The sequence below is a fragment of the Phyllobates terribilis genome, unplaced genomic scaffold (genome assembly GCF_046119375.1).
Source record: "Phyllobates terribilis strain yellow unplaced genomic scaffold, ASM4611937v1 Scaffold_4__5_contigs__length_816908805, whole genome shotgun sequence".
NCBI lineage: Eukaryota > Metazoa > Chordata > Amphibia > Anura > Dendrobatidae > Phyllobates > Phyllobates terribilis.
Genome location: NW_027362764.1, coordinates 56,035,463 through 56,097,588, shown reverse-complemented (window position 1 = coordinate 56,097,588; position 62,126 = coordinate 56,035,463). Strand labels below are relative to the sequence as shown.

At 46.8% G+C, this 62,126-nt stretch overlaps 1 protein-coding gene across 1 annotated transcript; it reads left to right on the top strand.

Annotated features, from left to right (window-relative positions):
• Positions 1-15,062: 15,062 nt before the first annotated feature.
• Positions 15,063-41,383, top strand: LOC141264929 (protein lifeguard 1-like). Its single transcript, XM_073677356.1, has 10 exons — positions 15,063-15,198; positions 30,628-30,947; positions 33,246-33,324; positions 34,236-34,289; positions 35,272-35,362; positions 35,592-35,629; positions 37,570-37,657; positions 38,077-38,166; positions 38,306-38,353; positions 40,760-41,383. Exons 2-10 carry the CDS (start codon positions 30,641-30,643, stop codon positions 40,907-40,909), a joined length of 945 nt encoding a protein of 314 aa, XP_073533457.1. The 5' UTR covers positions 15,063-15,198; positions 30,628-30,640; the 3' UTR covers positions 40,910-41,383.
• The last annotated feature ends 20,743 nt before the right edge of the window (positions 41,384-62,126 follow it).

Here is a 62,126-nt window from a genome sequence, read left to right as displayed (position 1 = left end):
TCCTCCCATAAAGGAGAGATACCGACCCGTACCCCCTGCACACTACCAACACGCCAAGGGGATGCTTAGAGACATGAAGGAGGCTGGGGTAATCAGGGACAGCTGTAGCCCCTGGGCAGCTCCACTAGTCTTAGTGAAAAAGAAGGACAACACTATGAGAATGTGTGTAGACTACAGGAAGGTCAACCGTATCACACACAAAGATGCGTACCCGTTACCAAGAATAGAAGAGTCCTTAGCTGCATTAAAATCTGCTAATTTCTTCTCTACTTTGGATCTCACTAGCGGGTACTGGCAGGTTCCTGTAGCAGAGGCAGACCGAGAGAAGACCGCATTCACCACCCCGATGGGTCTCAGCGAATTTAACTGTATGCCTTTCGGGCTCTGCAACGCACCAGGAACCTTCCAACGGTTGATGGAATGCTGTCTGGGACACCGGAACTTCGAGACGGTCCTGTTATACCTGGACGATGTCATCGTCTATTCCAAGACCTACGAGGACCACCTGAAACACCTGGCAGAAGTGTTCGAAGCTCTGGCAAACTACGGCCTAAAGGTGAAACCCTCCAAGTGTCACCTCCTGAAACCAAAGGTGCAATACCTGGGACACGTGGTGAGTGCTGACGGAGTGGCTCCTGACCCTGATAAGATCACCGTGATTAAGGACTGGCCAAGACCCTCCAGCATAAAGGAAGTGCGGCAGTTCCTCGGGTTGGTAGGCTACTACCGAAGATTCATTCCCGGTTTCACCAAAATGGCAGCCCCTATGCAGGACCTCCTGATAGGTCAATCTCGAAAAGCCAAGAACCAGAAGCCGCCCTTCAGGTGGGAAAAGCTGGAAGAGGAGTCCTTTTGCCAGCTGAAGATGGCCCTCACGGGGGATGAAATCCTGGCATATCCAGACTACAGCCAGCCCTTTATCCTCCACACGGACGCAAGTAACATCGGGCTAGGAGCCGTGCTGTCCCAGATCCAGCAAGGAAAAGAACGAGTAATCGCTTACGCTAGCCGAAAGCTACGACCCACCGAGAGGAACCCTGAGAATTATAGCTCATTCAAGCTGGAGTTCCTGGCAGTAGTGTGGGCAGTGACCGAACGTTTCAAGCATTACCTTGCCTCCTCCAAATTCATCGTGTACACGGATAACAACCCGTTGACACACCTGGACACTGCAAGGCTCGGTGCTCTGGAACAGAGATGGATGGCTCGCCTGTCCAACTTTGAATTCACCATCAAATACCGGGCAGGACGCTCAAATGCCAACGCGGATGCCCTGTCTAGAATGCCGAACTTACCGGACGTAGGGGAAGATCCAGAAGATCTGGAAGAAGTTGAGCTCCCTGCGTTCCACCGTCATGGGATTACCCTGTATTCCCACCGTGTGAAGGACAGGCGCTCCGCGACTTTCAATCCCTTGCCCCACTACAACTGGGCGGAGACGCAAGACAGTGATCCTGCAGTCCGTCTGGTGAAGGAAATGCTGACCCAAGCCGATGCCAGTCTGGACCCAGACGCCCCAGAAGAGACTAAGCAACTGTGGAAGGAGAAAAGTAGGCTGTTCCTCTACAGGGAGAAGTTGTGCCGGAGAATGGTTAACTCTCGAACACATGAGTTGACCTGGCAGGTAGTGGTCCCCAGACGAGACGCGGCTATGATTCTGGAGGCGTACCACAACGGAGCAGGACATTTCGGGTGGAAGAAGCTGGAGTTCTTATTGCGTGAGCGGTTCTACTGGGTAGGCATGAGAGGAGCCATCGAGAGGTGGTGCAGAGACTGTGGACCGTGCCACCTAAGAAGGAAGGACCGTGCCAGCCAGAAGACTCCCTTGCAGCCCATCATCACCCGACAGCCACTGGAACTGGTAGCCCTGGACCATGTGAAACTGGCTCCAAGCAGATCTGGGTATGTCTACGCCCTCACAATCGTAGATCATTACTCCCGGTTCCTGGTGGTGGTCCCGGTCAAGGACTTAACGGCTCAAACAGCAGCTAGAGCCTTCCAGCAGCACTTCTGCCGTTCACATGGGTACCCGGACCAAGTGCTGACAGACCAAGGGCCAGCCTTCGAAGCGGAAGTCTTCCAGGAGTTCTGCAACCTGTATGGCTGCACGAAGATAAGAACAACGCCCTATCACCCACAAACTAATGGACTCTGCGAGAAGATGAACCAGGTGGTGATAGACCTCCTGAAAACATTGCCCCTGGAAGAACGCAGTATGTGGCCTGAGAAGCTGCCTGATCTGGTGGACCTATACAACCACATCCCTGTAGGTTCTACCAACTGTACCCCGGCTTACCTAATGAGAGCGAGACCTGGTAAGCTGCCTATCGACCTGGATATGGGAGTCCTGACGCCCGAGGACACCTCGCCAGGGGCAGACTGGGATACAGGACAGCAGCAGCAGTATCGGAAAGTGCAGGAGAGCGTGGAGCGAAGTCTGTCTCAAGCTAGAGAAAGGCAAGAGAGGGCTTATAATCAGTATGCTCCCGCTGTTCCCCTGGTACCTGGAGAGCAGGTCTTGAAGAGGAAAAGACGGCTCCACAAGTTGGACGACCAGTGGGAGAAGGACCCGTACACCGTACTGCCATCAAGCCATGAGAGCCCAAAGATTTGCGTGATCAGTAAGGATGGAGGAGAAACCACAGCCGTTGTCTCCAGAGACCACCTGAAGAAGTGTCCCGAGCAGCTGCAAAGCCCCGAAGAAGAAGATCAAGAAAACCCTCGACCCGCAGAGGAAAGGGAAGAAATGATCAGGACTGTACTCGGAGACTTCCCCCGGTCTTGGACACAAGTAAACGGTGCTGTCGTGGTACCCGTCCTCACCTTTCTCCAGCCAGCCCCGCAAGTGCCTACAGAAGAACCAGTAGAGCTGGAAGAGCAGCCGGCCCAAGAGGCAGAAGAGTCCACACCAGCAGTACAGGAGGATCAACCCTCTGCTAGTAGTGAGCCTGCCGTGCCCCTAGTGAGCCAAAGAGTGCGCAGAAAGCTGCCCAGCCTGCCCATAACACCTTCCTACACCCTGTAGTGCAGGACCAGTTAGTGAGCTCCGTAGGTCCACTAGGGTTACCAGAGGCCAGATGCCCGTACGTTGGAGAATCTAAGTTGGCTAGTTGCTTTAACTATTTTATGTTTACCTGTTTTGTTGTAGCCGTTGCTAATTATGTTTTTCAGTTACAGATTTCTTTATATGGACTGACAGGTTATGGACAGTGAGTAACCGGAACTCTGTTGTAAATATGTTTGGAGCGTAACCCAGGAATGGACTAAAGACTGTTGAAGACTCGGGGCAGGACAGACCCCTACCTGGTTACGGCTCCCTGTTCTTTGGTGAAATGGACACCCTTATTGCTTCCCGGTTACGGACACGCCGTGACCATCTCATGTATTTAATTGTTATTGTTTATACCCTGTTATGTTTAGTCCGGGAGTACTAAATTTCACTAGGGGGGAATGTGGCATCCCAGGGGTCTGGTTTCCACAGTAATAGCAGTATTACGTCTGTGAGCAGGTGGGAGGTCTCCTGGGCAGGAATCCTAAGCATGCCACACCTCCTGCCCAGTCCTGGGAGGGGAAGAACTTCCCCTACATAAACTGGGGCTGAGGCAGGGTTAGAGAGAGGAGTTCCAGACAGAGACGGAGTCTGGTCTGGACACGCAGAAACAGGGACAGAGAGACATCAGGAGCTCTGTAGGAGCCAAGGAGAAGCGCCAGGGGCTGGAGCTGTGCAGAGCTCGCCCTGGGAGAAGGTACTAAAACCGGACACAGGAGTCCGAGGCTGTGGGGACTAAGATATACCCAGCAGCAGAATCCATCCGGCAGGGGATTCCAGGTCCTCTGGCCATAAAAGCCCGGAGGCTCAGTCACAACGAAGGGACCAGCACCGCCATCCCGGAGCGGAGGCTAACAGGAGGCCCCAGGTCACCAGCCATACGGGTGAGCACCACACGGTAGACCCAGGGACGTGGGCTACTTGTAACCGCTGAAAGCAGGGTAGCCAGGAAGGGTACAGACTAACGGGAAGGCCTACAACTCCACCTGGCCAGGGGAACTCCGGCTTACTCGCAGACTAACCAGGCCCCAACTACTAGCCAGTACTCCCGGGGGAATTTGCCTTGTACCATCAGTAAAGGCCCTGAACTGTACCCTCGCGTCTCCGTGCTTCCTTGTCGCACCGTTAGTGCTGGGACATCCACACCATCACTCCCAACATCACCCACATCCGCTGCCCTGAGGCCATACCTCTCCCGTTGGGGGTTATACCAACATTGCTGCACACCTATACCACCGGCCTCAGCGGTCTGCCCTGCAGCGGCGGTTTCATAACCGCATTCAACGGGTGGCGTAGTCGGACACTAATACCATCATACCAATAACTGCCACTTAGTTTGACCACCCTGGGCGCGGACCGGGTCACCGCCACACGAAGACTACTACCCCCATCGGATCCGGCTCCGGGTATCCCCCGCGCGCACGCGCGCCGCACTACAGCACTGGCCCAGGGGGTGAGTCACAACCACCATTTACCTACACTGCTCTGGAGCTAGCTCTACCCGTGGAGAGCCACACCATCCCTGCTGCCGTAACACCAGCTCCAGAGGACTGCTCCGCAGCGGCGGCTCCCTCTAGCCGCAATCCACGGGTGGCGTCACGAACACTTAAATCCCCTATACCTATTTACCACCCTTTTGAGTGACCGCCCTGGGCCACGGACCGGGCCAGCCACCGTGATAACCCCCGGCAACCAGAGGCCCGGCTGCCGAGTACCCCACGGCTCTAGGGGCGCGTCATAAGTACCGGGAGATTAGGTCACAGATGTATGGGGGAGACAGGTTGTGAATGGCTTTGTATGCCATGCTTGGGGTTTAGAACTGGAGTCTCTGGGCAATTCGGAGCCAGTGAAGGGATTGTCAGAGGCTGGGGAATATTGGGGGGACAGGTGGATAAGTCAGGCAGCAGTTTAGGATAGATTGGAGGGGTGTGAGAGTGTTAGAAGGGAGGCCACTGAGCATGAGGTTGCAGTAGTCGAGGAGGGAGATGATGAGGGCGTGCACTGGTGTTTTTGCAGATTCTTGGTTGAGGAATGTGCAGATCCGGGAGATATTTTTGAGTTGGAGTCGGCAGGAAGTGGAAAGGGCTTGGATATGTGGTTTGAAGGAGAGATCAGAGTCCAGGATTACCCCAAGGCAGCGAGCTTGCAGGACTGGGGAGAGTGAGCAGCCATTGACTATGATGGATAGGTCAGTTATCGGGGTTGAGTGAAGTGGGGAAAAGATGATGAATTCAGTTTTATCCATGTTAAGTTTTAGAAATCTAGCAGATAAGAAGGATGAAATAGTGGGCAGACATTGTGGGATTCTGGTTAGTAAGGACTGGAGGAGATATCTGGTCCAGAGAGGTAGATCTGTGTGACATCAACATAGAGGTGATACTGAAAGCCGTGAGACTCTATGAGCTGTCCCAGACCGAAGGTGTAGATGGAGAAGAGCAGGGGCCCGAGGACTGAACCTTGCGGGACACCATTGGACAATTCTGGGTTAATAGAAGAGGTTCATCAAGTATCTCATCTGTTGGTGAAAGTAGAGAGCAGTTTCTTAAGAGCATCTCACTCTTGAGCACCTGTTCTGTCCTATATTATACAGAATATCAATTGATGTGCATAGACATTGTGTAATGCTTAATTTTCCCTGTGGAGGCACTGCAGGAAAACTAAGCACTTACTGCCAGGTTTCCCAATAGATTACAGATAATCACTGGGGGTCCCAGTAGGGAGATCATTATTGATCGACTTCTTGCCAACTATATACTCCAAAGAGCAGATTGTAATAGTATCAGTAAGTAGAGCCAAAGGTGAAAGTTGAAGCTTGTGGGGGCCCAAAGCAAAATCTGCAACAGGCCCTCCACCTACCAAGTGGCATTTATAATATTGGGGTCTTCTTATATAGCAAAGGGGCCTTTGGGTTTTGCCACCATGACTGTTATCTTTGCACCCCTGGCCTAAAGCTACACCCTCAATAATTATATTTTAATGTGCTGATCTGCCATTGTGGAGTTCTTCCATCTGACAATGTTCATTGAAAACACCAATCCTCAATTTCTGTTGCTCTCTCCCCCACCTCTACACACCTACATTTTTTTTTTATCACAATTTATTATGTATTTTTGGCGAGGTTTTAGCAGTGAAATTGCTCCGCAAAACACACTCCATGGATATAGTCACACTGAATTTTATAATGTGTTTTTTTTAAGCAAATCTACTTCAAAATCCACATCAAAGAGTATTCAAAAAAATTTGAAGCAGTTTCTGATGTGGATTTTGCAATAAATCTGCTTCAAAAATCTAGGGAAAAAAAGCTTTGTTTGTATTGCTGTAACTCATATTCTAATTATAAAAAAAACCACAACAACTGCGATAAAACAGCACACATGTCTTTTAGAAACGGTTTTAAAATCGGGACTTTTTAGCCAAAAAAATCCACATAAAAAACCAGAAGGTTTTCTAAGCGGACGCGCTTCAGGAAACGCTACTTTTTGGTGTGTTTTTTCTTGAAGCAGTTTGAAGAGTTTTGGACGAATTTTTTTTCTTTTTAATGCAGCGTTTTTGGTTTAACAGTGACTGACTAGTTGCTTCGAAGAAGTGACATACGCTTTTTTTCCATCAGTTATTTTTCACAATATATTTAGGTAACAAAAAATGCAAAAAAAAACCTCCTTATATGATTTTCCATAAAAATTTCTAGATTTTTCCAAGTATTTTTGAAGCATTTTTTGTAGGATTTTAGAATGAATCCACTCCAAAAAACCTTTTAAAAAGATAAGGTAGCCTTAGGCTATGTTCACACTGAGATTTTTTTCATGAGTTTTTGGAGCAGAAACTCTCTAATCAAAACTTGTAGTTTTTTTTTAACTCCTTAGGGTAGGTGAAGACAACATCTTTTTCAGGCGGAATCCGCCTGAAAAAGCGCTGCAAGAGCACCTCATAAAATAAACATATTGCACAGCAGTGTAAAAACGACATTGCTGTGCACATGTTCTGTCTCGTGTCACTTCTTATAACCACATCAGGGTTCGGAAACTTTGCAGCAATTAAAGTAAGTAACATGCTCATTCTTCAGGCCTGCGTCTTTCACTTCTGCGACGACTCCACTGCCAGCAGCTTTTCATTATATGTTCTAGTAAGAGAGCGGGTGGCTTCCAAGAAGAAGCTGCTAGAAGAATGAATATGATACTTCTATTAACTGCTCCCTGGTTTCCGACCCCTGAAGAGGTTTAAAGAAGTAACAAAAGCCTGAACATGTGCACAGCCAGTCGTTTTTCATAGGCTGCCATATGCTCACTTTTCTTTACGTTTTTTGATAGGTTTTCAAGCGATTTCCAGGGCAGAAACCGCCTGAAAAAGATGTATGCAGAAACTCCCAAGTTTTTCAGAGGCTTTGCATTTTTGAGGTGGATTTTGATAGTTTCTGCTCTCTTTTTTTCCCAAAAACTACTAAAATTAACTCATTGGGTAACTGCACATAGTGTCTTTTTGCTGACGTTTTAGAGCAGAAATAAAATTTGGAGAAGGATTTGGAGAGTTTCCGCTCAGTTTCTCCTCCAAAAACTCGCTGAAATTTCAGTGTACACGTAGCTCTAAGACTCTGGCAAACTCGCTGATGCTTTTCTAGGTTGAAGTTGCTTATATAAAAAACAGGCGGTCTTTTTCCTAAAACGGTTTTAAGTTTATAGATTCATGAAAAAAATTGGATCCCATAGAGAACATGTCACATGGATGTAAAAAATGGACACACGGATGACAATATGGATAAAAATTGGATGAAAATCGCCAGAGTTTTCTGGATGAACTCTGATGATTTTGCTTTTGTATCCACCTTAGTACTTATTCGCATTACTCCTCTGTATAATGCGAATAAGAGTAAATTAATTTGCTTATTACGATTATAAAATCCAGGATGGAGCAAAGTCCAAAGGGCGCCCTGCATGGGACCATTAATAATATATATAATGAATGATAACATTTAATACTTCATCTTCGAGGTTTTGTTAATAGTTCTGTGCTTTCTTCCACTAAACCTGACAGAAGTTGACACTATGATCCATCCTCTGCTGACGTCACACTTGCTTGAGATACAAGGAAGCATTTGTTGGTGACCTAAAACTGCTTATTTGGGAATGATTTTCCTTTATATACAGTAGATAACACAGGATCCACCATTCACAATAGGTGATGTCACAGCTCACCTCCTCCTCCTCCTGTACAATGACTGATAACACCTCTATATAGAGTAGATAACACAGGATACACCATTCACAATAGGTGATTTCACAGCTCACCTCCTCCTCCTGTACAATGACTGATAACACCTCTATATACAGTAGATAACACAGGATCCATTATTCACAATAGGTGATGTCACAGCTCACCTTCTCCTCCTGTACAATGACTGATAACACCTCTATATACAGTAGATAACACAGGATACACCATTCACAATAGGTGATGTCACAGCTCACCTCCTCCTCCTCCTGTACAATGACTGATAACACCTCTATATACAGTAGATAACACAGGATCCACCATTCACAGTAGGTGATGTCACAGCTCACCTCCTCTTCCTCCTGTACAATGACTGATAACACCTCTATATACAGTAGATAACACAGGATCCACCATTCACAATAGGTGATTTCACAGCTCACCTCCTCTTCCTGTACAATGACTGATAACACCTCTATATACAGTAGATAACACAGGATACACCATTCACAATAGGTGATTTCACAGCTCACCTCCTCCTCCTGTACAATGACTGATAACACCTCTATATACAGTAGATAACACAGGATACACCATTCACAATAGGTGATTTCACAGCTCACCTCCTCCTCGTGTACAATGACTGATAACACCTCTATATACAGTAGATAACACAGGATCCACCATTCACAATAGATGATGTCACAGCTCACCTCCTCCTCCTGTTCAATGACTGATAACACCTCTATATACAGTAGATAACACAGGATCCACCATTCACAATAGGTGATTTCACAGCTCACCTCCTCCTCCTGTACAATGACTGATAACACCCCTATATACAGTAGATAACACAGGATCCACCATTCACAATAGGTGATGCCACAGCTCACCTCCTCCTCCTGTACAATGACTGATAGCACCTCTATATACAGTAGATACAACACAGGATCCACCATTCACAATAGGTGATGTCACAGCTCACCTCCTCCTCCTGTACAATGACTGATAACACCTCTACAGTATATACAGTAGATAACACAGGATCCACCACTCACAATAGATGATGTCACAGCTCACCTCCTCCTTCTGTACAATGACTGATAACACCTCTATCTACAGTAGATAACACAGGATCCACCATTCACAATAGATGATGTCACAGCTCACCTCCTCCTCCTGTACAATGACTGATAACACCTCTATATACAGTAGATAACACAGGATCCACCATTCACAATACGTGATGACACAGCTCACCTCCTCCTCCTATACAATGACTGATAACACCTCTATATACAGTAGATAACACAGGATCCACCATTCACAATAGGTGATGTCACAGCTCACCTCCTCCTCCTGTACAATGACTGATAACACCCCTATATACAGTAGATAACACAGGATCCACCATTCACAATAGGTGATGCCACAGCTCACCTCCTCCTCCTGTACAATGACTGATAGCACCTCTATATACAGTAGATACAACACAGGATCCACCATTCACAATAGGTGATGTCACAGCTCACCTCCTCCTCCTGTACAATGACTGATAACACCTCTACAGTATATACAGTAGATAACACAGGATCCACCACTCACAATAGATGATGTCACAGCTCACCTCCTCCTTCTGTACAATGACTGATAACACCTCTATCTACAGTAGATAACACAGGATCCACCATTCACAATAGATGATGTCACAGCTCACCTCCTCCTCCTGTACAATGACTGATAACACCTCTATATACAGTAGATAACACAGGATCCACCATTCACAATACGTGATGTCACAGCTCACCTCCTCCTCCTATACAGTGACTGATAACACCTCTATATACAGTAGATAACACAGGATCCACCATTCACAATAGGTGATGTCACAGCTCACCTTCTCCTCCTCCTGTACAATGACTGATAACACCTCTATATACAGTAGATAACAGGATCCACCATTCCCAATAGGTGATGTCACAGCTCACCTCCTCCCCCTCCTGTACAATGACTGATAACACCTCTATATACAGTAGATAACACAGGATCCACCATTCACAATAGGTGATGTCACAGCTCACCTCCTCCCCCTCCTGTACAATGACTGATAACACCTCTATATACAGTAGATAACACAGGATCCACCATTCACAATAGGTGATGTCACAGCTCACCCCAGACAAAATGAGCCCCCAAAATCATATACGTAAAAGAATATACACTTAGAAATGTATGAACATGTATCAGTATCTGCTTGATTTAAGTAAATCATGTGATTCGATGAATTAATCATCTTGGATTTTTCCCTGGATTTCCCCCTTATCTTATTAGGATATTCTTGGTCATGGTTTAGATGACATTGTGCAATGGCCTCTCCGCTCCATAGTATTCAACCCATGTAGTAATCATGACGTGGTGATTACGGCAGAGCCAGAAATGATAACAATTGTGTAAAATCAGATTATGTTGGATTATCTAAATTCTAATGTGATTCAATGACACCGTGATACTCGATGGGATTTCACATTCACTGTCAGAGCCCTGGGAAATACTTCACAAAGAATCCATCAGTGGAATACTTGCCAACTTTTCAGGATGATCAACAGAACATTGTTTCCAATAGCCACACTCTCTTTTCTGGCCGCAAATATTTCTTCATGCCTCTTGTACATGTCATCCACGTTCCTTGACTTTGCGTTTGGACACCACGTATCCTACGTTAGAGGGAGCATCTCATACACTGACCTATGTGGGAGAGATCGGGACATTTAAGCCCAGTCCTAGAAACATCTATCACCTCCCCTAAAAGCCTATTAGAGCCCACCACTGCATCCCGTTTCCCTAAATCAGATCGGTTGACTATTAAAGCATCTTAACGCCATGCACAAGAAACCTTCCAGGAGCACAGCTCTCCGCTGGGGTTCGGGAGGTTTCAGCAAGCGCCCTGGTGATTTGCCAACCCGTCTAGTAGCCCATAAGATCTCCCTATTTTCCTGCAGACTCCACAAGTTTGATCTATGGTGTCAGTGTAACGATCCAGTAATCTACTGATGGATTCACAAGGAATTTTTTTATTTTACTTATATAGCGCCATCACTGTCCCCATTGGGGCTCACAATCTACATTCCCTATCAGTATGTCTTTGGAGTTTGAGAGGAAACTGGAGAACCCGGAGGAAATCCACACAAACACGAGGAGAACATACAAACTCCTTGTAGATGTTGTCCTTGGTGGGTTTGGATCCAGGACCCCAGCGCTGCAAGGTTACAGTGTTAATAGGAACCTGTCACCATATGAGATATGGCCATAGCTAACTTTCAGGCATGATATACAGCATTCTATAATGTTGTACACTGTGTTCCAAATTATTATGCAAATAATATTTTCTCAGATTTTCCCAAATTACCTATATGAATTGCAGTCATTGTAATTTTCCAGTCAAATAACTATTAGAGTACAATTGAAAGGTTTTTGTACAAACTGCCTATGATAACAGGATATTTAAAAAAAAATAAAAAACTCAAACTGCACTCAAAATGCATGTTCCAAATTATTATGCACAGCAGAGTTTTCAACCTTTTCATTTTAATAAAGAACAAAAAAAATGGTCATTTTTGAAATTATAAGCATTAGCAGGTTATTACAAACTGAAATCAAACAGTTTTCAACTCAAAACTTTATTCTAGGTGATGTCACATTTGCACATAGGACCCCTTGTTCGAAAGGAGCTTCTGAACTCTCTCATTCATTGAATTTGTCAGGTTTTGGATGGTTTCTGCTTCAACTGTTTTGCATGAGGACAGAATACCCTCCCAGAGCTGTTGCTTAGATGTGAACTGCCTCCCGCCATCATAGACACTCCTTTTGATGATGCTCCAGAGGTTCTCAATGGGGTTGAGGTCAGGGGAGCATGGGTGCCACACCATAAGTTTGTCCCCTTTTATGCCCATAGCAGCCAGAGATGCAGATGTGTTATGTGCAGCATGAGACGGGGCATTATCATGCATGAAAATGATCTTGCTGCAGAATACACGGTTCTTCTTCTTGAACCATGGCAGGAAGTGCTGTTTGAGAAACTCAACATACATTATGGAGTTCACCTTTACCCCTTCAGGGATCCTAAAAGGCCCGACAATCTCTCTCCCCATGATTCCAGCCCAAACATTACTCCACCTCCTCCTTGTTAGCGCCGTAGCCGTGTTTGCATGGGGTGTCCATCAACCAGTCATCCTCCACTCCATCCATCTGGACCATCGAGTTCATTTCATGCATAATAATGCCCCGTCTCATGCTGCACATAACACATCTGCATCTCTGGCTGCTATGGGCATAAAAGGGGACAAACTTATGGTGTGGCCCCCATGCTCCCCTGACCTCAACCCCATTGAGAACCTCTGGAGCATCATCAAAAGGAGAGTCTATGATGGCGGGAGGCAGTTCACATCTAAGCAACAGCTCTGGGAGGGTATTCTGTCCTCATGCAAAACAATTAAAGCAGAAACTATCCAAAACCTGACAAATTCAATGGACGAGAGAGTTCAGAAGCTCCTTTCGAACAAGGGGTCCTATGTGCAAATGTAGCATCACCTAGAATAAAGTTTTGAGTTGAAAACTGTTTGATTTCAGTTTGTAATAACCTGCTAATGCTTATAATTTCAAAAATGACCATTTTTTTGTTCTTTATTAAAATGAAAAGGTTGAAAACTCTGCTGTGCATAATAATTTGGAACATGCATTTTGAGTGCAGTTTGAGTTTTTTAGTTTTTTTAAAATATCCTGTTATCATAGGCAGTTTGTACAAAAACCTTTCAATTGTACTCTAATAGTTATTTGACTGGAAAATTACAATGACTGCAATTCATATAGGTAATTTGGGAAAATCTGAGAAAATATTATTTGCATAATAATTTGGAACACAGTGTATATCTGCCCCAATCTGACCTGAAAGATAGGAAAAAGAGCTTTTATTATTCTCACCTGGGGGGGGCAGTCCGGTCCGATGGGTGTTGCTCGTCTTGGTCCGGCACCTCCCAACTTCTTACGATTGCTGTCATTGACGCGCCTCCTGGGCCGTGGGGTACTCGGTGCCAGGCCGATCGGTGCAGGGGATGTCACAGTGGCAGTGACCCGGTCCGTGACCCAGGGCGGTCAATAAAAGGGGATTTATAGTTTTTATAGTTTAATGTTCGTGACGCCACCTGTGATATGCGGCTATATGGAGCCGCCGCTGCGGTGCAGTCCTCTGGAGCTGATGGTGACGCAGCAGAGTTGGTTCAGCTCTCCACAGGCAGAGCTAAGCTCCAGGGCAGAATATAGTGATGCTTTGAGGTAGATGTTGTTGGTGCTGTGTAGTGCAGGGCTGGTGATGGCGCAGCAATTATTCAAGGACACAGTGGGGTGCAGTCTTCAGATTTTACTCAAAGTTATCACGCTGCTCCTGGTTACAACTGCCAGCTTATAACCACCCACATCGTCCTGCATTCACCAAGGAAGGGGTTCAACAATCCCTCAGGTATTTCTGGAGTACTTAAACGGGACCCCTTTCTATGTTCCTTCCTCGGTCATCTTCCTGCGCTGGCTCTCGCCCTCCTGCCCTGCGCCTCACAATCAGTGTCCCAAGCCGGTGACCTTGGATCTTGTCGGGCGACCTGCAGTCCCCTAGACCCTCTGTGGCCACCTTTTCGGCGATGTAATTGTGGTGGTTGGCAGCTGCACCTTGCAAGTACAGCAGCCTCCGGTTTCTAGCTGAGCCTTGTAGTTCTCCACTAGTTAGGGGCCTGTCCCCTCTGCGGCCTGATCCCTCCACGTTCCTGCATATTCGGGCCCACGGAGGGCATCCGCACTTCCCGTGCCCCTAGGATCCCCTCTGTTCCTGGAGTCTTCCCTCTGCTCCCATCCTCTCTCTCTCCTGGGCCTCTCTTACTAGGCCCCATTCCTCTCCACTCCTGCTCCAAGCACTGGAGCCAGGAGCCTGGACCTCCTCCACTGCTCTCCTGAGCAGGACTGGCTGCTTCTAGATGGTTCCATTCCTTCTTATACTCCTTCTGAAGTGTTCCCCTAAACTACTTCCTCCACGCACACCCACTACATGGTTCCACCCTCCAGCTAGGGACCAGGGACTGTGCTTTCCCTTAGGAGCAATCTCGCCCTTCCCTCTAAAGTGGAGTGTAATGGATGCAAGTGTGTAGGTCCCGGGCAGTACTCCATCCTCACCTGAGAGTGGGATACCACACCTCTGTGTGAGATGCAGTACCTCTGTGGCGACTGAACCCGCAGGGGCGCCACATCCTCATTGCTTCGTGTGGATGACACGTCCCTACGTCATCCACACAGGGTCTCCGGTATCGCGCCCCTGTGGAAGCGCACCTCTCTGCCCTGACGAGGGCAAAGCAAAGTATTGCAGTGCGCAGGCGCCGAGGCTCTTTGACCTTTCCCGGCGCCTGCGCACTGCAGCACTTTGCTCTGCCCTCGTTAGGGCAGAGAGGTGCGCCTGCGCAGGAGCACAATGCTGTATACTATGCCTGAAAGGTGGTGGCCATATCTCATATCGATCAAACCTGGTGACAGGTTCCCTTTAACCACTGAGCCACTGTGCTGCCTATGGTACATATACAGTAGATCCAGGTGTATTAGGGAACTGTTAACTAAGCAATTCAGATTTAAGGAGCAGAAATAGATAAACTTGCCACCATAAAGTTTTCTGTTGCATTTTCTTGCTACCGGAGTGGAAATTCATGAAGCAGCGAAACTGTTACTGTCCTTCTGACTCTGTTATCAAGACTTTGTGCAAACATCCCTCTGCGCCAATCAATTTGCCGCCGCTCAATAAAAGCTCCTGAACTTTGTCACCAGCCCAGACTGTGATTAGCACTGTGCGAACAATGACGACTGACACTGCCGGGCACTGAGGATCCGTACAGGAGGCACCTGCCAGGCAAATCTCAGTAAGTGGCAAATACTACGTTTTCAAATTATTATTATTATTAATAATAATAATACTGATATTAATATTATTATTTATTTTTTTTACTATATACTTTTTATTTAATTAGCAATATTTTTTATTTATTGAAAACATTATTTAAAGGGATTATCCAATTTAGAAAAAAACATTTCCATACACCCTTTTAGATAAATCTGTTTAGGATTGTCATCTGTTGGCCGGAGTGGAGAGTGGTGACTACTCTAACCAGTACTGGTCCAAAGTGGGGAACTCTTATACCCCATCCCCATCGCAGTCAGGTTTCAGTTTTGCACTTTCATTTCTTCCTTCTTCCAAGAGCCATTTATTTCTCAGTCCACGCAGCCACATGAGTTTTTTTTACAGGACTAATTGTAGTTTTGAATGACATAATTCATTTTACCATATAAGAAAGGTAAAAACAAACTCCAACTATGGTGAAATGGTAAAAAAAAAAATTGTCTTTCATTTTTACGGCGTTCAATTAACACGACCTGGCAGGATGACTTTACAGGTCAGTACAATTACAGCGATACCAAACGTAAATTGTTTTTCTTTATTTTATTGCTTTTTATTAAATTATGAAATTAAAATAATTTCTTTTATTTGTGTTGCTGAATTTTTTGAAACCTGTAATTTTTCATACTTCTGACATCGAAGCTTTTGTTCTTGTGCACCGTGCTGTAGATTTTATTGGTACCAATTTGGGGTACAGGCGACTTGATCACTGCTTTATATGATTTTTTTTAATATGAAAAGAAAGGTGATTTTTTTTTAAGGAGTACAAAGATGGAGGTGACTGCCATGCTAACTCCATAAGGGGCCAATGAGTAATGTAACAGACCCTGGATCTAACCACTTTAATGGCGCGGTCAGTGATTGACAGCAGCATGTAGTGATTATACTGTGAGAAGCAGCCATCTCTCTATGTATGATGCAGGCTCTCCTCCTGAGCCTGCTCCTTATAACTGTATTGGACATGTCAGGAAGGGGTTAATGGCAGGTTATTTTGGACTGAGCACTTTCATTTCCTTTTTCTTTAGGTTCCAAGAATCATAGCATCTTATTTTCCCCTCGATGTAGCCACATTCCAGCTTGTTTTTTACAGTCCATGTTGTCATTTTTTATTGCCATTATTTTGAAGGTTTTGTTACTTATTTATTTATTTGGATGGGTGCAGTCATTTTCTGCGATTTGCTGTTTACCTTGAGATACCAATCAATGTGTTAATTTTATGCAACAGGTGACTACAAATCACTATAAATGACGCCAAATTTATAAAGATTATAAAAAAAAAATATTTGAAGCACACAGTGGCATGTAAATGTTTGGGCACCCCTGGTCAAGATTACTGTTATTGTGAACAGTTAAACAAGTTGAAGATGAAATGATCTCTAAAAGACCTAAAGTTAAAGATGACACATTTCCTTTGTATTTTAGGCAAAAAAAAATGAAACAATATATATATTTATATATATATATATATATATACAGTACAGACCAAAAGTTTGGACACACCTTCTCATTTAAAGATTTTTCTGTATTTTCATGACTATGAAAATTGTACATTCACACTGAAGCATGAAAACTATGAATTAACACATGTGGAATTATATACTTAACAAAAAAGTGTGAAACAACTGAAAATATGTCTTATATTCTAGGTTCTTCAAAGTAGCCACCTTTTGCTTTGATGACTGCTTTGCACACTCTTGGCATTCTCTTGATGAGCTTCAAGAGGTAGTCACCGGAAATGGTTTTCACTTCACAGGTGTGTCCTGTCAGGTTTAATAAGTGGGATTTCTTGCCTTATAAATGGGGTTGGGACCATCGGTTGTGTTGTGCAGAAGTCTGGTGGATACACAGCTGATAGTCCTAATGAATAGACTGTTAACTGTTTTTTTCTTGCCATAATGCAAATTCTAAGTAAAGAAAAACGAGTGGTCATCATTACTTTAAGAAATGAAGGTCAGTCAGTGCGAAAAATTGGGAAAACTTTGAAAGTGTCCCCAAGTGCAGTTGCAAAAACCATCAGGCGCTACAAAGAAACTGGCTCACATGAGGACCGCCTCAGGAAAGGAAGACCAAGAGTCATCTCTGCTTCTGAGGATAAGTTTATCCGAGTCACCAGCCTCAGAAATCGCAGGTTAACAGCAGCTCAGATTAGAGACCAGGTCAATGCCACACAGAGTTCTAGCAGCAGACACATCTCTACAACAACTGTTAAGAGGAGACTTTGTGCAGCAGGCCTTCATGGTAAAATAGCTGCTAGGAAACCACTGCTAAGGACAGGCAACAAGCAGAAGAGACTTGTTTGGGCTAAAGAACACAAGGAATGGACATTAGACCAGTGGAAATCTGAGCTTTGGTCTGATGAGTCCAAATTTGAGATCTTTGGTTCCAACCACCGTGTCTTTGTGCAATGCAGAAAAGGTGAACGGATGGACTCTACATGCCTGGTTCCCACCGTGAAGCATGGAGAAGGAGGTGTGATGGTGTGGGGGTGCTTTGCTGGTGACACTGTTGGGGATTTATTCAAAATTGAAGGCATACTGAACCAGCATGGCTACCACAGCATCTTGCAGCGGCATGCTATTCCATCCAGTTTGCGTTTAGTTGGACCATCATTTATTTTTCAACAGGACAATGACCCCAAACACACCTCCAGGCTGTGTAAGGGCTATTTGACCAAGAAGGAGAGTGATGGGGTGCTACGCCAGATGACCTGGCCTCCACAGTCACCAGACCTGAACCCAATCGAGATAGTTTGGGGTGAGCTGGACCGCAGAGTGAAGGCAAAAGGGCCAACAAGTGCTAAGCATCTCTGGGAACTCCTTCAAGATTGTTGGAAAACCATTTCCGGTGACTACCTCTTGAAGCTCATCAAGAGAATGCCAAGAGTGTGCAAAGCAGTCATCAAAGCAAAAGGTGGCTACTTTGAAGAACCTAGAATATAAGTCATATTTTCAGTTGTTTCACACTTTTTTGTTAAGTATATAATTCCACATGTGTTAATTCATAGTTTTGATGCCTTCAGTGTGAATGTACAATTTTCATAGTCATGAAAATACAGAAAAATCTTTAAATGAGAAGGTGTGTCCAAACTTTTGGTCTGTACTGTATAGTATCACAGCTTGCAAACTCTTTTTGTAGCCAGACAAGAGTCTGCAGTTCTTGTTTCAGGGATTTTCATCCATTTTTCCTTGGGAAATTCATCCAGTTCTGTGAGATTCCTGGTTCGTCTTGCATGCACTGCAATTTTGAGGTCTAGCCGCAGATTTTCAATGATGTTCAGATCAGGGGACTGTGAGGGACATTGTAAAACCTTCAGCTTGCGCCTTTTGAGGTCATCTGTTGTGAATTTAGACATTGTTTAGGATCATTATCCATTTGTAGAAGCCATCTTCTTTTCAACTTCAGCTTTCTAACAGATGGTGTTATGTTTGCATCAAGATAAATAGAAGAAGACTGGCTGTCACTTCAAAGAGAAAACTGGCGTGTACAGCTGCAAACTAAGAGTAGCCATCTCTATAGATAATTAACAAATAAAGTTGCACTCTGTAGTGCTATAGCATGTAAGCATGAGATATATGAAATTAGGATAGCATTACTTCTTTAGATAATAGGAAGAAATGGAGACACTTAGCACATAATTTGGCCAATCCATGCATGCCCAGTAGCCAACGACAAGGCGTTGTCATGTTGCTGGGGACCTATTCTAATGTGCATCCTCTCCTAGGCTGAAGCCTGTATTTATATGGTGTCTCCATTTTTTCCTATTATCTAGAGCAGTAATGCAATTCATATTTCATATATTTCATGTTTACATGCTAAAGTACTATACAGTGCAACTTTAATGTTTACATCAAGAATTCGTTGAAATTTCATTGAACCCATTCTTCCCTCTAGTCGTTAAATGTTCCCGGTGCCATTGGCTGCAACACAACCCCCAAAGCATGATTGATTCACCCCCATGCTTATTGGTTGGCGAGATTTTCTTTTCCTGAAATTCTGTGCCCTTTTTTCTCCTCACATACCTTTGATCATTGTGGCCAAAGAGTTCTATTTTAACATCATCAGTCCACAGGACTCGTTTCCAAAGTGCATCAGGCTTGTTTAGATGTTCTTTTGCAGACTTCTGACGCTAAATTTTATGGTGAGGATGCAGGAAAGGTTTTCTTCTGATGACTCTTCCATGAAGGCCATATTTGAGCAGGTGTTTCTGAACAGTAGAACAATGTACCACAACTCCAGAGTCTGATAAATCTTTCTGCAGGTCTTTTGCAGTCAAGCGGGGTTCTAATTTGCCTTTCTAGCAATCCTATGAGCAGCTCTCACTGAAATTTTGCTTGGTCTTCCAGACCTTATCTTGACCTCCACTGTTCCTAGTAACTGTCATTTCTTAATTGTATTTCAAACTGAGTAAAGGGTAACTGGAAAACGCTTTGCTAACGATGATAGTGAACAAGTCATAACCCTAACAGGCTAAATAAGGTCTGAACCCTTGGTCAAAGTTATCTGAGCACACAAATCTCCAAGGGTGCTCAACTTTTGCATCATGCTCTTGTCTCCCCAGCAATGTGTCCTTTCGGTGTTTTGTGAATCCCCCCTCCCTAGATGTGTCAGAGTGGGGTGGATCTGCAGCTTGTTAGACGCCGAACTGGAAGTACTTGTGATGCGGTGCCCTACATGAGCGCTCCATCCTGCTGCCTCATTGGAGGAAAACTATCTAATTAGACATTCCCCTGTAAATAACATTTGCCTGAATGCACTTCCCCAGGCCCATTCTGAAGAAGCATATGCGAAACGGGTGTCATGGGGTTCTTCTGGTGGACACGTGGCATGGTAACAAAAGATTCTTGCTTTCAATTATTGTCTGTATTCTTATAGTGTCTCATGCACTGCACAAAAATCTTATGTAGCACCCTGAGGATTCGGCTGCTACAGGGGTATTACACCTCAAGCCAGAGGTGTGGTATTCCACTCCCGGGTAAGGATGGAGTGTGGAACTGAGCTTAGTAGGCTGCATGCACTACATTCATCCCATTTCCGGGGGACAGAACTACGGTACTCCCACCAGTATATGTGCAGGTACGACAGCGTCTGTCCCTGGCTGGAGTGGGAGGGGGGTGGAACATCCCAGTAGTGTAGGGGCAGATAGGGGGAGTAGTCTGGGTAAAGATAGGAGCTCATTGGGTGCTGGTCACCTGAGCTCACACATAGAGGGAGTATATAAGGTGGGCACCATCTTAGAACAGGGTTCAGTCAGAGTTTAGCCTGAGGAGCAGAGCAGAGGAGCTCAGCCAGGAGGGCTGACAGGGAGCTGTGGCTCCGGCTGGGCCCAGCTCCAGAGCAGAGCCTGCAGAGGGAGAGCGGAGAAAAGAAGGACCCAGAGAGGAGACAAGAAGGGAACCCCAAGATCCCAGAATAAAGACAAAAGGGTGAAGGGTTGGCTGACAAGGGTACCGGATCCCAAGCTGGCAGAGGCCAAAACCAACCTTAGCCAGGAACCGGAGGTCGTGGTCAGGATCTGCCACGACCCTCACCAAATCCACTAGAAAGGCACACCGAGCATAGGGTCAGGGAGCCCAGAGGAGGCTTGACCACCAAGAGACCCGAGGGAGCCGGCCAAAAGTGGAACCCTGGTGGGAACGGCCAGAGGAAGGGAGAGTCAGAAAGGAGCTCAGGACCACGCTCCGGAATTGCCTGGGGGTTGGCCGAGTCCAGGACCTGGTGGACGCAGCACGGCTCGGGTGGTCACTCAAGGCCAGAGTGACCAAGAGAACACCAGTAAGTAAAAACCCTGAACTGCATCTCCTGACTCAGAGTCTTCTTTTTGCATCATCACAACCCCCATCATCTACACCTGCTGCCCTGAGGCCATACCCCTCCCGTTGGGGGTTATACCATCACTGCTGCACATATACCACCGGCCTCAGTGGACTGCTCTGCAGCGGCGGCTTCAAAGCCGCACTCAACGGGTGGCGTAGTCGACAATCAAGTTAACATCTGCTGCCTTAGACTGCCACTTAGTTTGACACCCTGGGCACGGACCGGGTCACCGCCACAAGGACTACTACCCCCATCGAGATCCGGCTCCGGGTATCCCCTACAGCACTGGCCCAGGGGGCGCGTCAACTTTTGGCGTAGTCGGCAGGATAACGTGCCCGCAACCACCGGGTACTGCGTGCCTGAAGAAAAGTTTATCTGTACCGTAAAAAGAAGTCTCCCGCCAATTCCGGAGGGTCCCCGCCATCGGACGCCATCTCGGATCGTTTCCCGCCATTTGCCCGCCATCTGCAGTCTTTTCCCGCCATCCACAGAGTTTCCCGCCACTGGGAAGCGGTTCCCGCCATTTCAGAAGATTTCCCGCCCTGGCAGAGCGGACGCCATTATGGGCGTGCCAGAGGGTGGCAAGAGGCCACCTCCCATCGTGGGCCAGGACCAAGAATGGTGCCAAAAACGAAGACCGCCCCCACCAGCAGAGACTGCAATGATTGAGATGTCCATCAGCGTGGGGGGTCTGCCCCTGGAACTGACAATCACCAAGTTGCCCGAGGACCGCCCTCAATGTGGGCGGAGACAGAACAAAAGAGAGAAGATGGGAGCAGCTTGGAGGAGTCTAGAGGAGCCGTACCCGGAGATGGAGGGAGAGGCAGGCAGCACCGACCCTGTGGTCAGGAGCCTGATGCAAGCAACCACCCCACAAGACCTGGTGGAGATCCTGGCACAGCTCCCCCGAGACCGGGAGCGTGCACAGACCGCGCTGGAGGGCCTCGCACGGAGGATGGCCCAGGTGCAGCGAGAAACGCTGACGGAATGGAGCAGGGAGATGGCCCAGCAGGCTGGAACCCGCCAGCGGAGCACACCACCTGCAACGAGGAGCACGCCTGCCCCTGAAGAGGATGCAGAAGGGACGGAGGCCGGAGACGACGCCGCAGAGGGAGCTGAAGAGACGGAGGCAAATAAAGGGGACGTCACTACCCCAAGCCCAGCCACCGTAAGCCTACCCCCGCTCCCCGTCGCAGAGCCCGAAGTCCCACTGATCGTGCCCGTTGCCGCACCGCTACCGCTCCAGACTAGGCCCCAAGCAGGAGCCGCGACCACGCCCCCTGTGACGTCACGCGCCTCAACCCTGAGCGCGGCCAAGCAGGAGACGCCACCGGCCTGGTCGCAAGGCCGAGTACCCCCGGGCGCCGCAGTACCAACAGCGCCCTCTACCTCCACTGAGCCACCGGCCTGGTCGCTGGGCCAAGTAACCCCGGGCGCCGCCGTCTTCACGGTGCCCTTTACATTCAGGGTGCCCCAAGCCTGGTCGCAAGGCCTGGTGAACCCGGGCGCCGCCACCACAACAGCGCCCTCAACGTCCACAGCGCCACACCTGGGTGAAGACCTATTTGCCCAGCACACATGCCTGGAAGGGCAGCCCTTTGTGTGGCCACCGGAGTTCCACCATCCCCGACTCCGGAAAGAAAGACCTCTGGATGAGCCCCTGATCCCGGCTCCGGCGCCCGTCAAGATGACCCCGCTCTCGTTAGAGGAGGCGCAGTTTGAGTGGGACCCCGCAGGAGGAGACCTCATCGGGTTCACTCAAGAAACCCGGGCGGCTGCAGCGGAGCGTGCAGAGTGCTGCCGCCAGCAGTTGGAAGCCTTTGACCGAGAAAGAAGAGAGAGGCGGGTCCGCGAGCAGCGGCTGCAAATAAAAAGTGCAGAACAGAAGAGCCGGACCAGGAGGAACCCCCGTGCAGCCCACGGTCCCCGTGCCACCGGGACTGTAATTAAATTCCAGTTGCAGCACGGTTGGGGCTTCATTCGAGATCATCACACCCCCGGCGACGTCTTTGTGACCAGAAGAGATGTCGAGTCCCACCTACCGGAGGGACACAGAGGTCGTGACCTTTACCTGGGTGATGAGGTCACCTTTACCCGGCACCAGTGTGCCAAAGGACCCTATGCACTTCATGTACATCGCCTGACGGAAGAGGAGTTGCGGTGTGAGGAAGGTCAAGAGGACCCGGACGGGTCTGAAGCCTACCCTCAGGAAGGAGCAGGAGGGCATCGTCACCATTAAGAGGTGAACTGAAACTGTAAAATAGTTACCCGTAAGGGTATCTGCCATGCTGCTAATTTAAATATGTTCCCCGTTGGGACAAGTGTGAACTGTTCCAGTGTGTCCCATCTCCCCACAGGCTGAGGACTGTGAGCAGCCATCCCTTTTCCCCACTGGCCGAGGACTGAGAGCGGCCATACCTCCCCTTGTATATAGTTGCGCTTCCTAAAGTGCCCCCTACTGGTTTTATAGGAAAGCTGTGTTTTTCTTGAAGAGACTGTGGCACTTCCCTGGTCACAATTTGCACAAGTGGCCAGAGGTCAAAAATGTTTTATAGGAAAAGTTTTATTATGCTGAAAGAGTTAATATTATTATATGATGTGTCCGTAACATTTGATGCTGGTAACATTATAAGTAAGAAGTACCTCCCATAAAGGGATGATTGAAGGATAATGTTTATAATGTTTTATATGTTTATGATGTTTTGAAAAAAAATTGTATGTTTTTGGATGTTTATTCTTTTACAGCCCGAGGACGTGCTGTGATTTACCAGGGGGGAATTTAGCACCCTGAGGATTCGGCTGCTACAGGGGTATTACACCTCAAGCCAGAGGTGTGGTATTCCACTCCCGGGTAAGGATGGAGTGTGGAACTGAGCTTAGTAGGCTGCATGCACTACATACATCCCATTTCCGGGGGACAGAACTACGGTACTCCCACCAGTATATGTGCAGGTACGACAGCGTCTGTCCCTGGCTGGAGTGTGAGGGGGGTGGAACATCCCAGTAGTGTAGGGGCAGATAGGGGGAGTAGTCTGGGTAAAGATAGGAGCTCATTGGGTGCTGGTCACCTGAGCTCACACATAGAGGGAGTATATAAGGTGGGCACCATCTTAGAACAGGGTTCAGTCAGAGTTTAGCCTGAGGAGCAGAGCAGAGGAGCTCAGCCAGGAGGGCTGACAGGGAGCTGTGGCTCCGGCTGGGCCCAGCTCCAGAGCAGAGCCTGCAGAGGGAGAGCGGAGAAAAGAAGGACCCAGAGAGGAGACAAGAAGGGAACCCCAAGATCCCAGAATAAAGACAAAAGGGTGAAGGGTTGGCGGACAAGGGTACCGGATCCCAAGCTGGCAGAGGCCAAAACCAACCTTAGCCAGGAACCGGAGGTCGTGGTCAGGATCTGCCACGACCCTCACCAAATCCACTAGAAAGGCACACCGAGCATAGGGTCAGGGAGCCCAGAAGAGGCTTGACCACCAAGAGACCCGAGGGAGCCGGCCAAAAGTGGAACCCTGGTGGGAACGGCCAGAGGAAGGGAGAGTCAGAAAGGAGCTCAGGACCATGCTCCGGAATTTCCTGGGGGTTGGCCGAGTCCAGGACCTGGTGGACGCAGCACGGCTCGGGTGGTCACTCAAGGCCAGAGTGACCAAGAGAACACCAGTAAGTAAAAACCCTGAACTGCATCTCCTGACTCTGAGTCTTCTTTCTGCATCATCACAACCCCCATCATCTACACCTGCTGCCCTGAGGCCATACCCCTCCCGTTGGGGGTTATACCATCACTGCTGCACATATACCACCGGCCTCAGTGGACTGCTCTGCAGCGGCGGCTTCAAAGCCGCACTCAACGGGTGGCGTAGTCGACAATCAAGTTAACATCTGCTGCCTTAGACTGCCACTTAGTTTGACACCCTGGGCACGGACCGGGTCACCGCCACAAGGACTACTACCCCCATCGAGATCCGGCTCCAGGTATCCCCTACAGCACTGGCCCAGGGGGCATTTTGCACTTTGCAATAAGACTGATTGTCAGGGGGTGCAACTCCTCTGCCTCCAATCTTCAAGACAATTATGCAATTGGCTGACAATTGAAGAACAAGGTCATGGCTGCTTTCACTACTGGGCCGGATATTAGGGAGCTCACAGTGAACGTATGGTATATATACATCCGATTCCAACGCATGAGATATACTCCTATACGGTCTCCGCCAAGCTTCCCAAAAAACTAGCTGCCACCACTAAACGTTTATACAGGCTGATTGGACACCCGACAGGTAGCGTATGGCTTCAGGTGTGCGGTTTACAGAGCAGGAGGAACTGCGCTATTAAATTTTATATATTTAATCTGGAAATGTAGGCAGTGTTCATAAAAGAAATATATAAAAAGAGGATACAAAATGGGAACAAAACAATACAGTATACACAATCACATAAAATAAAAGGGATAACAAATGAAAAAGTACTAAACCTGTGTCCTGGAAATGACTCAGAGCATAGTGGAGGGAAGCACTCCTTAAAGCAACTCTTAAGAGAAACTGACAGAACCACAGAGTACGGTGTCTACAAGGACTGACAAAGACAAAAATCCAAACTCGGATTTTATTAGATCAAGGTTACGCCCACATTCCTCCCCTTGGTGCACCCATAAGTGGGGTTGGTCGTGGGATGCGCTTTCAAAGATTATGAGATCCCCAACTTTCAGGATATCTTCGCCTTTAGAGGTCCCAGGCGAGAGATATTGTTGTCATGTTTCCTATCATGATTTTATCTTTCTACAGAGATGAAACATGCATGGATAGCATCATGCACTGACCCGATATTAAGTTGCAGATGTTCTGCCAGCCTTACAGTGATGTGAATGAATGCCTTAAGTTCGTCCCTTCAATGCCAAAAAATATATGTCCCATAAAGATCGGATCGATGCAAACACCAATATTTATCACTGAACATTGGCGCCAGAGTTTGATATAATTCCTTTGACCAGAGGAAGCCCCTGTACATCTCTGCCTTTGAGTATACAAATCCTAGACTTGGTGGCTTTCTCTCAGCAGATCTCTGCTATAATTACCTGTTCACCACAGGAGGTCCTACTTCTTCAATGAAGGTTGCAGTGTCAGCTCTTTTTCACGTCCCCAGTAATAAATAATCCCATATGTTCAATGTGAGGGTGATATGTCCCCTCTCCGGAGATGTCTGTATGGATTTTACAATTTTTCTCTAGGTCACCTAACCCTTTTAGAGTGGCATGGGAGACTGATTTACAGATAGTCTCCCAAGCCCACCTCGCGGCACAACCTCCCTGGATACCACAAAACCCTTTCCTTATTGAACTCTGAGATGGGCTTCTTCATGAGGTGACTCAAGTCTGGTATCTATGAGTAGTGCAGTCTGAAACTCCTGGCTAGAGTTAACCAGAAGCGAGGTCAAAGCCCCAACCTCACGGGAACCCTCTAGGAACTGTTCTGGGTCAGTAACTGATTCTGTTATCTTGCTGGATGATGGAGGTCCAGAAGGCGGCGCGTTACCTGCGTTCTGGGCACTCTGACTGCGGGTGACAGCGGCTATGTAGGCTTTCTCCTCGGGGAATAACAATGGTTTTCTATAACCCTGACTGGCTGCGAGTAACTCTTTCCCATCACCCTGACAAGTTGTGGGTATTGCTTTTCCCTCACCCTGACAAGCTGTGGGACACACCTTTCCCACTATCCTGACATGCTGTAGATAACATTTTCCCATCACCCTGACAGGCTGTGGGAAACACTTTCCTACCTTCCTGACAGTCTATGGGTACTACTTTTCCATCACTTTGACAGGATATGAATACCACTTTTCCATCACCCTGACAGGCTGTGGGTAACACTTTCCCATCACCCTGACTGGCTGTGGGTAACACTTTCCCACTATCCTGACAGACTTTGGGTACTTCTTTCCCATCACTCTGACAGGCTGCGGGTAATACTTTTCCCTCACCGTGACAGGCTGTGGAACACACTTTTCCACCATCCAGGCTGGGAATAAAACTTTTTTCACGCCTCCCCCGATACCTCAGGAGCAGTGCTAGTCATAAGGTAGCTACCACCGGCCATGTTACAGTCCGTCGTGACACTGGTCAGCTTCAGCGGACCACCTTCTTCATGATCACCATGTCTATTCCTATTAACCCTTAGCACTGATCTCCCATAAATATCGGATCAATGGAAACCCCAATACTCATCACTTCCACTGGCTCCAAAGTGTATATCACTGTATCATTTTTATTTATATATTTGTAATAATAATAATAATAATTTTTATTTATATAGCGCCAACATATTCCGCAGCACTTTACAATTAAGCGGGGACATGTAGAGACAATAAATTCAATAGAAGGTGAGACAGTTTAAACAGTTACATCAGGAGTGAGGTCCCTGCTCGCTGCTTACATTCTACTAGGAAATGGGGGGACACAATAGGTGAAAAGTGCTTGTTATTTCAGGTCTGGCAATTATAATAGGGATTTTCATATAAAGCTGCATGATCCGGTAATCAGCCCGTACGCTTAAGTGCAATAATGGAGGGTGTAGAGACAGATGAACAGTAGGGAGTAGATTATGAATAATATTTAGGAGGGAACAGGGGAAAGTTAGTTTACTGGGTATTTGAGATGGTAGGCTCGTTTAAAGAGAAGGATTTTTAAAGCGCGCTTGTAGACGTGGTGGCTAGGCATCAGTCGGATCGTCTGGGGTAGAGCATTCCAGAGAACGGGCGCAGCACGAGAGAAGTTTTGGAGACGGAGGTGCGAGGTTCGGATTATGGGGGATGTCAGTCTTAGAACATTTGTAGAACGGAGGGCACGTAGGGCGATAGACAGAGATGAGAGAGGAGATATAAGGTGGTGCAGAACTGTGGAGAGCTTTGTGGGTGAGAGCGATGAGTTTATATTGTACCCTGTAGCGAATGGGTAACCAGTGTAATGACTGGCACAAGATGGAGGCATCGGTGAAGCGGCTGGACAGAAATACGACCCTGGCTGATGCATTCAGGACGGATTGGAGAGGAGAAATTTTGGTAAGAGGGAGACAGATCAGAAGAGATTTGCAGTAGTCCAGACGAGAGTGAATAAGAGCGACAGTAAGAGTTTTAGCAGTAATGATAATATAACTAATAAAGTTAATTCATTTTTGACAGATGGTAGAGTCTGCTTACATCTGCTTATGCCATAAAAATTGCACAAAAAATGTGGGTAAAGTATGTAGCATTTTTCCTGCCAGCCCTTTGCATTTTTTATGTGGAAAACAAAAAGTTGCAAAAAAACACCCTAATCCTATTTAAAAATACCCTAAGGTTTATGGGGTCAACCAAGTGTAATAATACTTTATTTCACTTACAAAATAATACTTTTATATTAATTCAGTGTGCTTGCCCCTTAAATGTCCCATTTGTGGGATTGTCTCACAAAATGGAGCACTTCCCAATGTAGGTCGTAATAGTATGTGTTACGTTGGCCGCTGGCCAGGAGCTGAGCCCACAACATATAGTCAACAGTAGTGACTGGAGCAAGCTCAGATCGCTGCTGTTTAACCATTTACGGTACATGTCACTGTCAATCACTTAGTGCGACATTTAAAAGGACTGATTGCCGGCTCACCTCATAAAATAATATGACAGATTGAATGTCACTGTTTTCCTCTTTAAAAATAAAGAAATAAAATAAAACACCTACACCTTCGGTCTGGGACAGCTCATAGAGTCTCACGGGTTTCAGTATCACCTCTATGCTGATGACACACAGATCTACCTCTCTGGACCCGATATCTCCTCCCTACTAACCAAAATCCCACAATGTCTGTCCGCCATCTCATCCTTCTTCTCTGCCAGATTTCTAAAACTCAACATGGATAAAACAGAGTTCATCATCTTTCCACCCTCTCATTCATATCCCCCATCTGACCTATCCATCAACGTCAATGGCTGTTCACTCTCCCCAGTCCCACAAGTTCGCTGCCTTGGGGTAACCCTGGACTCTGATCTTTCCTTCAAACCACATATCCAAGCCCTTTCCACTTCCTGCCGACTCCAACTCAAAAATATCTCCCGGATCCGCACATTCCTCAGCAAAGACTCTGCAAAAACACTAGTGCATGCCCTCATCATCTCCCGCCTCGACTACTGCAACCTCCTGCTCTGTGGCCTCCCTTCCAACACTCTTGCACCCCTCTAATCTATCCTAAACTCTGCTGCTCGACTAATCCACCTGTCCCCCCGCTATTTCCCCGCCTCCCCCCTCTGTCAATCCCTTCACTGGCTCCCCATTGCCCAGAGACTCCAGTTCAAAACCCTAACCTTGGCATACAAAGCCATCCACAACCTGTCTCCTCCATACATCTGTGACCTAGTCTCCCGGTACTTACCTGCGCGCGACCTCCGATCCTCACAAGATCTCCTTCTCTACTCCCCTCTTATCTCCTCCTCCCACAATCGCATACAAGATTTCTCCCGTGCTTCCCCCCTACTCTGGAACTCTCTACCCCAACATATCAGACTCTCGCCTACCATGGAAGCCTTCAAAAGGAACCTGAAGACCTACCTCTTCCGACAAGCCTACAACCTGCAGTAACCACCGTTCCACCACATTACTGCATGACCTCCTCTACCCCCACCTACTGTATCCTCACCCATCCCTTGTAGATTGTGAGCCCTCGCAGGCAGGGTCCTCGCTCCTCCTGTACCAGTCGCTGACTCGTTTTGTTAAGACTATGTAAATGTTTTTGCTATGTACACCCCTATCACATGTAAAGCGCCATGGAATAAATGGTGCTATAATAATAAATAATAATAATAATAATAAAAGATATTTAGTATTGCTGTGTCCATAAATTTGGAATCTAAGAATGTATTGGAATATATTTGGAATCTATGAATGTCATAAAGATCAAAAATTCATTTTTCGGTCACTGCACCTCCTTAAAAAATGCAAGAAAAAGTTATCAAAATGTCGTGTGTACCCCAAAATTATACCAATAGAAATATCAGCCACTCAAAGAAACAAGTACTTTCACGGCTGTAATGAAAAAAATGTTACAGGTCTCAAAAGATGGAGAAACACATTTTTTCAACTATATAAGTTTGGTATCTCAGTCATTGTACTGATCTGGAAAAAGATATTACCAGATCATTTTTACTGCTCACTGAACAATCTAAAAATGAGACTAAAAAACATTGGTGTAATTGTGTTTTTTTTTTCTACATTTCATCCCACTTGGAATTTTTTTCCTGTTTTCCAGCACATTATATGGTAAAATGAACGGTGTCATTTATATCTAAAACTTGTCCTGCAAAAAACAAGCTCTAATACGGCAATGTCGACACAAAAGTTTAAAAAAAAGTAATGACTTTTAAAAGCTGGGGAAGAAAATACTAAAGCACAAAAATGACAACTGGCCGCGGCGGGTAGGGGTTGTGAATTTTGCTCCTGGGTGGATTTGGGGTGGGACATAAACATGTCCTGCGAATGACAATTCTAATCTGGGTGATTGTGCGTGTGATCAGGTTGTTTTATACTTGTATTTTACCTATCGTCTGTCTGACAACTGTATTTCTTATTTTCCAGACATAACAAAAAAATGGAGAAGAGTGATCAGCACAAAGACAACCCACAACCCATGAATTATGTATATGCCGTTCAAAACCCGGCCTACCCCCCACAGGCACCACCTTACAGCCAGTCCTACATGCCAAATGCACCACCGTATAGTGAGCAAAGCCCCCCACTGGCAAATGCTCCGGTGTACAGCGCCTACCCTCCACCCGATCAGCCTCATTATGCCTTCCTTGGTGAAAACGGTCCCAGACCAGATGTGGAAGTTCCACCTGAGTACACGGCCGGGATGGAGGATACAAACCCATTCTCCGAACGTGATATCAGGAGAGGTAAGGAAATCCCCAAGGAAAAGTAGCCACAACTAACTTAAGTCTGTCCATGTATTACTGCTTGTATGCTTGTAATACTACTTTTGCCCTGTAGCCGCAATTTTTTTGCAAAAACAAGTATCTTCCATACTAGGATGACTGCGATGGGGACCTTTTTTTAATGCAATTTCTCCCTTTGCATTTTTTTCTATCTTGAACTTCAGTGCTCATGGCATACTCTGGAAGTTATTAAACTTGTAAGGGGTCTGCTATGGATGGGATGGGATTGGATAGCTAACACAATTTACAGACCTGCTCATCGTTATTGGCACCCATGAAGTTTAAGTACATAATATGAAATATCTCCTGAAAAAAATGTGAAACAGTTTTTTGTATAGAGACTCGTATTAAATACAAAAGAGCAAATGATAAACAAAATTTTAAAACAAAAACAATGCGAGGTAAAAATAGAAAAACCTAAAGCGTGCTGTGTCAATGGTATTGGCACCCTTTACATTAATTTAGTATGGAAACACATTTTGACTCACCTGTGGTAAATCACAAAAGAGATTCATCTGTGATTATTTGTCGATGCCCATGTGACATGAATTAGCCAATGAATGATGACTTCAGTGTTTTAAAAAGACACATGGTAGGCCCTGTTCCTTTGTCACAATGGTGAAGACAGAGGAGCTGTCTGAGGATGTCAGAACTACTATTATTAGCAAACACAAGACTTCCAAAGGGTATAAGGCCATCTTCAAAGATGGACTGCGCATTGTTATTAAGAAGTTTGCCGAGCATGGAACCATCAAGGACCTCCCTGGACATGAGGGAAAGAGGAAAATTGGCGAGAGATGTTTTCAAAGGTTCATGCGAATGGTGGAAAAAACACCACGTCAAACATCCAAAGACCTGAAGGCCAACCTGAAACAGTCTGGGGTCATGGTTTCAACAAGTACCATACATCAAACACTAAACCAAGCAGAGCTTTATGGGCAAAAGCCAAGGAAGAAACCATTACTGAAGGAAAAGAATGACTGATCTTTGCCAAAGAGTACCTTGACAAACCACAATCTTTCTGGGAAAATGTTCTGTGGACAAATGAAACAAAAATGAAACAAAAATAGAGCTTTTTGGCAATGCAAAGCAACAGTTTGTTACAGATGGTGCAATAAAGCTTATAAGGAAAAGAGCACCTTACCAACAGTTAAGCATGGTGGAGGATTCATAATGCTGTCAGGTTACCTTGCTGCATCTGGTACTGGAGGCCAAATCACGGGAATCATGAAATCAGAGAATTATGAAGAGATTTTAGAGCGAAATGTCCTACCCAGTGTAAGAAAACTTGGATTGAGTCGAAGATCATGGGTCCTCCAGCAAGACAATGACCCAGAGCACACATGCAAAAGTACACAGGAATGGTTGAAAAAGAAAGAATTAACTGTTTTAAAATGGCCAGCAATGAGTCCTGGCCTCAATCCCGTTGAAAATCTTTGGGGTAAGCTGAACTCTGCCATTGGGGAAAAGAACCCTGCAAACATTCAAGAGCTTGAACAAACTGCAAAGGAAGAGTGGGGGAAATTCCAGCTGAGAAGTGCAAGAAGCTTATAGATGGTTGCACACCCTTTGGCAATGCTGACAGCCTCCAAACGTTTCTTGTAGCCAAGTATTAATTAGGGGTGCCTTTATTACTGCACATGCTGTTTATTCTGTTTCTTCTTTGAAATTTCAAAATGGAAGTTGAAAAACAACGTTTTATTTTTGTATTACTTTGGACCACTAATTAAAAAATCCCGAGGCTATGACTTTGGTATATTTCCATTTATTTCTGAAGAGATTGTACAGTCTATGAAAAAAATCAACTGGTGCCAATAATGGTGAGCAGCACTGCTGCTTAAAAATTAGCAAATTTTTCTCTGTTGCTGATTATCTCATGGAACAAATGCCTCAAGTAGTAGATGCCCCAAATCCAACTGCTCTTTCCTGGTTTTGCGGCTCATTTATCACCAGCTGAGGTCAGAGTGAAGAAGACCTTGAGGATCCCATTAGAGCAGTAGTAGTAGTGCACTTAACGTCAAGGTGGCTGGGGGAAGGGGCAAAGAGAGTGCACCCTACTACTTAGGCTTGTAAATGGAGGTCCCTAGCCAGTAATTTATATTCTGCACGGTATATACTACATATGATTAGAAATGTAGTCCTGTCCCTTATTAGCCACTAAAGGAACCATAATATTTGCTGACCCGGGATTATTTGGCTGTGTTCGTCGTTATTTCAAGAGCACATATAATAATAAGTTGCATTTTGTTCTCATTTCAGCCTTTATCCGGAAGGTCTACATCACGTTGACCATACAGCTCATTGTAACATTTGGACTTGTGTTTATGTTCACATTTTGGTAGGTTGATTTTTATTTAAGAGGTTGTTCTCCTTTGGGGGACCATTTTTATTTTATTTTTTTACTTAAATGCATGTATTTGGGGCTATAGGAGGTAAATGGTGCAACATTGTTAATGAAGTCCAATTGCAAAAATAAATTTTAAGACCCAATTACATGCATTTAAGTTAAAAAAAAAAATTGTCCCAAAAAGTGGACAACCTTTTTAAAGTTAGTTGTATACAAGTAGTCCTAAAAGCGTATATGTTCAAAACATGTCTTATCTACTGATTATGTTCCAGTTTCTTATTGGTGTAGAAGTCCCTAACATAATTAATTGAATGACTGTCCAGCGGATGCTGGCTATTAAACCCCTCGAATGCCGCAGTCACCCCCATCTCCCCCTCTGTAACATGACTGTGGGATGCCAATGGGTTGCCATGTCAGCCAAAGGGCTAACAATGGCCCCCAAGTCTCCCATCTAAAAACACTTATTCGGGACTGCCTTGGTTGGTACCTAAAAAAATGTAAAATAAAATAACAAAAAAGTTTAAAAAATATATGAAACAAGAAGAAAATTAACATGAAAAATAAAAAAAATAAAAAGTCATATGTACCTGAAAATGGTACCAATGGAAAAATCAACTCTTCCCGGACGAAAAAAAAAAAAAAAATAAGCAAGCCCTCACACAGCTTCTGTTATAGAAACAACATAAAAAATCACGGTTTTCAGAATTTGGTGGCACAAAAAAATTGATAGTTAATTATTTTATTGTGTAAAAGTATTAAAACATTGATACATTAATATCAAATATATAATATTTATGTGCATTGACCTGCAAAATAAAGGTAATGTCATTTATCCCGCACCGTCAAAAACAAACTCAAAAATTGTGAGATCGCTATAATCACTTGACTTTTCTTCCCATTAGGCAAACACTGAGGCAGTGGACATGGGAAAACCCTTATCTTCTATATGCACTTCTGTAAGTATTTTAAAAAAAAACATGGTTTTAAACCACAGAGATGATTAAAAAGTGAAATGTGGGATTATTCCTTAATTTTCTTTCCTTTAGTAAAAGTAAAACAAAATATTGTTTTTCCCCCGAGGAACCTCTCCGAGGGGCTAGTCTCTTTTGTAGGCTTGAACCCTAGTAGTATGGGTCTGTTCTGTATCTAACATCTGTAAGCTGCTTTGCTCCAGCTAGGCCAGAAGATACGTGGTCATTCAGCCACAAGGGTGGTAGGGAGACGGGGTACTAATTTTGTGTGTTCAGGCTTGGCTCAGTCAACGTACAAACTTCTAAACGTTTTTCATACATTCCAATATTTGAAGGTCATAATAATTCAAGAGATAAAGGTTTGCCGTGCCGCCGTTTGGACACCATGCCTTTTCACTCCCATTCCTCCTTACACATTCAATCCCCACCCCTGATTTTAATGCACTTTTTTTAGTAATAGATATGGCTTAATACCATACTTGCAAATTCTTCTGCAACATTAGAGAGACTTCTGGATAAAGAAAAACCTCTTGGACTAACAGAAAAAATGGCGTACCTTCCCAGGGCTGCAGAAGTCTTCCCCACCGTCAACCCCTTGCAATCGACATTTCCAGAATATGTCTTGTTTGTAGCTTTAAGATTTTGTTCTTTCTCCCCTTCCATGGCCCATTTCATGTGTGATCCCGTCATCCAATCCCCAATTCAGGGGCATGAAATGAAGGGGGCGTATCTATGAGAAAAATATTTTGCCTATATGCTTACCATTCAGCAATCAGTTACCTACCAAATGAGGATCGCTCAATTAGCGTAATATTCTAATTGGAAGGGTCAGTTAGAAGTGTATGTTGGCCATTGTCTACCCTACCTTCAGCTTGTGTAGCACACGAGGTTTATGCAGACTGCCATAAGTACATCAAGCTTTGTGCTAATTTCCTTGGAGATGACACCAATGTGTTTTTACTTACAGACCCAGCACCTTTATTCTGGTTATGGTACTTGCCTGTTGTAACGAGGCTCGTCGGAGAGTTCCATTAAACTTCATACTACTTGGAATCTTTGTAAGTTCAATAAGATGTTTATTTTCTTGTAAATTCATCAATAGCTCTGGTGGAAATCTTCTACATCATGTATTTTCTCCTCCCCAATTTTTTTTTGTTTTCTTTTGTTATCCTGTTTCTATGTATTGTTAAGAAGTGTCGAAATTGAGCAGTTTATTTGTATGCACTTGCTTTGATTCCCCAGTAAGTTTAGTGTATTGGTAACTGTGTGTATCTCCTTGTTTTATAGACTGTGCTTGAGGGCTGTTTACTAGGATCGTTTGCAGCGTAAGTTGTTCCTATATTATAACTGAACAGAAAGTTTCGAGCATCCCGATCCAACGGCCACTTCGATAATCTATGGCCGTAAGACCGGAACACTGCAATCCTCCTTCCTCCTGCAGCATCCCTGGCGCCTCTTCTGATTGGTAGACCCCTGCAATGTAATGCGTGTATTGTGCGGAAATGTAATGATGTTTCGGGGTCTACAAATCAGAAGAGGTATTGGGGATGTCACCGATAGTAGGAGGTGTGCAGTACTCTGATCCATTGAGTCATGCAATTTTTTTTACCCAACTCTTTCACATACCTCATTTCTTATAATAACTTGTTTGTTGGATTCAGTTCAATTAGTTTGAACTTTTCTTGGTGTCCCAAAATTTGCCCTGTTCCCAATCAAAAGAGGTTTTCCACATTTTCTTTGATTTAACAAATGTATTGGGGACATACATATTAGTCATTTCCACAAATGTAAGTACAAACACCCACATCTTTATATGCTAGGAAGGTGGATCTTTATTCAGATTTCCATAGTAGAGTAGTGTTCAAACAAAGGACACCAATGATCCTAAAAAGTTGACTTCTGTTCCCAAATTCTCTAATACGATTCTGGTTAAGTTAGAGGGTACAGTTTCTTGTTGTGGATTTATAGGCCAGACAATGCTTCCTGTGAAAAAGGTAGGGGCAATAGTTCTCCTCAATGAGGAAGAAAGCAGGCCCTACAGTACCGCCTATTGGAAGTAGCTAGTCCATAATTAAATGTCCAACCCTTTAACGAATCTGTCACATGACTTAGTATATTTAGCCAAACAATAGTTTTCTCCAAAATGAATGCGGTTGAAAGTCTCTTCCTTTTGGAGATGACACCCTCCAAAGATATGCCACCCCACACCATTACTGACCCACTGCCAAACCGGTCATGCTGAAGGATGTTGCAGGCAGCAGATCGCTCTCCACGGCGTCTCCAGACTCTGTCACGTCTGTCACATGTGCTCAGTGTGAACCTGCTTTCATCTGTGAAGAGCACAGGGTGCCAGTGGCCACTTTGCCAATCCTGGTGTTCTGTGGCTTTTCTTTGGAGGGCCGCACAGCCCTCCATGTGCTCTCCAGTGGTAGCCTGACTGCCATTAGGTACCGAGATGAGGTCCTCAGACCCTTTGTGAGACCATATGCTGGTGCGGTTGGCCCTGGGTTCCTCCTAATGCAGGACAATGCCAGACCTCATGTGGCGGGAGTGTGTCAGCAGTTCCTGCAAGATGAAGGCATTGAAGCTATGGACTGGCCCTCCCGTTCCCCAGACCTGAATCCGATTGAGCACATCTGGGACATCATGTCTCGCTCCATCCACCAACGTCACGTTGCACCACAGACTGTCCAGGAGTTGGCGGATGCTTTAGTCCTGGTCTGGGAGGAGATCCCACAGGAGACCATCCGCAACCTCATCAGGAGCATGCCCAGGCGTTGTAGGGAGGTCATACAGGCACGTGGAGGCCACACACAATACTCAGCCTCATCAGGAGCATGCCCAGGCGTTGTAGGGAGGTCATACAGGCACGTGGAGGCCACACACAATACTCAACCTCATCAGGAGCATGCCCAGGCGTTGTAGGGAGGTCATACAGGCACGTGGAGGCCACACACAATACTGAGCCTCATTTTGACCTGTTTTAAGGACATTACATCAAGGTTGGATCAGCCTGTAGTGTGTTTTTCCACTTTAATTTTGGGGGTGACTCCAAATCCAGGCCTCCATTGGTTAATAAATTTGATTTCCATTGATGATTTTTGTGTGATTTTGTTGTCAGAACATTCAACTTTGTACAGAACAAAGTATTCAATGAGAATATTTCATTCATTCAGATCTAGGATGTGTTATTTGAGTGTTCCCTTTATTTTTTTGAGCAGTGTATATGGGCAGTTGCTTATAGGATTTTCCACTTTCTTACCAGATTCTTTGATGCTGATGCTGTGATGTGGGCCACTGGAGCCACCATACTTGTGACTTTGGTTCTGACCCTTTTTGCTTTGCAGACAAAGGTAAGTCATAATTGATATTGGGAGGTCCTAACCTTAATGATGATCACTTTTCTACAGCTATGTTCACTAATTGGGAGCAGCAATACATAGTTTTTTTTAGTGGCTATGCATGTGCACAACACTCTCGATTGAATTTTATGACAACTACATAAATAGCTAAGCAATGGGCAGCGCGATCACTATAAAATAGGCAACACAGAGTCATGTGCTGGAGATAAACTAAGCTAGGCACATTTTTTATTTCTCCACTGAAAAAAACCTACCGTTTTGTGTATGCAGCTCCTATGCAGACCTCTGTAATGACCTTTTCAGTTTACTGTACATTGGTACAGCCACTAGACAGTGCATTTGAAATGACGCAGCACTGAAATATTTACTCCTACATTTTGTTCTACACATTTTTTTCTTTTTAACTCTAGTGGGATTTCACCATCCTGTCCGGGGGTCTTACGGTTGCTCTTTCGGTGCTTCTGTGTTTTGGCATACTTGCTGCCATTTTCAGGTCAATGGTAAGTATAGTTCTAGTTTGGCTCCTTGCACATCAAGAATTTGTATAACTTCGGATTGGCCAATCAATCTTCACTTATGACTGACTAGTTATGAAATCGTTCTGGCTTGTGCTGATTTTTGCTTTTCCTTTTTTTTTAGTGGCTGAATATTGTCTATGCCTGTATTGGAACGCTCATTTTTGGAATGGTAGGTTAAATTCCTCTTTTGATTCCAAAAATATGCAATATAAAAAAAAAAACACATTATTCTTGCATCTATGTTCTTATGACAATAGCTTGTTTTTTATTATAGCCCAGAGTTATCATAGGGCTGCTGGTACTCATTTCTATTTTTGTGTTTTTGTTTTTTTTTCTCCCCTTATTCCAAGGGCCATATCTTTTTTTTCTTTTTTACTCTCCATAGAAATATGAGGTTTTGTTTTAAGAAGAGTTGTACTTTTGAATTACAGTGGGTACGGAAAGTTTTCAGACCCCTGTAAATTTTTCACTCTTTGTTTCATTGCAGCCATTTGGTAAATTCTAAAAAGTTCATTTTTTTCTCATTAAAGTCCACTCTGCACCCCATCTTCACTGAAAAAAACAGAAATGTAGAAATTTCTGCAAATTTATTAAAAAAGAAAAACCGAAATATCACATGGTCATAAGTATTCAGACCCTTTGCTCAGTATTGAGTAGAAGCCCCCTTTTGAGCTAGTACAGCCATGAGTCTTCTTGGGAATGATGCAACAAGTTTTTCACACCTGGATTTGGGGATCCTCTGCCATTCTTCCTTGCAGATCCTATCCAGTTCCGTCAGGTTGGATGGTGAACGTTGGTGGACAGCCATTTTCAGGTCTCTCCAGAGATGCTCAATTGGGTTTAGGTCAGGGCTCTGGCTGGGCCAGTCAAGAATGGTCACAGAGTTGTTCTGAAGCCACTCCTTTGTTATTTTAGCTGTGTGCTTAGGGTCATTGTCTTGTTGGAAGGTGAACTTTCAGCCAAATCTGAGGTCCAGAGCACTGTGGAAGAGGTTTTCATCCAGGATATCTCTGTACTTGGCCGTATTCATGTTTCGTTCAATTGCAACTAGTCGTCCTTTCCCTGCAGCTGAAAAACACCCCCATAGCATGATGGTGCCACCACCGTGTTTCACTGTTGGGATTGTATTGGACAGGTGATGAGCAGTGCCTGGTTTTCTCCACACATACCGCTTACAATTATCACCAAAATGTTCTATCTTCGTCTCATCAGACCAGAGAATCTTATTTCTCATAGTCTGGGAGTCCTTCATGTGTTTTTGAGCAAACTCTTTGCGGACTTTCATGTGTCTTGCACTGAGGAGAGGCTTCCATTGGGCCACTCTGCCATAAAGGCCCGACTGGTGGGGGGCTGCAGTGATAGTTGACTTTGTGGAACTTTCTCCCATCTCCCTACTGCATCTCTGGAGCTTAGCCACAGTGATATTGAGGTTCTTCTTTACCTCTCTCACAAAGTCTCTTCTCCCACGATTGCTCAGTTTGGCTGGATGACCAGGTCTAGAAAGACTTATGGTGGTCCCAAACTTCTTCCATTTAAGGATTATGGAGGCCACTGTGCTCTTAGGAACCTTGAGTACTGCAGAAATTCTTTTGTAACCTTGGCCAGATCTGAGCCTTGCCACAATTCTGTCTCTGTGCTCCTTGGGCAGTTCCTTTGAGCTCATGATTCTCATTTGGTCTGACATGCACTGTGAGCTGTGAGGTCTTATATAGACAGGTGTGTGCCTTTCCAAATCAAGTCCTATCAGTTTAAAGAAACACAGCTGGACTCCAATTAAGGAGTAGAACCATCTCAAGGAGGATCACAAGGAAATGGACAGCATGTGACTTAAATATGAGTGTCTGAGCAAAGGGTCTGAATACTTATGAGCATGTGATATTTCAGTTTTTCTTTTTTAATAAATTTGCAAAAATTTCTACATTTCTGTTTTTTTCAGTCAAGATGGGGCGCAGAGTGTACTTTAATGAGAAAAAAATGAACGTTTTAGAATTTACCAAATGGCTGCAATGAAACAAAGAGTGAAAAATTTAAAGGGGTCTGAATACTTTCCGTACCCACTGTACATCATTTTACCACATACTGTACTGGAGCATGGGAACAAAAATTCCAACTGATGTAGACTTGTGAAAAACATGCAGTTCTGACATTGTTTTTTGAGAATTGTTTTTCCAGCAAACATTGTGTGGTAAAAATGACCTGGTACCACGATTATCCAAGTCAGCACAATTACAGCAATGCCAAACTTGTCAATTTTTTTTTATATTTAATTGTGAAAAAATATATAAATTTGTAAAAAAAATAATTTAACAGCAGCATTTAACAGGTTTACAGTCACAGGCTGCACCCCTATTACAAACAACCATTATCTGCCGGGTATGTGGACGGTTCAGCCCATGAGTTTGCTCCATACACCCACTCCCAACTTGTACCGTACAAGCATCATTATGATAACAATAAGTGGCAGAGCATAGAGGAAGGAAGTGTTGTCATGAGAACGCAGGCCCAGAATTTTAGTCGATGTTTAAAACACATTTATTTTCATACTTTGATAACTTCTAACATTTTTCTTTTCCAGTACTTGGTTGTGGACACGCAGTTAATCACAGGTGGAAAGCACCGTTACTCAATAAGTCCTGAGGAATATATATTTGCTGCACTGAACATCTACGTTGACATCATTAATCTCTTCATGCTCCTCCTACAGCTCTTTGGGATGTGTCGTTAATGCCTTTCAAATGTTACTATTTAAAGACAAAGAAGGGGGCATGTATGGTGCCCATTACTGTACCCATCAGTCACCAACCACCACTAATCCAAATACAGATGTAATATTGAGGATGTTATACCCCATTTTTTCCTTACATAAATCTGTTGACCTTAGTTTTCTAGTTAATTAGTACATTATTTATTGTTAAGATTTGTTTGTAACATTTTTTGAAATGGCCTTTGTAAAACATAAACGATGCAGCAAATATACAATAGAATGAAAATACGGTAGTTTTTCAACTTCATTTTGCATTTTCTTTTATCACATATATATATATATATATATATACACCTTTTATGCGACTGCCATTTCCTCATAGATTGTAAGCTTTTGAGCAAGAGCCTCACTCCTTGTTTGAATTGTTAAATAATGCGTTATTCTGTAACGTGTACTATTGCCTGTACATAAAGTTTATGCTTTTTTCAGATCAAATATACATCATTCAGTGCTACATTATTATGACATTCCATACTTTAACTGTTAAGAACCCTTTCCTATAGTAACATCTAAAACATCCTCTGCACAGAAAAGACACTGCTGACTTCAGCTCCTTCTGAACGTGTATAATGGGGACTTTACTTTTAACCAGTTGCTCATGTGCATATGTGTCACCCAGGGGGAATATAGGGGACTCGGTACCCGGGCCTTTTACCTTGTTTAGGAGGTCACGGCAGTCGGCTCCCGGGCCCGTACTCTGGGTCTCTCTTTTAAAAGGGGTTTTAGTGTACAATTTGTCTCGTGACGCCACCTGTGGTTTCCGGTAATGGTTACCGGCGCTGCTGCAGACCTCCGGGGGTGACGGGATGGCAGCTGGGATGTTTCTGCTCCCCACAGGCGAAGCGGGGGCCCGGGGCAGTGTAGGTGCAGATGGTGGTGCTGGGCGTTGTAGTGCAGGAGAGATGGCGCAGCGGAAATAACTGATATAGGCAGTGCAGTGCAGTCATACAAGTTTTACTCACAGTTCTTGTTCAAGGTTCTCAGGTACACGGTATGGGTGTCAGCCTCCCGCGTCACACTGCGTCCACCAGACAAGGGGTTCAGCACTTTTCTTAGATATGTCAGGAGCACTTGACGGAACCCCGCTTTCTTTATGTTCCTTACTAGACCGACTTCTCGCGCTGGGTCTTTTCCCTCCTGCCCTGCGCTTCCCCACACACAGTCCCGATCTGGTGCTCTGAAGTCCCTCTGGGCAACCTGGAGTTCCCGGACCTACTTGACCCTCACGGTGACTAGGGTGAGACTGTGGCGACTGCATCATGGAAGTGCAGAAGCCTCCGGTTTTTCCAGCCAAGACTTGGAGTAACACGGCTGGGCCAGGGACCGGTCCCTTCTTGCGGCCTGATCCCTCTGACACCTGGCAGATTCGGGGCGTACGGGTGCCATCCTGCACTCACCGTACCCCCCTGGGATCCCTTCTGTAGAACGGAGCCTTTCTCCTCTGCTCCCCTCCTGGGCCTCTGTTACTAGGCCCCACTTGTGGAGCAGAGCTCCTGAAGAGACTCTGCTCCCCTCCTCCTCACTGACTGACTTTCCTCACTGTCTAATCTGCCACCCTAAGATGGCTTCCCTTTTATATACCTCCTATAATGGTGCTCCCCTACTCTACATCCTCCACCCACATCCACTACTGGTTCCCCCTCTCTTTGGTTCCCGCCACTTCAGCCAGGGACAGGGCTCAGCAGGAGACACATTGCATCTTGCCCTTCCAGCCAGCCTGGAGCAGTGTAGTGTTGAATGCGGGTGTTGGGGTTCCGGGCAGCACTCCCTCCTTACCTGAGAGAAGGAGACACCACACCTCTGGGTGAGGTGCAGTACCTCTGTGGCGACTGAACCCTCAGGGGTGCCACACATACATTTTCCCCATTCCTTGAATCTGTAGCTTCACTTCAAGGTTGCTGTGGGGTGTTTAGTAGCAGTACATTTGCAACAACTAGATCACGCTCCTCCTCAAAATGTATTAAAAAAAAACCCAGTCAGGTGTCCAGTCACATTTTGACCTTCCTAATCAGGACTCTATCCATCTGTTCTGTGCACCGTTGCATACTTCTATGGCAATGTTTAAATGCCAGTATTGAAAATCGCATTGCAAATCTAACATTTACATTGGATCATTTTACAATCCAGAATAATGCATGCTTCCATTTTTCCACGCAAACCATCAGTCTGTGTGGAAAGTTGGCCATGTGCACTGGCTATAATGTGTCTGTGGTGCACAAGGACTGATTGTACGTTACTCTAAACAAACCCTAAAAATGATAATCTTTCCCGATAAAAATTCTAAGTGCACGTTCGTCATGACTTTGTGGATCTTAAAGTTATAGCTGAGATGTGCACCAGGACAATCTTGTACAATATTTTCTGCCAGGAATAGTTATTTTGGTGGCCCATCTTAGTCAGAGTGTGTCAACGGGATGATACAACCCAAACCCTTCTCTATTGTTACCTCTGATGCCTCAATAACAAATGTATCACAACCATCTGTAGCGTCGGCATCCCTGCCTCCTGCTAGGCAGGGACGCCGTTCCCCTCACCTCTCCACTCCGTGCCCGGCGGCTTCCTCCCGCTCTGCTGGCAGCGCGCGCTGCTTCCCGGCCTCTGTGCTTAGGGCGCGCGCGCTCCCCCTCTCTTAAAGGGGCCGCGCGCGTCGTCCTAAGGAGTCCCCGGCCAATGGCCAGAGGACCTCACCATATATAAGGCACCTCCTCCAAAATGGAGGTGCCCGAGCAATGTTGTTGCAAAGCCTTTCAACTCTGCTCCAGCCCTCAGGTCCCGTTACCAGATACCTGCCAGTTACCTGCCAGATCTCTGCTTGATACTTACCTGATTCCTGTCTATCTGCTTGCATTCCTGCGGTCCGACAGTCTGCCTTCCAACACCTGTCAGTCTGTCTATGGATCTGCCCGCCCGCTCACCTGGTAGCGCTCACCTGCTACCTGCCAGCTAGCCTACCTGGAGGCTCTGCCGTCACTTGCCGTGACCACCTGCCTGTCCAGAGACTCCTGCCCGCTCAACTGGGAGCGCTCACCTGCTACCTGCCTGCTAGCCTACCTCGAGGCTCTGCCGTCACTTGCCGTGACCACCTGCCTGTCCAGAGACTCTTGCCCGCTCACCTGGGAGCGCTCACCTGCTACCTGCCTGCTAGCCTACCTGGAGGCTCTGCCGTCACTTGCCGTGACCACCTGCCTGTCCAGAGACTCTTGCCCGCTCACCTGGGAGCGCTCACCTGCTACCTGCCTGCTAGCCTACCTGGAGGCTCTGCCGTCACTTGCCGTGACCACCTGCCTGTCCAGAGACTCTTGCCCGCTCACCTGGTAGCGCTCACCTGCTACCTGCCTGCTAGCCTATCTGGAGGCTCTGCCGTCACTTGCCGTGACCACCTGCCTGTCCAGAGACTCTTGCCCGCTCACCTGGGAGTGCTCACCTGCTACCTGCCTGCTAGCCTATCTAGAGACTCTTTCCCTGCTGTCACTTGCCGTGACCACCTGCCTGTCAAGAGACTGTCCCTGTCACTTGCCGTGACCTCCTGCCCTTCTTCCCAGAGACTGTCCCTGTCACCTGCCGTGACCTCCTGCCCTTCTACCCAGAGACTGTCCCTGTCACTTGCCGTGACTACCTGCCCGCCTTCCCTGGGAGCCACCCGCTTCCTTACAAGGACTGCCCCTTTGTATAGTTGCTCTGAGGTTCCACCTCCCAGACCCGTTACAGTTTGCTCAGGCCATGGAACCCGGTGGCACCCAAGCTCCCTCGCTCTCGGACCTATGTCATGAACTTTCCCATCAGAGGTCCCAACAGGAGTCCATCCTGAGCCACCTGCGTAGTGTTAACTCCCGCCTGGACACACTGACTACCTCTTCGGGACCTGCTTCCAGTCGCACGACTCCTACCCCGACAGCGTCGCTGCCCATCAATTCCATGGCATCTCTTCCCGGTCCCCGCCTCACCGCCCCGCCTCGTTTTGGCGGAGATCCCGGTCAGGCACGGGGCTTCATTAACCTGTGCACTCTGCACTTCGAACTGTTGGCACACCAGTTTTCCACCGACTGCGCCAAAGTAGCCTTCATCATGTCCCATCTCACGGGAGAGGCGCTGGCTTGGCTAAATCCTCTATGGGAGAGAGGAGACCCCCTGGTGTCCAACCTGCCAGCCTTTCTCACGGCTTTCCGGAAGGTCTTTGACGAACCAGGGCGGAGGACCTCATCCGCCTCATCTCTGCTACGCCTCTGCCAAAGAAGTCTCACCGTGGGCCAATATGCCATACGGTTCCGTACCCTTGCTTCGGAGCTTGCCTGGGATAACGACGCCCTGGTGTCCGTCTTCTGGGATGGTCTGTCCAGCCGTATTAAAGATGAACTCGCCGGTCGGGACATTCCTACCACTCTCGACGACTTTATTACACTTGTCACCCGGATTGACATCCGGTTCCAGGAGCGCACCAAAGAGGCCACCCGTGAGAGGAGGTTTCCACGCCTTGCCCCTACCTTCCAGAGACCCGTCACTTCCTCCGTTACTCCCCCCGGCGCACTCACCCGAGCCTATGCAGGTCGACCAGACCAAGATGGTCAAGACCCGTCAAGAATTACGCCGTGCCGAGGGGAACTGCTTCTACTGTGGCAGTAAGGAGCACCGGATCCGTTCCTGTCTGGAGAGGTCGGGAAACGCATGTGTCTAGGATTGCTCAGAGAGGTCGCCCTAGACAGAAATAAACCCTCTCCATCTCTAATGCTGTCGGTCTCTATCATCTGCGGGGAGAACCGTTATTTTGAACTGGCTCAACTTGACTCTGGAGCTGCCGGAAATCTCATTTCTCAGTCCCTGGTAGAGAAATACCGCATTCCCACCAAACCTCTGGCTGTATCCTTATCTGTCGCCGCCGTGGATGGGGGCCTCTTACCTCATCTCATCCAACTCATCACTGAATCCATAACTCTGCAGGTGGGAATGCTGCACTCTGAGAGCATCTTCTTCCATGTTCTGCCTGGACTCTCTCACGCACTCTTGCTAGGCCTACCTTGGCTCCAGAGACACGCACCCGTGCTTGATTGGCAGACCGGAGAAGTTCTTCGCTGGGGACAGGACTGCCATAAGACTTGTTTAGTTCCCGTTCATCCTGCTCGTCCTTCTCCTACCCCAGCCAATCTACCCGGCCTACCGGTTCCCTATTGGTCTTTTGCAGACGTCTTTAATAAAAGAGAAGCAGAGACATTACCCCCTCATAGACCATACGACTGCCCAATTGACCTGATGCCCGGCGCTACTCCTCCCCGTGGGCGTATTTACCCTTTGTCTGCTGCTGAGACCCGGTCCATGTCTGAATATATTGAGGAGAATCTGGTACGGGGATTTATCTTAACCAGATCACAGTGAAGAATAAATACCCCCTTCCGCTCATTCCTGAATTATTTGACCGTCTGAGAGGGGCTAGAATCTTCACCAAGCTGGACCTCCGTGGGGCGTATAATCGGGTCAGTATCCGTCAGGGGGATGAATGGAAGACGGTATTCAACACCCGGGACGGCCACTATGAATACCTTGTAATGCCCTTCGGTCTCTGTAACGCTCCCGCCGTCTTTCAAGAGTTGGTCAATGACATCTTCCGTGAACTTCTCTACTCCTGCGTGGTGGTGTACCTGGACGACATCTTGGTCTTCTCTCCGGATCTTCTTACTCACCGGAGGGACGTTAGTCAGGTCCTGCTCAGGCTCAGGCAGAACCACCTCCACACTAAATATGAGAAGTGCCTCTTTGAGCAGACCTCGCTTCCGTTTCTGGGCTACATAATCTCTCAGACCGGCCTACAAATGGACCCTGAGAAACTGTCTGCCATCCAGAAGTGGCCCCAACCAGAGGGGTTGAAGGCTATTCAGCGGTTCCTGGGCTTTGCCAACTACTACCGCCTCTTCATTCCGCACTTCTCTTCCCGGACTGCCCCTATCTCGGCGCTCACCCGTAAGGGCGCTAATCCCAGAGAATGGCCGCCCGAAGCAGAGGAGGCCTTCCTTTCCTTAAAACGAGTTATTTCCTCTGCCCCTGTGCTGCATCGTCCGGACGGCAACAAACAATTCTTTCTAGAAGTCGACGCTTCCTCCTCCGGAGCCGGAGCAGTACTTACCCAAAAGTCGTCTTCCGGAAGAATGGTAACCTGCGGCTTCTTCTCCAAACTCTTCTCCTCTTCTGAGCGCAATTATTCTATAGGAGACCGAGAATTGTTGGCCATTAAGCTGGCACTGGAGGAGTGGCGTTACCTGCTCGAGGGGGCTCTTCACCCGGTAATAATTTACACGGACCACAAGAACTTGGCTTACCTCCAGAGTGCCCAGAGACTTAACCCGCGCCAAGCCCGGTGGTCCTTGTTCTTCGCCCGCTTTAATTTCATTCTTCATTTTCACCCGGCTGACAAAAACATCAAAGCTGATGCCTTATCCCGATCCTTTTTGGTCTCTGATCTTTTGACGAGGAGCCTAAACACATCGTCGACCCCGCCAAAGTAATGCAGGTGGCCCCCGTGACTCTAAATCGTCTTCCACCCGGTAAGACGTTCGTAACTGTTCCTGATCGTGAGAAGGTTCTACACTGGGGACACTCGTCCAAGCTAGCTGGCCACGCTGGTCAGAAAAAGACCCTCCAGCTTATTACCCGGCATTACTGGTGGCCTACCCTGCACAAGGACGCAATAGACTTTGTTTCAGCCTGTGTGTCCTGCGCCCGCAACAAGGTTCTGAAACATCTGCCAGCCGGCCGTCTCCTTCCTCTTCCTGTACCTGCTGCCCCGTGGCAGCATATAGCTATGGACTTTATAACGGACCTCCCTGTCTCTGCCGGTTGTACGGTCATATGGGTGGTCGCTGATCGCTTTTCCAAAATGGCTCACTTTTTTCCCCTGCCGGGTCTCCCGTCTGCATCAGAGTTAGCTAAAGACATTATCCATCATGTCTTCCGTCTTCATGGTCTTCCTCTCCACATCGTATCCGACCGAGGGGTTCAGTTCACCTCTCGTTTTTGGCGAGCCATGTGTAAATTGCTGGGGGTCACCTTGGACTTTTCTTCTGCTTATCACCCACAGTCCAATGGCCAAGTAGAACGGATCAACCAAATTTTAACCAGTTACCTCCGGCACTTTGTTAATGCTCACCATTCCGACTGGGTGGATCTTTTACCGTGGGCCGAATTTTCTTACAATAATCACGAGAGCGAATCTTCCTCCAAATCCCCGTTTTTTGTAGTCTTCGGTCAGCATCCTCGGATCCCATTTCCCGTCTCCGCCTCGGTGGACAATCCGGCTGCGGAATCTCTTGTTAACGAATTTTCCTCCATTTGGAAAAGTACCAGATCCGCACTTCTTCAGTCATCCGAGCGGATGAAAAAACAGGCTGACAAAAGACGTCTGGATCCACCACAATTCCATCCTGGAGATAAGGTCTGGCTCTCGTCCAAATATGTCCGGCTCAAGATTCCTTCCTACAAGTTAGGGCCTCGGTTCATTGGCCCACTGGAAGTTATCAAACAAATCAACCCGGTGGCCTATAAATTGAAACTCCCGGCCAATTTGCGGATTCCTAACTCCTTCCATGTATCTCTATTCAAACCCGTGGTACTTAACTCTTTTTCCAAGTCTACAGGTACGCCTCCTGCTCCGGTTTCCGCTGAAAACGAGTTTGAGGTAGAGAACATTCTGGCCACCAAAAGGGTAAGAGGAAAATCCTTTTTTCTAGTGGATTGGAAGGGATTTGGTCCTGAGGAGAGAACATGGGAGCCCCGGGAGAACATCCATGCCCCTCTCATCCTTGATAAATTTCTCTCTGGCCTAAAAAAGGGGGGACCTAAAGGGGGGGGTACTGTAGCGTCGGCGTCCCTGCCTCCTGCTAGGCAGGGACGCCGTTCCCCTCACCTCTCCGCTCCGTGCCCGGCGGCTTCCTCCAACTCTGCTGGCAGCGCGCGCTGCTTCCCGGCCTCTGTGCTTAGGGCGCGCTCGCTCCCCCTCTCTTAAAGGGGCCGCGCGCGTTGTACTAAGGAGTCCCCGGCCAATGGCCGGAGGACCTCACCATATATAAGGCACCTCCTCCAAAATGGAGGTGCCCGAGCAATGTTGTTGCAAAGCCTTTCAACTCTGCTTCAGCCCTCAGGTCCCGTTACCAGATACCTGTCAGTTACCTGCCAGATCTCTGCTTGATACTTACCTTATTCCTGTCTATCTGCTTGCATTCCTGCGGTCCGACAGTCTGCCTTCCAACACCTGTCAGTCTGTCTATGGATCTGCCCGCCCGCTCACCTGGGAGCGCTCACCTGCTACCTGCCTGCTAGCCTACCTGGAGGCTCTGCCGTCACTTGCCGTGACCACCTGCCTGTCCAGAGACTCTCGCCCGCTCACCTGGGAGCGCTCACCTGCTACCTGCCTGCTAGCCTACCTGGAGGCTCTGCCGTCACTTGCCGTGACCACCTGCCTGTCCAGAGACTCTTGCCCGCTCATCTGGGAGCGCTCACCTGCTACTTGAATGCTAGCCTATCTGGAGGCTCTGCCGTCACTTGCCGTGACCACCTGCCTGTCCAGAGACTCTTGCCCGCTCACCTGGGAGCGCTCACCTGCTACCTGCCTGCTAACCTACCTGGAGGCTCTGCCGTCACTTGCCGTGACCACCTGCCTGTCCAGAGACTCTTGCCCGCTCACCTGGGAGTGCTCACCTGCTACCTGCCTGCTAGTGTTATGTTCTGCTACCAAAGCTAAGGAAAGAGAGGAGATCTGTCCCTACTATAAGACTCAGCTGAATCCCTACGATGTAACAGGGAACCTGATCCTGCGATCAGACCTGCTAAAGTCCTAATCTAGTCTGTACGAAGACCTATAGATGTGGGGAGGGAATCCCTACAAGTACTAAGGACTGGGAGGAATATGGGACACCTCCTAACAGAAATAGTAGCAGACAGACGAACAAACAAAATAGATAGAACATAGAGGTCCGTAGACCAAGCAAACTAACAGAGTCAGACACAGAGCACAGGCTAGCTAGAAAGTAGATATACAATGAAGTCCAGCAAAGCCAGAAGGGCGGAGCAGGATTAAATAGGCCAACAAGGTCATGTGACCAGCAAAGGAAAAAAAACCTAACAGCAAGGTTCTAACAGTACCCCCCCTTCTAAGAGGATCCTCCGGATCCCCTAGGACCAGGCTTATCAGGAAATCTCCTGTGAAACGCTCTGATAAGTCTGGACGCGGAAACATCATCTGACCTCACCCAAGAGTTATCCTCGGGTCCGAAACCTTTCCCGGCCACAAGATACTGCAAACTACCTCTATACCGTCTAGAGTCAAGGATGCGAGAAATTTCATATTCCCCGTCCTCCACCACCGGAGGAACAGAGGCAGAGGCGTCACCATCCGACACAACAGCTTTTTTTAACAGAGAGACATGAAAGACCGGATTAATTCTCCAGGAGGTAGGAACCTCCAACCTAACAGCAGATTGGTTGACAACCTGAAGCACCTTAAAGGGCCCTACAAACTTGGGACCCAATTTCTTAGAAGGAATCCTCAACCGCAGATTCCTAGAGGACAACCAAACCATGTCACCAACAGCGAACAAAACCTCCTGTCGTTTCCTATCAAAGTAGTCTTTAGATTTTCTGTTGGCCTCCTGAAGATTACCACGCACATCCGTCCAAACTCTTTCCAAATCACCGGAAAAATTCTCCTCCTCAGGCACGGCAGATCCCAACTTGGAGAACGACCCAAACGACGGATGTCTCCCAGAACAACAAAAAAAAGGCGAACAACCAGCAGAAGAAGATGTATGATTGTTCAGAGCAAATTCGGCAAGTGGCAGAAACTCAGACCACCCCTCTTGATTGTCTGCCACAAAACAACGCAAGAACTGCTCAACATCCTGGTTTTTCCTTTCTGTCTGGCCATTAGATTCAGGATGATATCCGGACGAAAACGACAAATGAATTCCCAACCTGTCACAAAAGGCACGCCAAAAACGAGCCACGAACTGAGGACCCCTATCAGAAACAATGTCAGTAGGAACGCCATGAAGTCTGACAATTTCCTTGACAAAGGCCTTAGCGAGAGTTTTAGCGCAGGGCAGTTTGACGAAGGGAACCAAGTGACACATCTTGCTAAAACGGTCCACGATCACCCAGATGACAGTAAAACCCTCAGAGGGGGGAAGGTCAGTTATAAAGTCCATAGCCAAATGTGTCCAAGGAGCACTGGGGACCTCCAAAGGACAAAGCAACCCCGCAGCAGGAGTATGTGAGGACTTAGATCTAGCACATATAGTACATTGGCGCACCCACTTAATGACTTCCTTCTGCCATCCAGGCCACCAAAAACTGCGACCCACCAGTCTCTTGGTCTCAGAGATTCCGGGATGACCTGCCAACCGAGATTCGTGACACTCAACAAACAAATCTCTCCTAAAGGTCTCAGGCACAAACAACCTCCCATGAGGAGTGTTAGATGGGGCATTCTCCTGAGCTTTAAGAATCTCATCTTCCAAAACGGAGTCTAAAGCAGCTATCACAACACCTTCTTGTAAAATGTTTTCCTCTTTCTCAGCACCGACTATGGGAGAAAAACTGCGAGACAAGGCATCCGCCTTAACATTCTTAGTACCAGGGATGTAAGTAACAGAGAAATTAAACCGCGAGAAAAACAGTGCCCACCTAGCCTGACGGGCATTCAGGCGCTTGGCAGCATCAAGATATATCAGATTTTTATGATCCGTAAGAACCTGAACGGGAAATTCCGCACCTTCCAAGAAGTGGCGCCAGTGTTCAAATGCGAGTTTAATAGCCAATAATTCCCGATTACCAATATCGTAATTCAGTTCAGTCTCCGAAAATTTTTTTGAAAAAAAGGCACAGGGATGTAATCCATCCCCGTTATCCTGAGACAATACTGCGCCAACCCCCACAGAGGAAGCATCAACCTCAACCAAAAACGGCCTAGTAACATCAGGCTGAATAAGGATGGGAGCAGAGGTGAACCTCTCCTTGAGATACACAAAAGCTTCAATGGCCTCAGAAGACCACTGAACCGCATCAGCACCTTTCCTGGTGAGATCAGTCAGAGGTTTGACAATACTAGAAAAATTTTTTATGAATTTTCTGTAGTAATTGGCGAAACCCAAAAACCTCTGTATCGATTTCAAACCAATAGGCCTAGGCCATTCCTGCACAGCCTGAACCTTAACCGGATCCATCTCAAAACCTTTGCTGGAGATAATGTAGCCCAAAAAACTAATTCTCTGTACAGCGAACTCACATTTCTCCAGCTTAGCAAAAAGCGAATTGTCCATTAATAACTGTAATACCTCACGCACGCTCCGCCAATGAGACTCCAGATCTGGCGAATAAATCAAAATGTCATCCAAATACACAACCACATTTTTACCGATCAAAGGTCTAAGGATGTCATTAATCAGATTCTGAAAAAATGCAGGAGCATTAGTAAGACCAAAAGGCATAACCAGATTCTCAAAATGACCCACAGGAGTGTTAAAAGCAGTCTTCCATTCATCACCCTCCTTCATGCGCAACAGATTGTATGCCCCCTTAAGGTCAATTTTAGAGAACCACTTGGCCCCCAATAACTGGTTAAACAGATCAGGAATCAATGGCAGTGGGTAAGGATTGCGTACCGTAATTTTGTTAATCTCACGAAAATCCAGACAAGGACGTAAACCGCCGTCCTTTTTTTTTTACAAAAAAAAATCCAACCGCCACAGGAGACTTAGAGGGCCTAATGTGACCGGCGGCCAAACTTGTCTGTATGTATTCCTCCAAAGCCTTCCTCTCAGGAATAGTAAGGTTAAATAAACGACTTTTAGGAAGAGTCGCTCCAGGGACAAATTCAATAGAACAATCATAGTCTCTATGGGGAGGCAAAACCTGCAATTCCTTCTCAGAAAAAACTCTCTAAAAATCCTGAATAGGAACAGGCAATTCTCCCCTATCCAAAGCTGCAATACGCCCATTACAACACTTGTCATAACATTTATGGCTCCAGGATTTAATTTCACTGGTAGACCAATCCAGTACAGGATTGTGAAATTTTAACCAGGGCAAACCCAATATTACTGGAGAAGGCAAGTTATTCAACACTACCAAATCCAATTTCTCATGGTGAACACCATTAATAGTGAGAGGAAATTCACTGACCTTGAGAGTAATATTCTTCAAAGGGGAGCCATCCACAGAAACCACAGCAATGGGGGATGATAAAGGTTCAGGTTTTAAATTGAGTTTTTCCACGAATCCCCCATCAATTACATTCAGTGTAGACCCGCAATCAACAAACACCCGAAATTCCATTAATTTTTCCTGAGCAATCGTGGAAGCAGCTAAAAATATACCCTTGGAATTTAAACAGGCAATACGGCGTGACTGACCATTTTTTTTTCTTTCTTCATACGAAGCTCACAGCCTTTAATCAAATGACCAGATTTTCCGCAATAGAAACACAAGCCTTCCGAAAAACGACGGTCTTTTTCTTGAGAGCGAGGTGCCACCGATCCAATCTCCATCGGTTCACCACTGTTAGTACATACATTCTCATAACCAGAAACTGACATAGCAGAGGATTTGCTCTCATTAACCCTTGCACGCAGTCTTCTATCCACCCGTATAGCTAATTGCATAGCCTGTTGCAAATCCTCAGGTGTAGGATAAGCAATTAGCAGGTCTTTAACCCTTTCACTGAGCCCAGCAAGAAATAGACTTTTCAGAGCAGAATCGTTCCACCCTGTTTGAGTGGACCAACGACGAAAATGAGTACAATATTTTTCGACATTACCTGATCCTTGTTTTAAACGTCTCAACTCAGTCTCAGCTGATGCCACACGGTCAGGATCATCATATAATAGTCCTAAAGCAGAAAAAAAAACTATCCACTGATCTGAAGCATGTATCACTAGGTTGCAAAGAAAAGGCCCACTCCTGAGGCTCTTTGCGCAAAAGTGACATTATGAACCCTACGCGCTGGGATTCATCCCCAGAGGACTTGGGTCTCAAACGAAAATACAATAAGCAAGCATTTTTAAATGAAAGAAATTCTCGATGTTCACCAAAAAATAAATCCGGCAAACATACCTTAGGCTCCAAGAAATATGCTCCAGGACAGTTACTCACGTGCTGACGGAGCTCGGCCACTTCCAGAGAGAGTCCCTGCAGGTGTTTAGCCAAATCCTGAACCGACACCATGATGGACCAAAAAAAAAAAAAAAAAAAAAAAATCTTTCCTTAGAGAATTTGCAGGCTGGACTTACTGTTATGTTCTGCTACCAAAGCTAAGGAAAGAGAGGAGATCTGTCCCTACTATAAGACTCAGCTGAATCCCTACGATGTAACAGGGAACCTGATCCTGCGATCAGACCTGCTAAAGTCCTAATCTAGTCTGTACGAAGACCTATAGATGTGGGGAGGGAATCCCTACAAGTACTAAGGACTGGGAGGAATATGGGACACCTCCTAACAGAAATAGTAGCAGACAGACGAACAAACAAAATAGATAGAACATAGAGGTCCGTAGACCAAGCAAACTAACAGAGTCAGACACAGAGCACAGGCTAGCTAGAAAGTAGATATACAATGAAGTCCAGCAAAGCCAGAAGGGCGGAGCAGGATTAAATAGGCCAACAAGGTCATGTGACCAGCAAAGGAAAAAAAACCTAACAGCAAGGTTCTAACAGCTAGCCTATCTGGAGGCTCTGCCGTCACTTGCCGTGACCACCTGCCTGTCCAGAGACTCTTGCCCGCTCACCTGGTAGCGCTCACCTGCTACTTGACTGCTAGCCTATCTGGAGGCTCTGCCGTCACTTGCCGTGACCACCTGCCTGTCCAGAGACTCTTGCCCGCTCACCTGGGAGCGCTCACCTGCTACCTGCCTGCTAGCCTACCTGGAGGCTCTGCCGTCACTTGCCGTGACCACCTGCCTGTCCAGAGACTCTTGCCCGCTCACCTGGGAGCGCTCACCTGCTACCTGCCTGCTAGCCTACCTGGAGGCTCTGCCGTCACTTGCCGTGACCACCTGCCTGTCCAGAGACTCTTGCCCGCTCACCTGGGAACGCTCACCTGCTACCAGCCTGCTAGCCTATCTAGAGACTCTTTCCCTGCTGTCACTTGCCGTGACCACCTGCCTGTCAAGAGACTGTCCCCGTCACTTGCCGTGACCTCCTGCCCTTCTACCCAGAGACTGTCCCTGTCACCTGCCGTGACTACCTGCCCTTCTACCCAGAGACTGTCCCTGTCACTTGCCGTGACTACCTGCCCGCCTTCCCTGGGAGCCACCCGCTTCCTTACAAGGACTGCCCCTTTGTATAGTTGCTCTGAGGTTCCACCTCCCAGACCCGTTACACCATCCATCACACTGATCGTACAAGTTCTTAACAGAACTGACAATTTACATTGTCTCAATAGACCCTTCACAGCCATGTGGCTACTGAGAAAGGGACTCATGGCGCGTCCAATCATTTACATACACATTCTCACCTGCTTGTTTTCCTTCAGGCTCAATCCTTCTCTTTGATTGACAGCTCAGAAAAGGTCAGAAATTGATGGAAAACAAGCAGGTGGGAAGATGCATTTAAATGTTTGGCTGTGCCATGATGCACCGAGCGCCTGTGCTTTGCTTTAACAGTCATTCTCTGCTGACAATCACGTGACCCGTCACCATTGTCCATACACCATTGAATAATCCTCTATCCAAGACACATCTGTATGCTGCTATGTCCAACTAAAGAACCTTACCCAATGCCCCCAAAATAATGGGAAAACAAAATACAAAAATTTTTAGAAAGAGGTTTGTGGGTCTGGTCCCCTTCTTTTACATCCCTTAAAAAGCCCCTTAGGCAATCCTTATATATTATATAATTATAAATATAGGAAACAGACCAGTGGCTGGACTGTGCATTACCATCTGTACCAAGATCACAACAAATGGATGTATGAATGTGTAGTGTCGGCAATCCTTATATATTATATAATTATAAATATAGGAAACAGACCAGTGGCTGGACTGTGCATTACCATCTGTACCAAGATCACAACAAATGGATGTATGAATGTGTAGTGTCGGCGTCTCTGCCTTCTGCCCGGCAGAGACATCAAGCCCCTCGCCGCCGCGGTCCTGGTCCGGCGTCCTCCGACTCCCTCGCTGCATCGGCCTGGGGTGTGTGCACCGAGTGCAGATCCCCAGGCAAGGGTACTTAGGGCGCGCGCGCACTCCCTCCCTTGTAAAGGGGCTGCGTGCCATCCTAAAAAGTCCCTGGCCAAAGGACAGAGGACTGCCCCTATTTAAGGCACCTCCTCCAAAACGGAAGTGCCTGTGCAAAGTTGTTGTTTTGTGCTCTAAACACTTCTCCAGCCCTCAGGTCCCAGTGCTGTCCGCCAGCCTGTCTAACAGCTGTGCCCGCCAGCCTGTCTAACAGCTGTGTCTATTTGTCAGTCTGCCAGCCAAGCCGGCCTGCCTACCTGCATCACCTGTCTGTCTACCTGCCGTGCTCATCTGCCTTGCCTGTCGGTTTCAGCCACCAGTCCCGTGAGTCGCCTGCTCTCACACGAGGTCGGTCCCAGAGTGGCACCTGGTCCACCTTCCCGATCCCTTCTTGGTTCGCGGAGTCGATTAACCCGCCGTGTAGCCAGGGTCGGTCCGGGTAGGCACTTAGTTACGCCCCTCTGATCCCTCCTTGTATCACAGCACAGAGGTTCCACCACCCGGACCCGTAACAGTTTGCACATGCCGTAGAATCTGGTGGCTCCCAGGCTCCTTCGCTCTCAGACCTGTACCAAGGAGCCTGCACTTTGAGCTCTTGGCTCATCAGTTCACTTCTGACTGGACTAAAGTGGAATTTATCATGTCTCATCTCACCAGAGAGGCATTTTCGTGGCTCAACCCCCTATGGGAGAGAGGGGATACCCTGGTGCCGTATCTTCAGACTTTCCTTGCGGCCTTCCGCAGGGTTTTTGATGAACCCGGCCGCACATAATCTTGTCCTGAGAGACCGGGAAGCTCCAGTGCCTAGGATCGCTTGGAAAGGTCGTCCTGGGCAAAAATTCTTCCTCTCCAGCCCTGACTCTGTTGGTATCGATAACCTGCGGGAAGATGCACTTCTTCGAGACTGCCTATCTGGATTCCGGTGCCACTGGGAATCTCATCCAACAGGCTCTTGTGGAACGGTTTCAGATCCCTACTCAACGTCTTTTGGATCCGTTAGCAGTTTCCTCTGTGGATGGGAATCTTCTTTCACAGTCCATCTTGTTTGTCACTGAGCCTGTAGTTCTTCAGGTGGGAATGCTACACTTGGAGAAAATTTCCTTCTATGTGCTGTCCGGCCTCTCTCACCCTTTCGTGCTAGGACTGCCTTGGCTACACACACACAAGCCAGTCTTGAATTGAAGCTCGGGTGAGGTGCTCCGCCGGGGACAGGAGTGTCATAAGACCTGCTTAGTTCCTATCCATCCTGCTCGACCTCTGTCCACTTCAGCTAACCTACCTGGCTTGCCGGCACCTTTCTGGTCATATGCGGATGTCTTTGACAAGAAGGAGGCTGAGACACTACCTCCTCATAGGCCGTATGACTGTGCCATCGACCTCATCCCTGGTGCTTTACCTCCTCGTGGTTGAATCTACCCTCTGTCACTGGCTGAGACCCGTGCCAAGTCTAAGTACATTGAAGAGAATCTTGCTAGGGGATTTATCCAGAAATCCACCTCTCTGGCTGGAGCAGGATTCTTCTTCGTCAAGAAGGACGGCTCTCTTCGCCCTTGTATCAACTATAGGGGTCTAAATCAGATTACAATCAAAAATAAATATCCCTTGCCTTTCATCTCGGAGTTGTTTGACTGTCTAAAAGGTGCGAAGGTCTTCACTAAACTCGATCTTCGTGGTGCGTACAATCTGATCCGGATTCGCCAGGGAGACGAGTGGAAGACGTCATTCAACACTCGAGATGGCCACTACGAGTACCGCATGATGCCCTTTGGACTCTGCAACACGTTAGCTGTCTTCCAGGAGCTGGTGAACGGCATCTTCCGAGATCTCCTATACTCATGCTTGGTAGTGTACCTGGACGATATCCTGGTGATCCCCTGATTTGCCTTCTCATCGGAGAGATGTTCAACAGGTATTGCAGAGGCTCAGGAAGAATCGTCTGTATGCCAAGTTCAAGAAATGCGTCTTTAAACAGACTTCTCTTCCATTTCTGGGATACATAATCTCAGAGACCGGACTTAGGATGGATCCCGAAAAAGTGTCTGCTGTCCTAAAATGGCCCCAGCCTAAGGGGCTGAAGGCTATTCAATGGTTTCTGGGATTCGCTAATTATTACCGCCTCTTCATTCTTCATTTCTCTTCCCGGACTGCTCCCATCTCTGCCCTGACCCGCAAAGGGGCTAATCCCACGGAATGGACTCCCGAGGCAGAAAGTGCCTTCCTGTCCTTGAAGCAAGCTTTCTCTTCTGCTCCGATGCTACATCGTCCTGACTGTAACAAACAGTTCTTCCTGGAGGTTGATGCCTCTTCCTCAGGGGCCGGAGCAGTACTCACCCAGAAATCATCATCCGGGCGACTGGTGACCTGTGGCTTCTTTTCTAAGCTCTTCTCCCCTTCCGAGTGCAATTGCTCCATTGGAAATCGGGAGCTGCTTGCCATCAAATTAGCACTGGAGGAGTGGCGGTTCTTACTAGAAGGGGCTCTGCATTCAGTGGTCGTCTATACGGACCATAAGAATCTTGCCTACTTGCAGTCTGCTCAAAGACTAAATCCTAGTCAGGCCAAATGGTCTCTATTTTTTGCTCGCTTCAACTTCACTCTCCATTATCGCCCGGCAGACAAGAATATTAAGGCTGACACACTCTCCCGCTCATTCCTGTCTTCCGATCAAGAGGAGAAGCCTAACACATCATTGACCCCTCCAGAATAATGACTGTTGCCCCGTTGGACCTGTCTCATCTTCCTCCTGGTAAGACCTTTGTGGTAGCTCCGGAAAGGAGGAGGGTCTTAATCTGGGGTCATTCGTTCAAACTGGCTGGACATGCCGGTCAAAGGAAGGCGCTTCTGTTAATTTCCCGACATTATTGGTGGCCGACTCTGCGCAAGGATGTTGCAGATTTTGTCTCCGCTTGCTCTTCCTTTGCCCGCAATAAGACATGTAGGCAACTTCTGACTGGTCAGCTTCTTCCTCTACCTGTGCCTTCTGCTCCCTGGCAACACATCGCTATGGATTTCATCACGGATCTTCTTGTATTGGTCGGTTGTACTGTCATATGAGTGGTAGCTGACCGCTTCTCCAAGATGGCTCACTTAATTCCCCTGTCAGATCTTCACTCTGTGCCTGTGCTGGCTAAAGATTTCATCGTCACATGTTCCGTCTCCACGGCCTACCTCTTCATATTGTCTCGGATAGAGGAGTTCAGTTTACTTCACGCTTTTGGAGAGCCATGTGCAAGCTGCTGGATGTCGCATTGGATTTCTCTTCGGCCTATCATCCTCAGTCCAATGACCAGGTGGAACATATCAATCAGATCCTCACTAGTTTCCTTCGGCACTTTGTCAACGCTCATCATAGCGATTGGGTAGAACTTCTGCCTTGGGCCGAGTTTTCTTACAACAACCATGTGAGTGAGTCCTCAGCCAAGTCTCCGTTCTTTGTGGTGTACGGTCAGCATCCCAATATTCCGTTTCCTGTTTCTACTTCTGTGGACAATACAGCTGCGGAGTCTCTCGTCAGAGACTTTTTGGTGATTTGGGAAGACACTAAATCTGCGCTGCTACAGTCCTCGGAGCGGATGAAGAAACATGCTGATAAGGGACATTGGGATCCACCTCTATTTCGTCTGGGAGACAAGGTCTGGCTTTTCTCCAAATATCTCCGTCTCAAGATACCATCATACAAGTTGGGCCCGCGGTTCATCGGTCCTTTCGAAATTCTGAGCCAAATAAATCCAGTGGCGTACAAGCTGAAACTCCCTGCCTCCTTACGGATCCCCAATTCCTTTCATGTGTCTCTCCTCAAGCCTGTTGTCCTTAATCCTTTCTCTGACGATCCAGGTACCACTCCAGCTCCAGTCTCCCCTGAAGACGTCTTTGAGGTAGAGAACATTTTGGCCTACAAGAGGGTAAGAGGAAAGACTTTCTTTCTTATGGATTGGAAGGGGTTTGGTCCTGAGGAGAGGTCATGGGAGCCCAGGGAGAACATTCATGCTTCTCTTCTTCTAGAAAAATTTCTTGCAGGCTTGAAGAAGGGGGAGTGTAAAGGAGGGGGGGGGGGTACTGTAGCGTCAGCATCTCTGCCTCCTGCCCGGCAGAGACGCCGATCGCCTCACCGCTGCGGTCCCGGTCCAGCGTACTCTGGCTCCCTCGCTGCATCTGCCCGGAGTGCGCACACCATCTTAAAAAGTCCTTGGCCAATGGTTGGAGGACTGCCCCTGTTTTGTTTTCTAAACACTTCTCCAGCCCTCAGGTCCCAGTGCTGTCAGCCAACCTGTCTATCAGCCGTGCCCACCATCCTGTCAATCAGCCATGCCCACCAGCTTGTCTATCAGCCGTGCCCGCCAGTCTGTCTACCAGCCGTGTCCACTTGTCAGTATGCCAACCAAGCCTGCCTGCCTGCCTGCCTACCTGCATCACCTGTCTGTCTACCTGCCGTGCTCATCTGCCGTGCCTGTCGGTTTCAGCCACCAGTCCCGTGAGTCGCCTGCTCTCACACGAGGTCGGTCCCAGAGTGGCACCTGTTCCACCTTCCCGGTTCCTCCTTGGTTCGCGGAGTCGATTAAGCCGCCGCGTAGCAGGGTTGGTCCGGGTAGGCACTTAGTTAAGCCCCTCTGGTCCCTCCTTGTATCACAGCACAGAGGTTCCACCACCCGGACCCGTAACATAATGTAGCCGAAAGTGCAGTGTGAGTCGAGTGTTACACATCCGACTTTCATGGTCGAAGTACTAGCCGCGATGTCTGGACCGGCCATGGGTCACCTGATCTGAACTCAAAACAGCCTCATAAGTTGGTCAGTCCGGACATCGCAGTCGGTACTTAGACCGTAAAAGTCGGATGTGTGAAACCAGCGTGAATTATACTCAAACAGTGAATTTACCCCCATTCGTCAGCATCTTGGCAACTTTTTTTTACTGGAGTAAAAATAAAATAACTTTTACGAGCAGCCTTTTTTAAGTTAAAATTTGTGTCTTCTTTTTTGTTCAGCAATGTAAGCGTAGTTTTACTCATCCAAAAGTTTTAGCCTAATTGAAGATTATTTTTTAAAATGTAATTACATTCTTTGCTCAATTTTGCTCCAGTATCCAGAGTAAAAAAAAAAATCTATCTGCTTTTTATTTTTGCACAGTTGAAGATTACCATGCAACATTTTAGAGGATCATGCGATTTTTTTCCTCTCAAAAGGTGCGAAAAAAAAAAATTTGATACATAGATGCATGCATGAAATAGCAAGTCCTGGACACAGAGCTGCACCTTGAGCAGTCTATACTGGAATGGTTAACACTACAGTATAGTACAGTTAAACAAATAAAAAGTTTACAACTGTGCCTTAGAATCATAGAATGGTAGAGTTGGAAGGGACCTCCTGGGTCATCTGGTCCAACCCCCTGCTCAAAGCAGGATTCACTAAATCATCTCAGACAGATGTCTGTCCAGCCTCTGTTTGAAGGCGTCCATTGAAGGGGAACTCACCACCTCTCGTGGCAGCCTGTTCCACTCATTAATCACCCTAACTGTCAAAAAGTTTTTTCTAATATCTAATCCGTGTCTCCTCCCCTTCAGTTTCATCCCATTGCTTCTAGTCTTTCCTTGTGAAAATGAGAATAAAGATGATCCTTCTACAATGTGACAGCCCTTGTGATATTTGTAGACAGCTATTAAGTCTCCTCTCAGTCTTCTTTTTTGCAAGCTAAACATTCCCAAATCCTGCAACCGTTCCTCATAGGACATGGTTTGCAGACCGGTCACCATTCTGGTCGCTCTTCTCTGAACTTGCTCCAGTTTGTCGATGTCTTTTTTTAAATGTGGTGCCCAAAACTGTACACAGTATTCCAGATGAGGTCTGACCAAAGAGGAGTAAAGACCGATAATGACTTCACGTGATCTAGACTGTATGCTTCTGTTAATACATCCCAGAATTTTATTTGCCTTTTTTGCTGCCTCATCACACTGTTGACTCATGTTCAGTCTAT

Bases quoted from the DNA above. Each gene is read 5' to 3' on its own strand.
- LOC141264929 (XM_073677356.1), top strand. From the start codon at position 30,641: ATGGAGAAGAGTGATCAGCACAAAGACAACCCACAACCCATGAATTAT. The intron at 38,167-38,305 runs GTAAGTATAGTT...CTTTTTTTTTAG, and splicing joins CTGCCATTTTCAGGTCAATG to TGGCTGAATATTGTCTATGC. The intron at 38,354-40,759 runs GTAGGTTAAATT...TTTCTTTTCCAG, and splicing joins GAACGCTCATTTTTGGAATG to TACTTGGTTGTGGACACGCA.